Source organism: Desmodus rotundus, chromosome 5 (assembly GCF_022682495.2).
Source record: "Desmodus rotundus isolate HL8 chromosome 5, HLdesRot8A.1, whole genome shotgun sequence".
In the NCBI taxonomy this organism is placed as follows: Eukaryota; Metazoa; Chordata; class Mammalia; order Chiroptera; family Phyllostomidae; genus Desmodus; species Desmodus rotundus.
Window position 1 is genome coordinate 6,073,335 of NC_071391.1, and position 68,414 is coordinate 6,141,748.

The following is a 68,414-nucleotide window of genomic DNA, read 5'->3' on the forward strand; positions in this document are numbered from 1 at the left end:
CAACTACAGCTGAGCTGTGCCCTGCCCTGTCCACGGGGCCCCTCCATCCAGTTCACCGCAGCCCCCTCCACTCCTTTTGTCTCACACCTGGCCCAGGCCACTCCTCTGCATCACCTCCACGGCCCTTTCCAGCACTGGAGTGTGAGACCCCTGCTTTTCGGGTCCCCGAACCTCTAGCAGCACTGCAACCAACGACTGCATGGTTTCAGGATTGGAGAACTCACAGTTCCCAAGGCCGTCCACCCCCTCTCCCAAGAGAGGGGCTAACTGAAACCGCTGAAACAGTGGCATGGCCGAAAAAATGCTTGAAGAAGACAGGAGAACCAATGACAGAAGGGAGGGGAGACCCCAAGGGCAGGAAGTGAGCCCCGGCCCCCCAAGAGAGAGACAGAAATGTCCCAGAGGCCAAGAGGAGCCTTGTCTCCAGGGTCTCCAGAGGGAAGAATGTTCAGCAGATGCTGCCTGGGGAGGAGGGGGTGGTTAAGGATTGGAGCCCAGCAAAGACACCCCCCCACCCCCGCCAATCAGCAGCAGGAGGGGGAAGTGACCTTTGAAGAAACTGCTTCCACAGCACAATAGGCGAGAAGCCAGGATGCAAAGGCTTTTTTTCTTTTAGGACCAGAAACAGCTCCTGGGGCCTCAAAAGCAGCGGCAAGAAGGCTGACTGGATGAGCCTCCCTCCGCCTTGCGTACGCCCCAAGGCGCAGACAGAACACGGGGTCTCCTTTCCTTCCAGAAATGTTCCTACAGTTGGGTTGTTCCCTCCATTTTTTCCCCAGGTCTCTACACCCTGCTTTGCTCCACATTCTTTGGTACAAAAAAGACCAAAGTACATGAACAGGCTGAGGATTTCCCAGGGGAACAGAAAGCACATTGGTTTCCACAGCTGCAGAATCACTGCTCCCTGCTCCCTAAACACCGGGGTCCATCATTTCCCTCCCGGTAAACCCCAGGATGACAAGCCGCCGTGCTGCTCGGGCTCATCCATTCTCGCTTCTGCCCCAGATATCCAAGCCCCTTGGGCGGCAGGGACACCCGTGGAACCAAAGGTAGGACAAAACTCTCTGTCCAGTGCTGTCTCTGTGCAGAGCCAGGATGCCATTCCGGAAGCCATTAAAATATCCTCAACGAATACTTCTCAGGAAATGACAAAAGAACCACAATTACACTGTGTGAAATCTCCTCTCTTACCCTCTCATGGCCTGTCAGCGTTCCAGGCCTGCCTCTCCCTCAACCCCACCCCAGCACACCCAGAACCCTACCTGCACCAGAGCAGCTCCTGCTCTCTCCTCCCTGCTCCCGACCTCTGACTTCAGCATAGAGGTGTTCAGGAGCTGAGCTGGCCCATCTCAAAGGCCAGGGCAGAGAACTTGACCCGGCCAGGACAGAAGCCTCCACAGGAAGCAGCAACGAGGCTGAAGAATTTCACTCCTCCACACAAACGAGAGGCCTGGGCACTGAAGGGGCTCGCCCGGTTCCCAGCTGCCGAGCTGTATCCCTTGGGATGCTCTCGAGGAGATGGGGAAATAGAGCCCAAACGTCCGGGGTAAGGTGCGGTCAGATGATGCCATCTAAACCTGTACTTTCTATCCCTCTGTCTTCCCAGGCATTAGCTTCTTCCAACCGTCAGCCTCTCTATGGTCACAGGGCGGCCACCAGCAGCTGCAGGGGCTTCCTGGCTCCTTGATCACCATCAGTGGTAAGCCATTTCTAAGGGTGGGAAGATCCTGATTTGTAGCATTTGCCAATTTCTATGGTATAAATACTCCCACCATGACCAATTCCAACTTGACAACAAAGTTTGGAAAGAGACTCCCACAGTAGATTCTCACAAGTCAGTTCTAACCACCTCTGGCGCACCGCTGGGGGGTGAGAAGCATACTTCTCTAGACCAAGGGAAATCTCCACGGACGAGAGAGTGGGATTACATGGGTTGGTTTAGACCAATCAGGGCCCAGCACTGGAGCTGGGAGCAAGGTCAGATCCACTCAAATCATTGGCAGCCGTGCAGCAGAAGCAGGAGGAAGAGGAACAGATATTGGGAGAGGCTGACACCTCTCACCTTCCCAGTGTCCCCTTCCCAACATTCCTGCCCAGCCAGCAGCCCCAGGAGCAGACTCCACCCAGTGTGGGGGTGGATAGTGGCTAATTCCTGGTTTGGGGACAATGAACTCACGAAGCTGCCAGACAGAGGACCTCAGGAATAACCAAGAGCAGCCAAAGCTCATACCCCACAAAGGTCCCAGGAGCCACCACCCGGGACTTCATCATGGCTGCGTGGCCACAGCGTGTGACCATAGCCTGGAGACTTCCGAGTGAAAGGGGGCGGCTGGGACCCCTCACTCCCCGGCTGCAGGCTCTGGGTCCCAGTCCGTGTCTGACCCCTGCCGAGGGGGGGACGAAGGCCAGTACCCCTGACCACCGCGGCCATAGCTCATGGTCACGTCAACAGGTGGTTCACTTTCCCTACAAGCCCCGGCTTTGAGAAGCCAGACAGACAGCTTTGTCAGACGCTGACGCCCCAGCCCTAACACAGCCCCCGAGGTGGGTGGGTCTGCCACCTGCCCCCGGCTGAGACAGGGGACCTGACAGCCCTCCCTCCACCACCGGCCGCTGCGGGCCCAGAACCATGCGGCGGGCTCGGAGGGGTGCTGCCCACATCATCTGTGCAGAAACCTGTTTTCTTTGCTGCCGGCAGGGTAACGGCTCAGCTCATGGGCAGTGTGTGGTTAGGTGGGAAAGAGCAAGTTATAATAGTGCGTGTGTAGTCTGACACGCCGTGAGGAAAAGGCAATACGTGTGAGAGAGACAGAGGGCTTGCCTGTGTGGGGCGTGTTGGGGGCCCCGCTGCGCGAACATAAACACCAGAGCAAGCGACTGGGGCAGGGGTTCTCCCTGGGGCGGTTTTGCCTCCAGGGCACATTTGGCCATGTCTGGAGACATTTTTTGGTAGTCATACCATGGGGGGAGGGGCTATGGCATCTGGTGGGTAGAGGCCCGGGACGCTGCCGACATCCCCAGTACACAGCCCGGACCACAGAGAACTGTCGAGGTCACCAGTGCTGAGGCGGAAGGACCCTGATCCACGGCAGTGTCCCTAAGTGGGGTTCTCAGGGGAGCACCCTCGGCACCACCTGCAGACTCGACAGAAATGCACGTTCTTGGCCCCACCCCAGACCTGCCGAATCATACACTTTGCGGGGGTGGACCCAGGAAATCTGTGTTTTTAACACACCTTCCAGATGATGCTAAAGCGCGCTCCAGCCTGAGAGCCACCGGTCTAAGAATACACGTTTTGTCTCTAGACAAGGGCACAGTGGCTTTTTATGTTTTTCTTTTTCTTTGTATTTTCTAAAAACTCTGAGGGTCATGCTTCCCTAGAAGAGGAAGACCAGTGAGGTGGCAGATTTCCGAGCACCGGAAGACATTTGCCTTCAATCTGTCATGAGGGACAGGGACAGCTGTGGAAGTGGCAGAAGCAACCCCGAAGCCAGCGGAAACAGCAGAGGCGAGTAAGGGAAGACGGCCCTTGGAGGGCCCAGGACCCCATGGCCTTGGAGCAGAGCTGACCCCGCCCAAAGGTGAAGCAGGCCACATGGACACGAACCTCCCTGAGCCACACTGGACTGCTGCCCTCCTGACCAAAGAGCTGGGACGGCAGTCCCTGTGGGGGATGATGTCCCCCTGCCACACCCACCAGAGCCCGTTTGCTCAGACAACACCACTAATAGCTGATAGGTTCACGCATGACACTTATAGGTCATTGTTCTGCAGTGACATGGCATGTGGATGCGAGTCCCCCATGGGTCTGTTGGACTGGACGCTGGCGGATACCACCCTAGGACAGACAGAGACTGTCCTGCCCTGAGGGAAACGTCAGACTCGGGCCCCAGCCCCACTGCCCCGCAGTCACCGCGCCCGGCATGTATGTGAACGTGTTGTGTGGGCCAGGTCCACAGCGGCCAGAACTCAGTGCCCTCGTCCCCACCCACCCAAACACACTGGTCACGGTCAGAACCTGGGGTACAAGACAAGGGGACCTGTTATCCCTATTATGGGTCAACTGAAAAAGCCCAACACACCAGTGAAAGTGAATAATAAAATATCGATACAAGGTGATGCCCATCCCCAGACAGTCCCCGCGGAGGGGACCACGGCGAGACTGACCGTCGGGGGCTATTGCTGCAGGTAGAGAGCAGGAGGCGCTTGGACAACCTTGGGCGAGTGACCCAAACTTGCTGGGCCTCCCTTCCTACATCTGGAGGAATGGCTGGGTGAAGATAGCGCCCACGTCAGGGTGTCCTGGGGAGAGCCCCAGAGATCCCGCCCCCGAAGCTCCAAGCCCCCGTTGTCCTGTCCAGTGCTCACTAGATGCAGCTCTTGATGGCCCCAGGCAGGTCTGCATCTTGGCCACCTTTGATTGCTGTGTCTCGCCTGGCTGGTGTGCTCAGTGGATTGACTGAGTGCCAGCCTGAGAACTGAAAGGTCACCAGTTCGATTCCCAGTCAGAAGCGTGTGCCTGGGTTTCCGGCCAGATCCCCAGCTGGGCTGCGTGAGAGGCAACTGATTGATGTCTCTCTTACACATTGATGTTTCTCTCCCTCCCTTTCTCTCTCTCTAAAAATAAATAAATAAAAGCTTTTATAAAAAAAGAATGAAGACTTTTTTTTTTTAAGATTACTGTGTCTGCTCACCAGACACAGGGTCATTGCTCCTTTCCTTTCTGGAGGATTCGGGACTCAGGCCTGCCATCCCCCCGGCCCCAGGACCAGGAGGGCCTTCAAACTTGAATCCTAGCAGACAACAGCCCAGACAGGCTCTGAGCAAAGACATCCTACCCCACAGAGCTCCAGGGAAAACAACTTTCCGTGTAGCCCTCACCCCCAAACTAGGCCCTCCTGAGCCTCAAGAAGATTGGGGAGAAGGTGTGTGTCTTTGAGAGGAAGGGAAGGCCATGTGAAGAGAAGCCAGGTGAGGCCCAGGGGACGAGCAGCCACCCCCATAGTCTCTCCAAGCCCATTGTCTTCTCCCCTGGGGACCCATTTGGGTGCCTGCTCAAGCGTCTGCCAGCCTAGAAGGTGACAGCATCTGGCTTTGATCAGGACAACGAGACAACGATCCTCAGTGGGCCTGATGACTACCTTGTGGTTTCCTTGGAAACCAAGTCCCCTGCTCACCTTCCTCCAGCTTCTCTCTCTCCTGCCTTGGTCTGAGCCACAAATCCAAGAAGAGCCAGGTCACCGCTGTAAAAGGGGTGACCAATGAAGGAGAAAGAACCCGCCAATTTCCCTGTCGTTCGTGGAGGGTCACCAAGGACCTCTCCTTGTCAAGAAAAGAATTCCTGCGAATGAATGCGGGAGGAATGGTAGAATTAGAGAGGCAGCATTTTACAAGTTCTGATAAGATCGTTGATGCCAGCAGTGACCGCCAATGGTCACTGCATTCAGAGGAAAAGCTGAGGGGTTCCAGTAACAAGCCACAATAGCTAACAGCAGCCATGTCGAAATGATGTCCCACAGTCCGAGTCAAGCAGGCTCAGCGGGGCAGATCTGCCCCGGGCCTCTCGGACAACTGGGGTCGGAGGGAGGCCGGGGCTGGAGTCACGTCATCACCAGCTTCACCCATCATTCTCTTGCACAGTGGCTCAGCAGGATGACAGGAGCAGGAGGGACAGGGGGGGCTTCCCTCTCTCGTCACTTGACCTCTCCACTTGGCTAGCTTGGGCTTCCTCGCAGCATGGCGGTCTCAGGAAAGTCAGACTTCTCCCCGAGAGGGAGGGTTCGGAAGGACTAGTGGGGGAAGCGACAAGGCTTCTTACGACCCAGCCTTGGAAATCAGTGTCACTCCCCTCACATTCGAGGGTGGAAAGCAAGTCGCAGAGCCATCCAGGTTCAAGGGCAGGGACTACATGAAGGCCATGAACGCCAGCAGTCACGGTTCGTTGGGGCAACATCTATGCAGACTAGCTCCCAAATGAGGGACCTCACCACAGAGGGGACAGGCCGTGACCATCAAAGCCCACAGACCGGTTTTAGCATCGCTGAAGAGGGATAAGGTCATTGCCTCCCAATATGGCGTGATTAGAAGCCCCAGCACCATCCACGGAGCAGTCTTATAAAACAAGAACTTCCCCCTAATTCTAACTGCACCTTTAAGGCCAACAGCCACTGCAGGAAGCGCAGGGGAAAGAGGTAAGGAAGCAATACAATGAGGAAGCCGACAGAGGAGTCCAGAACGCAGACCGATCCTTGGGGTCCAAGGCTTCTATAGTAAGTCAGTGACATTAAATTAAAGAGAGAAGGGAGGGACCCTGGCTGGTGTAGCTCAGTGGATTGACCACAGGCCTGCGAACCAGAGTCGCCAGTTCGATTCCCAGTCAGGGCACAGGCCTGGGTTGCGGGCCAGGTCCCCCGTCCGGGGTGCGCGAGAGGCAACCACACATTGATGTTTCTCTCCCTCTCTTTCTCCTTCCCTTCCCCTCTCTCTAAAAATAAATAAATAAAAAAAATCCTTTTTAAAAACTTTTAAACAAAGAGAGAGAAGGGAGAGGAACTGCCCTCTGTCGGACGGGCCTTAAGAGACCTAAAGACGAAACCCTGCACACGGGCCTTTTCTGGACCCAGATCCCAACAAACCGACAGTATAAAAAGACATTTTTGAGGCAAACAGAGAATCCGATTATGGACTGAGTATTAGATAACCCCAAGGCATTATTATTCATTTTGTTACGTGTAACCATGGCTTTGCACTTATGCAAGAAAACGTGTGTTTGTGCATGGGCACGTTTAGGGAAATATATAGAAGTGAAGTCACAGTGTGATTGAGATTTTATTTTAAGTACTTCAATGGGAAGGAAGGAGGGAAGGAAGGAAGGGAGGAAGGGATGAAGGGAGGAAAAAAGGAAGAGAGGAAGAAAGAATGCAGTAGATGAAACAAATGTGGCAAAATCTGGCTAATTACCAAACCTCGGTGGGGTGATGGGCACGAGAGCTTTACTGTACTGTTCTTTCCACCTGTGCGTGTGTTAGATACACAGTTGGGAATAAAAGCAATGTAAAGTGCGCCATTGAGAAGCAGGCTTTTGTCATCCCGCACAGCTCCTGCCAGCACGGGCTCACGCTGGAATCATTTGTCATGGTGAGCTCAGCCGCCCGGACCTCGTCAAGAACAAATGCAGCCGTTCAAAGTCACCTTTCGGGGAGCCAGCTTCTAAGCTGTCCCCTTTGCCCCTCCTATTATCAAGTGGGGGCTCTGCTCAGCGAGAGGACAGGTTTTAGCTCCCGAAGAACAGGGGCCCCCACCTGAGGATCACCTTCCGCAGGGTCCTGTCCCCTTTGGTGGGGGTGGCCTTGGCATCAAACGGATCCTGCGGGCTACATGCGGCATCAGGGAAGGTTTGCAGCAGACAAAGGGAGGAATGTCAACTATTCACATGGCACCATGTCCCTGCAATTAGAAAGAGAGAGAGAGAGATGGCACCATGTCCCTGCAATTAGAAAGAGAGAGAGAGAGAGAGGAGAGGCGTGTTGTCCCCTCCTCTGGCCCGCCCACTCCCAAGAGATGTCTCCTCCATAGCTTTGGAATCTGCCTGTTTTTTAAATCCCTACAGACTTCAAGGTCATGGTCCTCAGATTAGCATGTGGGAGCCCCAGGACCTAAGTACACGGGCCCCATGGGGTCCAATGGGCTGGCTCAGACCTCCCAGGAGGGAGACCATTTCAGATGGAAGATTGCTGGCCTGGGAATCAGAAGCCCCAGGCTCACTCTCAGCGCTGGGAGAGTGGCCGCTTCTCTGGGCCTTATCGGTATGCAGGGAGCGGCGACTGATGCTGGGCCAAGACCCGGTCCGCTGACATCCCGTGAACTGTAAAGCGACCAGGAGTAAAATTGAGTACCTATGCCTGCTCGCTTGGCCGTGGCTGACAGCTTGTTTGATGTGCAGCAGCAACTGCGAGCGAGTTTGATTTTTCACCCATGGGTCTGAGTCTTACATCCACTTCCTTTCCAGGGAGAACCCAGGCCAGGCCAGTGTCTCCCCTGGGAGACGTTGTCTGAGCCCTGGCTCTCAGCTGAGCACATGAGGGGCGGAGCTTTACGAAGAAGGCACGTGGTTGGAGGTGGGACAGCTCCGGAGGGAGGCCACATGCCCAGCCTGGGAAGCCCTCGGCCCCAGGAAAACTCTGCAGAACCGCTAGGTAAGGAAAGAATTCAACCCTAATGAATATACCAAAATTAACTCGTTTTTCTCCTTCCCCGTAATTAATGAGGTTTAAAGCCTCTAGTACACCTGCCTACCTTCCAGGTGGACGATGCACAGGAACACACCTGAGCGCACACACAGGGGCATGGAGTTTCATGCAAAGACATCAGGCCCCCCAGGGAATGAGTTTGTAGGTCTCCCCTGCAGGCAAAGCAGGAGCCCTGCCCACCCTCACCTGACTAAGCCCACCTTCCAAGGACCACCCCAGGGATGTTGGGTATTTCCCCGACCCCTCATCAGGAAGGACAGCAAGGCACATCACAGACTGGCCAAGACCTGCTGGGCACTGAAATAGCACTAAACACATTAGGTCACATAACCAGGTAGGCAGTATGGCTGGGGGGGAATTCAAAAGAGCCAGAATATTCTCACTATAAAACATTCCTATTTTTTATTTTTTAAAAGATTTTATTTATTTATTTTCAGAGAGAGGAAGGAAGGAAAAGGGAGAGAAACATCAATGTGTGGTTGTCTCTCGAGCGCCCCCCACTGGAAACCTGGTCCGCAATCCAGGCATGTGCTGTGACTGGGAATCGAACCAGCAACCTTTCGCTTCACAGGCCAGTGCTTAATCCACTGAGCTACACCAGCCAGGGCTAAAACATTCCTTTTTTTCCCCAATATTCTTTTCTAAGTGGAAGTCTTGATATGGCAGGATTATAGGGGATTATTTTTTTCTTATCTGTATTTTCAACTCTTTTTACAATACTCATGTAGAGCTATTTCCATAGAGACTTCAACACTGTTACCATTTGGGCCCAGATAATACTTTGGTGCCGGAGGGGGGGGTGGTCCTGTGCATTGCAGGACGTTTAGTGGTCTCTACCCACTAGTTGCCAGTAGCATCCCCCCAGTCGTGACAGCCAAAAATGTCTCCAGACATCGCCAAATGTGCCCTAGTGGGCAAAGTCCCCAGCTGACAACCACTGCCCTAACATACACCTGCTAAGACTGAGGACGGGTAGCCAGAGAGATGAAGGAAGACTCGAGATAGAAAGGACAGTCGCTAGCAGGTCTGCCCAAGTGCCCGGGGCCATGCGCCACGCCTTCCAGGTGTCATCTCCCTGATCCTCATGAGAACTCAGTGAGATGGCCTTGTGAGCATCCCCATTCCAGTGAAGCTAAAGGAGTGGTCCCAAGTCCCACGGTTGTTAGGAGAATATGTTATGAAAACCAAGAGGAAAGAGTTTAAAGAAAGGAGCCATCAGCCTTCAGATGAGTATAAGTGGGCCCAGACTGTTGTGGCTCAGTGGATTGAGCACTGGCCTGAGAACTGACAGGTTGCCAGTTCAATTCCCGGTGAGGGCACCTGTCTGGCTTACCTGCCTGTACCCAGCTGGGGGCGGGGAATGCGAGAGGCAACCACCTGATGTTGCTCTCACACGTCAGTGTTTCTGTCCCTCTCTTTCTCCCTCCCTTCCCCTCCCATAAAAACAAATTTTAATAAAAATGAGTATAAATGGTACACCAATACAATAACTCAGGTGAAATGGACAAATTCCTAGAGAGACACAAACTACCAAAACTGACTCTAGAAGAAACAGAGAATCTGAATATACCCATAACAAGTAAAGAGATTGAATTAGTCACCAGAAAACTATCCTCAAAGAAAAGTCCAGGCTCGGACGGCTTCACTGGTGAACCTTCGCAAACATTTAAATGATTAATACCAGTTCTCCACAAATTCTTCCAAAACATAGAGAACACTCACAAACTCATTCTACGGGACCAGTATCACTCTGAGACCAAAACCCTACATGAAAAGGAAACTATAGAACGATATCTCTTATGGATACACATGCAGAAATCCTTGACCAAATGCGGCACGTCCCGATTCAACGGCTGCAGGCCGTTTCTCGGGAGCTGTGACTTTAAGTGAAATGGTGCGGAATGACGCCAGTCTCGCCACAGGCCAGTCGATGTAAACAAGCGTTCAGTTCCTGCAGCATATTTCTGGTCACAAAAACATCCCCAAACTTCTAAATAAAGATCCCAAACACTTCCAATATTAAACATTGAAATAAGTGTTACACATCTAAGTGAAATACATCTAAGAAAGATGAATAAAAACTAGTAAGATCATTTTTTTCCAACCCGCTTATTCCTGTTCAGGGTTGAGGGTGGCTTGGGAGCCCCTCCTAGCAGCTCAGGGGTGCAAGGCAGGCACCCGCCCCGGCAGGACACGGTTCCGCCACAGGCCACACCTGCCCACGCTCCCGCTCACTCAGCCTGGGACAACAGAGGCAACGCTAGTTCACCCAACGTGCACGTTTTTGGGAGGTGGGAGGCAAGTGGAGTCCCCGGCTGAAACCCACACAGATGTGGGGAGAACGCGCGAAGTCCGCACAGACGGTGGCCCCCGCTGGGAGTCGATTTTTTTTCTCATCCACATTTTAACAAAATGACATTGAACGAAACGATGTTATTCAAGGACCTGCTGGACTAACAAACCGAGTCCAGCAACATATAAAAAGGGTTACACACCATGGGATTTGGGCCGGGAATGCAAGCGTGTTTTAACCTGAAACAAAAACCACACGATAACCTAATAGATGCAGGAAAATTTATGATGAAACATTCAACAAACAAGGAATGAAAGGGGGTTCCCTCAGCCTGACAGAGGCCATCTGGGAGAACCCCACTGCCAACACCATGCCTGGCGGTGAAAGACCAGGGCCTTTTCCTTCGATCAGGAAGAAGACAAGGGCGTCTGCTCTCACTGCTTCTATTAAACACTGTGCTGGAGTTCTAGCAAAGACACTTAGGCAAGACAATGAAATGAGAGGCGTCTACACTAAACAGAAGTAAATAAAACTATTTTTATTTGAGGATGACACGATCTTGTATGTTAAAAGAATCCTAAGAAATCCACCAATAAAAACTGTTAGAACTAACAAATTAGTTCAGCAAGGTTGCAGGGTACACGATCGTGTGCAAAAGTCCACAGAGCCCTGGCCATTGTGGCTCAGCTGGCTGGAGCGTCGTCCTGTAAACCAAGAGGTTCGATCCCCAGTCAGAGTGTATATCCCCATGAATCAGCTTCCCTTTCAACGGGCAACGCCACGCACCCTGGCACCCCGATTCTGAGATACTGCCACCCCAGCCAAACCCCTCAAAGGCCAGAGATCCAGCAGGGATGACTGAGAGCCCCCCTGGGAAGAGACTGGCAATTCCAAGAACACGCCAGGCCTTTTCTCCTTGCCTTCCAGAAGATAACACCCATTCGTTGAGAAAAAAAACTCCCTTGAGGAGGGAGGTATAAGGGGACTAAATGGTAATGGAAAAAAAATATAGTCAAGATTAAATCAATAAGAGAGAGAGATAGAGAGGGAGGGAGGGGGAGAGAGAGGCAGAACTGGCTTCTGGAGGCATTAACCTCACAGACTCCTGAGACTGTGGCAGTTTCCCCTCTGCCCCACCCAGCCCGGCCACCTCCCTGTGCTGTCTTCACCTGTGCTTGCCAGCTGACATCTGTCTTCTGGTGTGTCCCCGCAGTAGCCCTGGGACCTTCGCGTTGTTATAAAGCCACAGACTTCCTCCAAGAGCCCTGAGGCCAGAAGCACTGCAGAAACCAGATGTCTTCAAGTTCGAGAAAGGTAACGTGATGTATACACTGTGTATTATGGGACAGCCCCAGAGGGCCCAGGGCAGCGCCCTGCCATCAGACACGTTAAGATTTTCACAGCGAGACGTGAATATTCACGGAGTGAAATAAAAACTATAAATAGTCTCTCCTCAGCTCAGGTCCCGTTTTGCAGGGTCAAGTGTCTAACCAGGTCTGTCTGCTCCGAGGCCTCTGCCCTCACCCCCTCCACTCACGCCTGCCCTTGAATCACCAAGCACATCCATTTCCCTCCTCCGCCTTTCCAGACAAAAGCCTGTCTTTGCCGTATTCTGCAGCCCTGACTTACCTATGTGCCCAGCTCTGGGGGACTAAAGAAGTTTGGTGCTGCCCTGGCTGGTGTGGGAACTGCGAACTGAAATGTCACCAGTTCGATTCCCAGTCAGGGCACATGCCTGGGTTGCAGGCCAGGTCCCCACTTGGGGGCGTGGGAGAGGCAACCGATCGATGTTACTCTCACACATCAATGTTTCTCTCCCTCATTCTCCCTTCCTTCTCCTCTGTCAAAAAAATTAAGTAAATAAAAACTTTTTTTAAAAATAAAGAAGTTTGGTGCTTAACATCCATCCCTAACCTTCTGCCCAGCCCCTGCCTGGGAAAGCTCTCCATGTGCACGAACCCTGCTGAGGCCGAGCCCTGGACCCCACGGGCACCAGAGCGATATTTTGAAAAAGGAAATATTCCTTTGCCCCCCACCTCAGGGGAAAAGGCTCAGACCCCCTGTAAGGTTTCCCTGCTTCTGGGAAAAGAAAAGGCTGGGTTTAGCAGAGCAGATCCTGTTTTGAGTTCGGGACCTGCCATCAGCATCCCTACCCCAGAACTGCGATGGCTCCCTGTTTCCTATTATTCCCAGTGACGCTACTTCTCGGACTGGCCTTACGAGAACCGGCTCCCCAGTCCCAGTACGAGCTTCTCTTACCTGTACTTACTGGGTACCCGCTGCACACCAGGCACGGTGCCGGGCACCGGGGTCTCAACAGCGAACATAACAGACGAGGCTGCTTTCCACTTGAGCTTGCCGCCTAATTGGGGATGGCAGGTAATAATCAGACAAGTAGATGTACAGTAAAATTTCAGGGGGTGAAAAGTAGGGTGGAGAAAAATAAAGCGGGTGAGGGCATATGAAGAGCGAACAGAGATGCTGGTTTAGTTAGAGCCGCCACAGACAGCCTTTCTCTCTAAATCAGCATCTGAGTTAAGCGGGAGAGCCACCACGAGCTGTCTGGAAGAAGGGCGGTGTAGGCAGACAGAAAAGCAGATCCGGACGCCCTGAGTAGGAGGTGGCCTTGCATATTGAAGGAAGGCGGGAAAATGGGGGCACAGTGGAGCCATGGCCCACGGCAGCTCTCATATCCAACCTGGAGCCTCAGCTGCTCCTCCCAGCTCACTAACGGGAGATCCAAAACGGTTTTGAGGACAATTCTGTCGGCAGAAACACTGCCCGCTTGAACTGCTAGAGACAGAGATGGTGCGGAAGGAAAGGAAGTCTCTGGACTCCCAAACTTCTGCAGGCAGGAAGAAGGCAGAGAAAATCAATCAGCCGCTAACAGGAGCTACCTTTCTTGGAAAAGGAAGGAAGATGCAGCGGTGAAACCAAGGTCCCACAGGGCAGAGCAAAAGCAGCGGAGAATTACTTCTAGCCCTTAAGCCCTAACGAAGGAACTTCCAACATCGGAGGCTCTGACACAGTTCACAGTTGCTATTGACCTGTACGCCTCCTTTGTTTTGAACCGGGAGTGTCTGTAATAATTAGCTTATGCTTCTCACCCCATTGCATGGTGGGTGGGCGGGTGGGTGAGTTGGGGGACAGATAAAGGTCCCTTTCGCTCGCACCTCTCCAGACCGAGAGGAATTGCACTCAGAGAACAATACCTGAGGAACGTTACCCAAGAAGCCTCCTCTGACCCTGGTTTAGATGACGAGATCCTGCACTATGAGACTTTGGGGGACCTTGGGAGGAAGTAAGCATACTCCCATGTGGGAGGGACAGGACTTACTGGGGAGCAGATGCCCCCATGCGACCCCCGCCCGGGGTTCACACTCTCTCCCGCAGTAATGGGAAGACCTGTGTAAACCAATGGAACATTGTAGAAATGGGTCTAGATCATAAAAGACATTGTAGCTTCTGTCTTGCTCTCTCTGTCGGGTCACTCACTCTGGACGAGTCCAGCCACCACACAGTAAGGACACTCGAGCAGCCCGGTGGGTAAGTCCCAGAGGTGAGGAGCCAAAACTGCCTGCCGACAGCCAGCCCCAGGCCACCGTGGGCATTAGCGAGCCCTCAGGGAAGCACAGCAGCCAGCTTGCGGGTGCCTGCAGCCCTCCGCAACGTCTTGGCTACCACAGAACGGAAAATCTCAAAACTAAGCCATCCAGCTAAGCCGCTCCCAGATTCCGGATCTACAGAGACTGCGAGATGAGTGTTCATTGTTGCCTTAAGCCACTAAGTTTGTGGGTCATTTGTCATGCAGTCAGACAAGTGTTTAAATCCTGCCAGGATTAGAGAATTCCATTATCCATTCAACAAAGTTATCGAGTATCTGCTGAAATCGTCACCACCCCGCTGTCGCGGCGCCTGCCGTCTCCCCACCCCACTGCCACCACTCTCTCCCCCTACCTCCGACACAGCACTGTCCCCACGGTCCTTCATCCTGAATCCAGGAAGGAGGCAGGGCTGCAGCCGCCCTGGGCAGCCTGTGCCCTGAGCAAGAGCAAACCTTTGTTATCATCACCACTACGTTTTGGTGGTCGTTTGTTATCCAGCAAAAGATGACCAATGCAGCCACACTGCACCCACCCGTGCCTGGCGGGGTGCTGTTTGCTGGGCTTTTGCAGCTGTCGGAATGCTTCTTGGCTCATCGCCCTTCCTCGGAATGTGGCTCCCAGGGCTCTGCACATGGAGGCTGAGCAGCCCAGGGCACAGCGGCCTCTTCCCTCCCAGCTCTGGGTGCCACGCCATCCCTGACACATGGGGACCTCCGCCGTCTGGCAACCTCACAGCCTGGGTCACAGAAACCTCCCACATAGCTGGAGAGGAATGTTCCGGGGACCAAAAAGACGTCAGGAGTCCACACTCTAAGGCTCAGGAACTTGACCGCTTAGGACAGCCTTCTACCCTCCTCGGAGCCTAATTAACTTCTTCACCTACAATCTGACGAGTCTGGTGATAAGGTTGTCGAGTCCACAGCAGACCCAGAGGTGCAAACTAGAGCTGAATCCACATGCGACGCAATGAGCGGAATCAAGGACAGAAAGGATGGCTGGCTGAAGGCCAGCCGGGGTCAGGCAGGATCCAACTCACAGCCACTTGCAGGATTGGTATTAACGTGCCCGTTTTACAGCACGGGGAACCGAGGCTCAGGCTGGAATTTGCCGCAAGTCAGAAGCTTGTCAGTAAGGATTCAAATGGGCACACACAGTAGTAGATACTCTGTGGACAGTGGCTCCTGGTGCTGATTTTGACCTTGGCATTGTTTGTGGGGAGAGAAAGAAAAGCAGTGAGAAGGGAGAGGCGCGAGGGTGGCAGGAGATTTTTCAGGAGATTTGCATCTGAAGAACAGGGCACAGGGGAGGAGGGGGCACTCGAGAGCCCAGGGAGCTAGGAAAGCCATTCCCACCTCAGCGGGGGGCCTTCCTTGAACAGGCCGCCCCTCATTGTTCTCGCCCGAGCCTGGCCGGCCCCATGGACCCCAACACCGCCTCACCTGGGCACAGACAGGCCCGGGCTCCCTCGGGGGGCCGCTCACTGGGATAGAGGGGCCTGAAACAACTCGGACACACAGAGCCAGCGCAAACGTCTAGCTGGGTTAGTGCTGGGAAAGCCAGACCAGATCACTCTCCTCCCTGCAGTGAGCTTGCCATCCAGGCCGGGGTGGGAGTCCCGGACAGCCGCAGGCCCCCGATGGGGGTCCCCCCACCCCGGCGCTGTCCCATGGGGAGAGGAAACCAGGTGTGGCCTGCACACAGGGGGCCCAAGAGACACAGAGACAAGAGGCTGGTGACCCCTTGCTGCAGACCCTTCTTCTGGCCTCGCAGTCACCTGAGTCCTGTCTCCTCCTGACCTGAGGAGGGGCAGAGAGGGACCCCCAGTGCTCCTGTACCCCATTCCCTCTGAGGAGGCACACAGAGTCATGTCTCCTCTCAGGAGAGGTGATGATGGAGCAGCAGGCATCCCCCCGAAACTGTGGGTGGGCACAGACAGACCCCGGAACTGGGGACTGGGTCGCACAGCGTGCTCTGTCTGGAGACCCTGGCCAGGACCAGAACCACCCAGGGGTTTGGAAGCCTTGATGAGCTCCCTCCCAGGGTTCATTTCACTTTTTATTGGTAAAATATATAACATTACGTTTATCACTTTAACTATTTTGAAGTGTACAGTTCAGTAGCATGAAGTAAACTCACACTGTCGAACCATCACCGACACCCGTCCCCAGAACTTTTTCACCCTCCCGAAGTAGACTCGGTGCCCGATTCCCCTCCCCTATCCCCGGGAGACCCAGCACCTGCTTTCCATCCTGAGAGACGGTCTGCTCTGGGAGTCTCCTGTAGGTCAGATCATACGGTACCTGCCTGCTTGTGACTAGCTCATTCCACTTAGTACAGTGTCTCCCAGGCCCGTCCGTGTGTCCGAACTCCCTTCCTTTTTCACACGGAGGAATGTTCCGCTGTGTGTGCGTGCCCACTGTGGCTACCCACTCATCTGCTGACGGACATTGGGGCTTCTTTCTCAGTTAGGCTGCTGTGAATACCCCGACCCGGGTGTACAAGTATCTCTTCAAGACCCTGGTTTCAGTTCTTTGGGCATACACCCAGAAGTGGAATTCTAGGACCACATGCTAATGCTAATTTGAATTTCTGAAGAAGCACTCAGCCATTTCCCCAGTGATTGGATCCTTTTACTTTCACATCAGCGGCACACAAGAGTTCCAATTTCCCCACGTCCTAGCCCACAGGTGTTATTTTCTGTGCGTGTTTTTTTAATAATAGGCATCCTGTGGGTGTGAAGTGGTATCTAATTGTGGGTTTGATTTCTAGTTTCCCAGTGATTAGTGATATCGAGCATCTTTTCATGTGTTTATGAGCCATTTGTATGTCTCCTTCTGAAAAGCGTCCACTCAGGTCCTTTGTTTATTTTTTAATTGGGTTGTTTGTTTTTTTTGTCGTTGAGTTGCAGGAATTCTTTATACATTCTGGATATTAACCCCTTATCAGCTATCTGGTGTGCCAATATTGTCTCCCATCCTGTGAGGTGGCTTTTCACTCCATCGTGCGTTTTTGATGCACAAAAGCTTTTAATTGTGAGGTAGCCGATTCACCTGTTTTCTCTCTTGTCATCCGGCCTTTGGTGTCACATCCACAGCATCCCTTGCAGCTCCAAGGGCATCGAGGGCTGCCCCCGTGTTTCCCTCTAAGGGTGACATAGATTTAGCTCTCACGTTTAGGCCTTTGATCCACGTTGAGTGAACTTTTGAACACGGAGTCGGGGGAGGGTCCAACGCCCTCCTTTTGCCCGTGGAAATCCAGCCTTCCCGGCACTGCTGGTTGAGCGAATTTTTACATGGACAAACACAAAAGCTATGTTTATGGTTCTTAGAGAACTACAAGCCGAAATGAACACACAAATTAAACACAATCACAACAAATGCCCAGTAAAACCCAAATAGCACTAAACAAACGTAAAGAATGATGGACTTTTGCTCAAACCGGGTTGCCCACGGCTCAGCGGCAGCAACTTGGGTTACGGCAGCTGTCCCAGCGTGGTTTTCCGTTGGAACCGCTGTCTGACATCTGTCCCTCATTAGCCTGCCTCTGTTCTGTCCCCATCAGCTGAGATATTTAACACTCCAGTGGGCTCTGAGACACAAACACACAGGGTGGGCGTGAAACCCCATGGCACTGTGCCTTCTCACGCAGCCGTCCAGCTGGGCCAGAACCGGGCGTTTCAGTTTCGCTGACATGAAACCCCCTCTTAAGAACTCGTATGAGGAACCCGTGAATCTTGAAAATATGTCTGAGGGCCCCAGGGAGTCCGTGGACCGCAGGGTAGAGACCCCGGTTTAGGTGGGTACAGCCCAGCGGCCGCTAGAATGGGCAGGTTTACAGCAGCTTTTCCAAGGAGGCACAGGGTTCAGCTTTCAGATGTAGACAATGGACTTGACAGTGGGCGAAGCTTCATCTCCGCACCTTAGACTTAAGACACATGTGTCTCTTCTAAATCTGGATGCCTGGGGTAACCCCACGTGAGCTGTGAGTGCTGCGGGGCAAGCGGGTCTCACTCCCCTGGCGAGCCGCCCTCCCCTCACCTACTCCCGCTACTACCTGCCTCCTCCCCTGCCTTCCTCCTCCACCTCCCTCACAGCCTGAGTCCTGCCGCAGCTCCCACCTGCACAACCACCCTCCTGGGCCTTCTCTCCTGGTCCTCAGAGGATCCGCCCCGGCTGCTACCCAAGCTGGCCCTCCACTCACTCCGCCACGAGAGCCCATCTCCTGTTCCCATGGCTCAAGGACATCCTTCTGGTAAGTCCCCTGCATGCCCCGCCCCCATTCCTGCATCATGTGCTTCCTCTCTGTTGAGCGTCCCCATCAGCCCTTCACTCTCCTACCTTAAATTTGAAGGACTCACTCCCCCTTTAAATGCCATCTTATGTCTCCCCTTCCCTTTGCAGGAAAACTCCTCAAGCCCTCTGAAGAGTGGTCTCTACTCTCTTTCCACTTTCGCTCCCATTCGCTCCTAAACCCACTCCAGGCAGGCTCGCAAGCAAAACTGCTCTTGTCAAGGTTGCCGGGCCCCACGCATGCAGGTGGACTGCGAGCCCGATGCGCCTCACCTCCAGCAGCACGCCCCCTCTGCCTCCCCGAGACACCCCTGCCCTGGCCCTCTGTCAGTCCCTGCCCCCCTGGTTCCCTCCTCCCTCGGTCCTCAGCCCAGCCTCTGCCAACGACAGGCCTCGCTCTCCTTATCCTCGTGGGTTCAAATGTCACCATACAGCCCTGACGGTGCAGCTCAGTTGGTTGGGCGTGGTCCCGCAAAGTGCAAGGTTGCCAGTTTGGATCCCCGGGTCCGTTGGGTGCATGAGAGAGGCAACCAATGGATGTTTCTCTCTCACGTCGGTGTTTCTCTCCCTCTCTTTCTCCCTCCCTTTCCCTCCTCCTTAAAAATAAATAAATAGCACCAGACAGTGATGTCATCTAACTCTATACTTCAGCCCAGACCCCGCCCTCTGCCATCCTGACTCACAGCCAGCTGCAGTGCCACTTTTCCCCTGGGGGGCAAACAGGCACCTCACAATTAGTGTCGAACTGAGTCCTCACCCTGCACCCCCCCCCCCCCCCCGTTTACTGGCACCTCCATCCTCCGGCTGCTCAGCAAACACCTGGGCTCCTCTGCAAACAAGTCCATGGAAAGATGCTCAAATTTCTTTAGTCATCTGGGAAATGCAGGACCAAGGTGAGATATCACTCCACACCCACTTGGGTGGCTATAGTTTTTTATAAAACCCCAAAACCAGACAATAACAAGTGTGGGCAAGAATGTAGAAAAGGTAGAACCCTCATAACATGGCTAATGGGAAAATAAAATGGAGCAGCAATGGTGGAAAACAGTTCAGCGAACCCTCAAAAAGTTAAACCTACAATTACTATGTGACCCAACAATTCCACTCCTGGGTGAACTGGGCCTCCCGCTCATACCTCCCCTCCCCTGCTGAGCCTGGCCAGTTTCCGAGAGAGCGTCCAGCCTCACAGGGGGCCGCATCCAGGGCAGTCCCCCACCCACATTCCCGGAGCCCTGGTACTCCATCCCTCGCAGTTCCTGGGTGGGTGACGGGCAGACCTGTGTCAGGCAGGCATTATGATGTGGGACATCTCAGAACCTTTAATATGCTCATGGGCTTTGAGACTTTCAAGAAGGTGACAAAGCAATTACAAAAGTGATTACAGGCTGATCACAAAATCTTTTTACAGAGCATCTATTATACCTTCAAACACCTTGAGCCCCAAAGAACACAAGATGCTCATTCAGAGCTGTTCCCTGCTACTTTCCAGCAGCGGGGAGCCCACCTATTTGCCCCATGCGGGGGGGCTCTCCGGGGTGTGGAGTTTCTGAGACCTCTCCTCTGAGCCAAAATGCAGACCTAGGGTGTAAATGGGGCTCCCATGGGGGTCCCTCTCCTTGGCACCCCCTCAGCTCCAGTGAGGCCAGTGAGGCACAGAGCCTCAGGCTCTGTGGCCGCCCACCGACACTCTCCCTCCTGACCAAGTCCGTGCTCCCATCCTTGCCCTGCCCCATGCAGGACACAGGAAGACCCTTGGCAGCGCCCACTGAAGCTGGTAGACCAAGAAGAACCTCAGCACCCTCGGAGGCCACGACCCCTTTCCCAGACCTGCTCACGGCACCTGCAGTCAGGCAGGACTCGTGGAAGAAGCACAGCCATGTCACAGCCTTCCAGGTCTCTGTGTGACCCCTCGGCCAGAGCCCTGGGCCTGGGTGCCCCTGTCCATCCTACAGCCAGGCCAGACGTCCCTGGAAGCCCCGCCATCACTGTGCCCACTCCCTGTGCCAGCTGCACACATCTGCCCAGAGGGGACTTTGTGTTCATTGACATAACGTTGTCCTGAGCTGACGGGCAGGTGACTTTGGGGGAGGGGAAGTGTGCTTCATAGCCCATAACTGGTAGAAACAAGTGGGACCTAGAATGTGCTTGGGTTGTGGAGGGACATTGCAGACACCTGCAAGAAAATCAGGACTTTTCACGAAAGTGTAAGTGGGAGGGACGGACGGTGATTACATGAAATCACATATTGAAGGCACTTGGTACGGAGCCAGGCTCAGGGCGGACACTTAACATACAGGGGTCCAGCACAAATAACGCCCCTTTTTTTAATTACAAAACCTTTTATTAGAAAATCATGAGCATATAATTCCATAACACAACAATATCACACTCAAGCGCACCATATGACATTTTAGGTGAAATGTTCACATTAAAACTGTAAGTTATTACACCCGTATTATTACCCTACCAATCACACTGAAGCAGGCGTTACTTCTGCCGGACCCCGTATTTTAACCAGCACTTTTATTCCACTTAAACATTTTGGCTAATAACGAGCCCCTCTACCTTTGGTGCTAATAGTTTGGAGGGGGTGGAACAGCCTCTGTGATCAGCCCTGGGTGTCCCACTGACCACATCAGCACGAGCCAGACCCGACCTGAGATTCTTGGCCTGTAAAGCGAGGGTTAAAACATGCCACCCCCTAACTCAGAGAGGCCGTGCTTCACACACCACAGAGAGGGTGGCTGGTGCCTTTCTGATCCCGCCTGCATGTTTTGCATCTTTATCGTGAGGAGCGACTGGTGAAGCAGTATTTCTGGGAATGGAGTCCTCCGGTAAATGGTAGGCCAGACAGAGCTGCTTAGGCTGAGATAGAAGGTTTTGCTCTAAAAACAAACAAACAAATGTTGTATATGCCTTTAAATGCATTTGGCGGAACTGCTGACTCCATAAGCAAATACTGACTAGACCAAGAAAATATGATGTGAGCTCCAAGACAGCAAAGAGGGCTATGAACTTCCAGGATCTCTATGGAGCGGTTGCTGAAGCCAGCTTTGCAAAGGGGGAAGTCTCACCAGGTAATACGGAAGCCATAGCACTGGAGGAAGCTGGGCAGAATTTATGATGTTAATTAAGTTCATCAGATTCCCACTCCCTACATCACCGGCTCAGCCACCCGCAGCTACAGATGCGGTGTTGTCCACATCCACGTCTAAACTGCCAGCTTCCCAGCACCCCCTGCACCCCACTGGGCCACGGCCCTCCTCCACACCCTCAGCGGTGTTCACGTTTGCTCACACAAGCCTAAACCTGTCTTCCCCCCAACCTCGTCCATCTCTGTTCCCTGCTTCTCCGGCCCTGCCCTCTAGCACAGCAGGCCCCCACTCACACCCTCTCACCGCCCTCCCACCACCGGCCATCACATCTGCCCCTAGTGTCCCCAGGCTGCCAGTCCTAGAGAGTCAGGGTCAGGCTGGGTCGGGGCAGAAATGCAAGGCTCTGTGCCCGCCCCATAGCTGTGCTGTCCTTTGCCACCCAGGCCGGGGAGGAACACTGCCTGAGCCCAGGAGCTGAGCACTTCCTCTTTTTTCTTTTTTTTTTTTAAGATTTATTTATTTTTAGAGTAAGGGGAAGGGAAGGGAAAAGAGAGGGAGAAAAACATCAATCAGTTGCTTCTCACACGCACCCTGCCTGGGGACTGGCCCACAACCCAGGCATGTGTCATCAGCGGGAATCGAACCAGTGACCTTTTGCTTTGCAGAGGAACACCCAACCAATTGAGCCACACCAGCCAGCATGAGGCTGAGCACTTCTCAGAGAACAGCTCTGCAGGTCTCTAGCCCCAAGTCCTCTCTCTCCCCTGCACCATTCGTGCCTCCCCTGGGCACTTCTGCTTCAAACCCTTTTATTCTCCTCCTCCAGTCCAAAGAGATGAAACCACATGTTTATCCATTCCTGGACATGGCGCCAGGCCAGCGCGAGGCCCCGGGCCTGCAAACAGCAGGCTCTGCCCCGCAGCATGGCCCCCTCAGGGACACCCTGCTACACCCAAGACCTCATCATTCATCAATACAGGTGGAAAAGGCTGTGCTCAAAACCTTTCGTATCATTAAAGAATTGCACCTGGTTGTAAGTAACAGAACCAAAAGAACAGTGGCTAGAATAAGATGGAGGTTAAATTTTAGTCTCATGTTAAAAGAAGCCTAGAGACAGCCAGTCGAGTTAATACAGCAGGTCCATAACCATCGGTGACTGAGGTTCCTCCATCCTGCCTTCCACTGTCATTGACATGAGGGTCCCATGCTTGAGGTCACCTCATGATCCCAAAATAGCTACTGCATCTCCAGACACCACATCCACATCCCAGGCAGTAGAAAGGGGAAAGGGCAAAAGGACATGCCTCCCCACTGAGTCAGCCTCCTTCCAAGAGCTTTCCCAGAAACCACACCCAGTAACTTTTGATTACATCTTACTGGCCTCTTTCTGAAAGGCTAAGAAGTATGGGATTATAAAAAGCCCATTAACACACCCAACAGACAGGGGTGTGGATATTGGTTAAGCAAAAAGCAGCCTCTGACATGCTTCCCTGAGAGCTGGACAAAAGTAAGGAAAAAGGGCCTCGAGTAAACATCTCACCTGGTTCTTGAGGGGCCACAAGGTGAGAATGATGCATTTCCGGGAACAGTAACTACAGCATCACAGGAAGAGGCAGAGGCCGAGGACGCAGCCCATTCTACACCTGGGATGCAACCCCGATGTGTGGTACTCACCTTAACAAGTCTACGACCAGACTGCACCGCCAGGTAATTATTTACAATGGTAGCTGCCTGCCTAACGTTCAGAGGGTGGTCTACGGGGACCTCAGGGTCTTTGTCTCCTGAGTTTCCACAGACTTTGTTCCTCGTCATCCATCTTTTGTTTGTGTTGTTTGCTTTTCTCCTTGAAACACTTGACTCTAAATCCCTGTTTCTGGTGTTTCTGAACCGCGGGCTTCACATCGCAGTACCGGACTGGAAACGGAGCTCAGAGGAAGAACCGCCTTGCCGTGTGATGACTGGCATGGTTTATTGCAACAGAGGCTGCCGACCTGCCTGCCTCCAACGAAGAAAGCCCAGAACTGGCACTTATGGCACTTGAGGCTCTACAAGCTGAGGCGAGACGCAGACCCTGGGTGCAAAGAAAGCTACAACTTAGAGCCGAGGAAACATCTTAAAGATGAAAGATAACTCTGAGAGACAGAATAGCACTATGCTTGAGAGCTTAGACTCTGGAGTAGAGAGACTTGGGTTCCAGGCCCGACATGCCTGGATGCCATGGTGTAACCTTGGACAATTTACCTCTCTGAGATCATTTTCCTCATCCGTAACACGGAATAATAACCCATGATGATAAAGTAGAACCTATTCGTGGGATGAAATCACCTGTGGACAACCCTCAGCCCCGTGCCTGGCTCCTGGCACAGGGCGAGTGCCCAATAACATCAGCAGTTATGTCACTGCCAACAGTCGTGGTAACAGTGGCGTCAATTTGCAACTGGATGGCACAGGACGGGGTGAGCAGAGCGCCTGGCACATAACAAGACTCGATGAACGGCTTCAACGTCATTATTATCCTTGGTGGTGCTGAAGGAAATATCCTAAAAGCGTTTCCTCCTTCCACAGGCAACAAAAGACACTTCCTCTGGGTCCGGCACCCCTGCCTTCTGAGTGAGCCCCCGAGTTCGGGCAGAGGAGAAGCAAGACATGGAAGCCCTTATGAGGACGCTTAAAGAGCACTGAGCTGCACCATCAGCGGCTCCTTCAGGGCAGAAATGCCTCCCCCGCTAACCTAACAGTGCCAGGGGACCAGGGGCTCAGAGGCAGCTTCTCCCAGCTCCCTCTGTGTCCCCTGTCCTCCCTGCAGCCCTCCTGGTGACAGGTTTGAGAGGGTATCTGTCAGTGAGCGGGCTCTGCCAGGCACCTGTCGGCCCCCGCTGGGCAGGAAAATAACACACGTGGGGGAGGGGCATGGCAGACACGCCCTACTCCACAGCATACCCTGCTTCCAGTAAAGTGGCAATGGCCTGAATTTCTGGCAGAGAGACTGTTTTCTGAGAGCTCCTACCATAAAACTGGATCTGTGTCCGCATGGAAAATTCCACATTGCAGAAAGCAGGGCCTGATGAGCAAGAAAGCATGAGTGGAGCATCAGGAGACCCGGCTTTGCTATTCTGCAGCCCTGGGACTGTGGGTGAGTCTCCTCCCCTCCATGGGCCTCAGTCTCCCCATCAGGAAAGTTCAGGGGGGTGGTGAGCTATGTGGCCCTAAACCATGCATCAGGGAAGCTTGTTACTAAAGCAGATTCCCGACCCAACCCCCAGAAATGGGATTCATCTGGACACAGAGGACCCAAGGACCCAAAGTGCCTCTTCCCTGCTGTCACCCAACCAGTGGTTTCAGGTGTCCCAGAGTCTCCTTCTGAGCATAACTGTCTCCCGGGCCCCAGGGAGGCAAAGGGATGGGGTTGGGGGGTGGGGGAGCAGGAGGCAGAGGGCCCCAGAAGCTCTGGCCTGGTGGCTGCTATGTGCGCCCCACCCACAGCAAACCACCCCAACCGCCCAGCTGGCTGCTGCCCACCCACCTTTCCTGGCCCCCGCAGGGCAGCTGCCAAGTGCAGGGGCTGCTGGGAGATGCACTTTATGGAAACTGGTCTCCTTGCTTTTCCTGCTGAGATGCCCTTACCTTGTTTCCAGAAATCCGAGAGGAATGACAGTCCCAGCTGAGAACCCGAGGAGCCGGGCTTTGCAGCTGGCAGAGGCTCCCAGAGGCTGAGCTCTGGTGCCATGTCTGCTCACCTTGGGGCCCACCCCTTCCACCCCATCTGGGTCGGTCTGAGTCCCATAGACCCCTGCGGTCAGTACAGTGCAGCTGGAATCTGGGCCTGGGGGTTGGGAGAAGCTGGAAGAACTAGGGGTTTGTGGCAAAGCTTCTACCCTGCACTCCGTGCCGCCCCCAGCGAGCCCGGGAAAAGCATGCTCCCACACTCACACACACACACACTCATATGTGCACACTCACATATACTCAAACACACACAACACACATGCTTTGCTCGCATGCACACTCATACACACTCACATTCACACTCGCACATTCCTGTGCTCACACATGCAGGGGTGGGTTCCCACCACCACCCACTCCCAGGTGGTCTGTTTGTTCCCAAGCTGCTGATACCACGTCAGGCGGGGGAGGCTGAAAGACAGACTCACTGGATGGTGCGAGCGCAGGGCTGGGGCGCCCATCTGGTCCTCACACCCCTGGACGCAGGACACTCGGGAAGAGCTGGGAGGACAGCCCCGAGGGCTGCCGGGAGGGTGGGAAAAGTGCCCCCTCTCACTTGCCCGGACAGGGGTCACTGTGTGGACAATCCTGTTGCCCCAGTTCTCTTAATTAAAAAAAAAGAAAAAAGAAAAATACACCGCGATTTGCGGAGGGCTTCCAGTGTGCGGAGTGCCTTCCAGGGACCCTGCTGCGCCCTCCATCTCTCCGAGGCGGATACTGCTCTATCCCCGCTTCATCTGAGAGGCAGAGGAGACCAGGGCCCAGTGGCTTGGTCCCTATTGCCCATCTGAGAGGAGCGGTGCCAGGGTTTAGACCCACTGCTGCTGAGCTCCCGGGTTCTGCCGGGCTCAGTTGTTCCTGACCACGCCCACCCGCCCTTACCGCGCACCTCTCCCTGGGACCTCCGCAGGCTTCACCCTCCGCCTCCTCCACGCAGATGCCCCAGCCCGAAGTGCGGGGAGGGGGAGGGGGACCTTCCTCCCCACCCCACTGATGGGCCACACTCCTCCCCGACCATCACGACCCAGCCAGACTCCAGGCTCGGAGAAGAAGGCCCTCTGGAGATCACCAGGAGCTCTGCCATGAAAAACTCGGGTGGGTGGGTGAGCGAGGGTACGCTCAGCTGGTGAGACGCCTCATTTCATTTTCAAGGAGACAGCACGTCTTGGATCTCGCCCATGCTGCCGCAAGTCATATAAAATGACAGGCGCCTTCTAACGGGCGGTGTGATCACATACTTCAAAGCCTGTGAAATGTGTGCGCACGGGCATATCCTGTAGCCCATGCATCTCACCTCTAGGAAATGTACCCTAAGGAAATATTTGGACGGGCGAGCACAGGTGCAGGCACAGGGACATTCGTTGCAGTGCTGTTTAACATAGCAAGGAACTGAAAACAGCCCAAGTGGCCAAAACTGGAGAGCAGTCTCAATAAGTCCCGCTGTATCCATACACCGGAATATACGCCAGTACAGCAAACGTTAACGTCACCATGGACAGGCACATTCACAACCCATTTCTGAGTTTAAGACGGGCTATAATAAGCTGTTTACATTTTGATGCCATTTCTTTTTTATTTTATTTTTATTTTTTATTTTAGAGAAGGGAAAGGAGGGAGAAAGAGAGGGAGAGAAACATCGACTGGCTGCCTTCCGCGCGCACCCTGACTGGGGACCAAACCTGCAACCCAGGCATGTGCCCTGACTGGGAATAGAACCAGCGACCTTTCGGTTTATGGTACGATGCCCAACCAACTGAGCCACACTGACAGGGATTAGTTATATTATAATGCACAGATTTATGTACAAACTTGTTCGTCTCAGCAGCATTTATGATAGAAACAAAGTTTTATTTTTTTAAAGATTTTATTTATTTATTTTCAGAGCGAGGGGAAGGGGTGGAGGCAGAGAAGGAGAGAATCAAACATCACTGTGGGAGAGAAACACCAACTGGCTGCCTCCGCATGTCCCCAACTGGGGGCCTGGCCCGCAACCCAGGCACGTGACCTGACAGGGCATCGAACCAGCGACCCTTCGGTCCACAAGCCAGTGCTCAATCCACTGAGCCACACCAGCCAGGGCAGAAACAAAGTTTTAAACAATCTATCCCCTGGCCCCCGGAGCACTTGACACCCGTCTTACGGCCAAAAGAAGAGTCCTCCAAATGGCAACACCACCCAGAAAACAGAATAAAAAGCTGCCTGGGAAGCTTAGTCTTGATCATTTTTGCACCTGGATCAGGCTTTGCCTGAAGCTATGTAATTACAAGAGCCTAAAATTCCTGTTCTGCTGAAGCCAGTTTAGGCTGGGTTTTCTCTAACTTGTAACCGAGAGAATTATAAATGATACACAGCAGAACTGTCCAGACACACACCCAAGGTGATTGCCACCCCCCCCCCCACGCTGCTCGCACCAAAAGCCAAAGACGGTCCCCTCTTACCAAGAAGGGTGGGTCCCAGGCCCCACTGGCTGTCTGTCTGACCCCCCAAGGCCTCAGCCCCCCACACCCACTGACTGATACACACACACGCCACAGACAGCACTGGGTGGATTTTTATTTTAACGTCGAAGGCACAGCCCCCCAGATGACCGAGGTGGTGACTGTGGCTGCCTAGCCCAGCCCCCCGAGGCCCAGCTCCAACCCCCAAGGTGCAGCAGAGCCAAAGGGGAGAGGTGGGTAATAAGGGGGCCTCCCCTTTTAGGGGGTCACCTACCTCCTTCCTTAGCCCCAATAGGGAAGAAGCAGGTGACATAAAGTGAGGCAATAATGCTTCAGAGGGTCCCTTAGGGCCTCTCCCTGAACACCGCCCCCCCAACACAGGTCTTTGGTGGATGTAATTGCACAGACAATCCATAAAGTGACGGCTTGAGGGGTGCCCCTTCCCAAGAGCAGAGCCTCAGGGGAGGACAGGGGAGAGGTCCCAGTTTCTCCCTGTGGCAACTCAGTGCTTAGAAACGGGGAGGAGCCCTTCCCTGCTGGCGGAGCCCCCTGGAGAAGCGCCTTCCGCCAGTAGAGGCAGTCCTAGCAAGGGGCCCCCACAGCCCACTCCGCGGCAGGCCCCCCCTCCCTGCATCTCTAACTCTATCTAGTAAGACATAAAAAATTCTCTGCTTATAAAAATACTTCTGCTCTGTCTGGGAGTGCGGGGTGGGGAGGGAAGGGCAATCCCTGGGGATGGGGCGGAGGGATGATGCTGGAAGCCAGGTCACAGCCCCTAGAGGGAAGGGGGGTAACAGTGGGGGAGGGGTGCTAGGAGGAGGGCAGGGGACCGTTGGCTCGGCGGGGGGCTCCCTTGGAGCCTGGGGCCTTGCCGGGGGCAGCGGGCACAGGGGAGACAAGGCGGGAGGTGGCTGCGCTACGCAGCTTCTGTTTCCGCCGCTTGGCCAGCGGCGCGTTCTCCACACTCTTTAGGAAGAAGCCTTCGCGTTTGCCCCGGTTGAACGCCTGGCAGAAAATAGAGCGTGAGTACCCCCAACACCCGCCCGGCCTCGACTTCTAGATCCTAGCTTTGGCTCCCATCCTGGACCCTCCCCCCATGTCACTAGGTCAAGGCCAACAGGTCCTTGGCCTCCGGCCCCCAGCATTCTGAAAGGTCAAGCCCCCAACCCGCCAGAGACCGGGCCTCGGCTCACCTCACCTTCCTGAGCTTTGAGGACTTCGCCTCGGGGAGACCCGGCTTCTCCAGGCTCTATCCACACCCCACACCCCCCCACAGGCCCCGCCCCTCACCATGAAGGTGGCGTTGAGCCCAGAGCGCACAGCCAGTCCGGAGGACTCCAGCACGTCCGGTGTCCGGAGCGGGGGCGAGGAGCGCGCGCTGCCGTCCTGCAGCCACGAGCTGTCCCGCAGCCCCTCGAGCTTCAGCCTCTTCGCCGGGTCCACAGTCAGGAGCCCTGGAAGTGGGGCGGGGCAGTATTGGGGCAGGCCGTGCGCGGAGGCTGCCCCCAGAGAGACCCTAACAGCCCTGCACGGCTCCCGGACCAGCATCCTCACCAGGACACCGGGCCCAGTGACGATCCCTATCCCAACACGACCCCGTGGCCTCCCGCTCCCCAAACAGGATCTGTGACTCCGGCTCCCCACCTCGGACAAGCTCCTTGGCTTCCTCAGACACGTTCTGCCAGGCTTCCCCATCAAGGGAGAAGCGCCCCTCGCGGATCTTGCACATGATCTCGGCCGCCTGGCTCTGCCCGCCTTGGCCCGAGGCTCCCTGGAAGGGAACCTGTCCCGACAGCATCATGTACTGGGGGATGGGGGGAAAAGTGAGACCGGCCCAAGCTGTGGGCCCAAGGAGGCCAGGAGGCTGACTTCTCAGCCCACCCCCAGGACTATTCACCCTCTGCTCTCCAGCCTCAGTAACTCCTGAGGCCCATTGGCCATGACCCTGACCTCCAACCCAGAATACTCGGACGCCCTGACCCCAGCATCAGAGAGACCCTGCCTCCGTATTACAACCTCTGACGCCAGCCTCATACCAAACCCTGCTATGCCCACCAACTTGACCCCTGCCTCCGGTGCCCCTGTTGCCCCTCATCAGGAAGACCTCTGACCTCAGGCTCAGGCGACCCTGAACCCTCCTTGGGGACCCCATTCCATACCAGAATGACGCCCAGGCTCCAGAGATCGCAGGACTCGTCGTAGCCCTGCTGCGCCAGCAGCTCGGGGGCCGCGTACTGCAACGTGAAGCAGGGTGTCTGCATGGGCTCCGCGGGGCTTTGCGGGCGTAGCCGCGCGAACCCGAAATCGATGATCTTCACCGGGGCTCCCGGCGTGTCATCGGCATATAGGATATTCTGTAAGGGCAGACGGCCATCAGAGACTGGCCTTGCGCGCAGCAGCACTCCCCTGCCACCGGGGCCCTGCGCCCACCTCCGGCTTGAGGTCGCGGTGCACCACGCCCGCCTCCTCGTGCATGAAGCTCACGGCGGACACAAGGCTTCGCAGGATCTGGCTCGCTTCCGACTCACTGAAGTGCCGCTTCTTGCGGATGTGCTCCAACAGCTCCCCACCCTGCAACAGCTCCAGTACCAGGTACGTGTGCAGCTGTGGGAAGCGGGACTGGTCACCATCACAAGCCAGGCCCCGCCCCACAGGCACCGACAAGCCCCGCCCCTAGAGTCAGGTCTCAGAAGGGTGAGAGCCCCGACCTCAAGACAACCCACAAGAACCACCCCTACTGCCTTCCAGGTCCCCGTCCCTTTGGTCACCTCAAATCCTACAACCCTCCACGCCCTCCTCAAATTCCGTTTCCTGTGGCCGTCCTCAGATCCGCCTTCCGGTCCTCCAGCCTTACTCTCCTCAAATCCCATCACCTTGACCTCCCAGGTCCCTTCAGGCCCCTCCCACGACTCCCTCAGACCCCGCCCCCTGCCGCCTTCCAGCCCCTCCCACCCCGCCTCCGCGGCTCCTGCATCCCTGCGGTGCACTATTGCCCAGAAAGGCATCACCTACCTGGTCCTGATGAACCTCGTGCAGCTTCACGACGTTGGGATGCGACTGGCACAGCCGCAGGGCTGCCACTTCGCGCTGAGTGTTCGCCTCCAGCCTGGGAGCAGGGCAAAAGGTGTCAAAATGGAAGACCTCCAGCCCTGCTCTCCCAGACCCTGCTTCTCCAGGCCCAGCCACCCAGGGCCCATGCACCCCAATCTGGCCCACCTGCGGCTAAGGATCTTGACCGCGAACTCCTGCCCGCCCTGGCGCTGGCGGCAACGTCGACACACGGAGAAGCTGCCCTGGCCCAGCGCAGGCTCCCGCAGGTCCAACTCATACTGCTGGAAGAAGGGCGAGTCCTGGGGGTAAAGAGGGCGTGTCAGAGGTCCTACCTGGGAGTCTGGGCGCCAGACCTCACCCCATCTCTGAGAGGTTCCAGATTCCACCAAGGTCATACGAGGGCACCTGGTACAGCCCCTTCAGGAATCCCTGGCCCTGCACTCCCAAGTCAACTTCTCCCCACCCTGGCCCAACCCACCTGCATCATGGCGCTCCTAGCCACCGAGGCCCTGCCTGGCCGGTCTCCAGCACCAGGTGCTTCCAGCACATCGGTCATCACAGCGTTATTGTGGTCAAACAAGATGGACGGTGCAACAAAGGAGTATCCCTGGTTGGGGAGGGAGGTGGGTAAGGGGTGGGCAGGCACGGGGGCTAGAGGTGCAGGTGGATCCCTGGAAGGGTCAGACCTGGTGGGGAGGAGGGCAGGCAGAGGGCAGACCCCGGACTCGGGGTCAGTGGGACCTGCTGCTTCTGCACCCTGGTACATCCAGGACCTGGTACACCCAGGACCTGGTACACACAGGACCTGGTACACCCAGGACCTGGTACACACAGGACCTGGTACACACAGGACCTGGTACACCCAGGACCTGGTACACACAGGACCTGGTACACCCAGGACCTGGTACACACAGGACCTGGTACACCCAGGACCTGGTACACACAGGACCTGGTACACACAGGACCTGGTACACCCAGGACCTGGTACACCCAGGACCTGGTACACACAGGACCTGGTACACCCAGGACCTGGTACACACAGGACCTGGTACACCCAGGACCTGGTACACCCAGGACCTGGTACACCCAGGACCTGGTACACACAGGACCTGGTACACCCAGGACCTGGTACACACAGGACCTGGTACACACAGCTTGTTCTATGATCACTTGGGGTCACATCTGTCTCTCACCAGCCTATGACCCCACCTTTCTCATCACAGTAACACCCCCCAAATGCCAAGGGCACTGCCTGGCACAATAAAGTGGCCCAGAAAATGGCAGGCAAATGCATGAAAGGACTGTGACCTGGCATCACACCTGCTTAACTGATGAAAATGCAAATGTGCCTACTGAGAACAACAAAAATCTTTATTCCTTCCTTGCAAATCAAACTTTGGCCTCCTCTACAAGGGGGCTACTGAAGAAAAGTAACAGAAACCAGAGTTAATACTCTGCCTTTCCAAAGGATCCATGTCCTGCGCTTCAAGGGATTCACAAAGGTAATTTAAACAGTGTGTATTCTCCTAAAAATGCAGCTTCACCGTGCGTCTGCAGGCAAGCTCCATGCAGGTGGGATTTTTGCCTGTTAGGTTCACTGATACATCCTCAGTGCCCAGGTCTGTGCCCAGCACATTGTAGGCACTCAACACGTATTTCTGAGTCATGAAATGAATGAGTGAATGAGAGTCACCATTCATTCACAAGAAAGAACTTTCTCAGACCTGTGAGACAACGGATCGAGCAACATTCAGGCACAGAGCTGTCACTTGTGAGAGCTTCACAGAGGCAGACTGACCCATTCATACTTGATATTGGCCTATTTTTATTTAATAATTATAGACCGTGTCCTACAGACCCAGCCCCCACACTGGGCCTAGGGACACAAATTAAACACGGTTCCTGCCCTCCAGGTGCTTCCGACCAGAGGAGGCAGTCTCAGGGGAGCTGTCGGGACACAAGCTGACCAGCTGCTCCGAAGAAGGTGCTGTGTGCAGAGGGCTGGCGTGCTGGGAAGGTGCAGCCCAGGGCCCCAGGGGTGGGGAAGACTTCCCACAGGGGCAGTCCTGGACAGCGAGGCTAGAAAGTATACTGGGAGCTTGCTGGGCGAGCAACAGTGGGGGGACACGCCAGGTGGAGGGAACTGGTGTGCAGAGGTACAGAAGTATGTTGTGCAACCTCTGAGCACTCTGTTGCTGCTAAACCACCATGTGGGACAAGAGTGAGCACGGAGGCTAGGACTCAGAGCAAGGACCACCACGGAGGGCCTGAGACGCTGAGCAAAGGAGGTTAGCCTTGTCTAACAGGCCTGCACTTCTAAAATTGGAGGGAGGGGCCCTGTACCCCCCGAATGTGATATGGTGTGCCACCGGGCCCACGAAGCCACAGTATAAACACGGCACCTCTTCCTAGGTATCTCCTTAAGCAAGTGAATGATTTAAAACAATATTTTTACACAACAATAAGGAGATATGATGGAGTAGAAGGGACATTAGTGTAGGATTTAAGGATAAACCATGAAGCTCAAAGCCGAGCCCTGCCAGGGTGGTCTCCATGACTACACAGGGTGCATGGCCTACACAGTGCCCAAGGGTCAGCCAGGCCTGAGGCTGGCTCCCCCACATCGGGGGCTCCATGAACTCTCACTCACCTGGAAGATGCGAGAGTCTCCAGATGGGGGGCTGCCTGCAGGTGAGTAGACAGGCTCCAGTCGAGTAAACTCTTCTGCAAAGTTGCTCACATCCAGCTCTGAACGGATCTGGGGTCGGAATGGAGCTGGAATCTTCCTTGCAGCCAGAGCAGACCAATCTAGACCCTGGAAAAAAGAAACGAAACTGGGGGTCAAAGGGCAGGAAGTGGAAACCCCTCTCCACTCAAGCCGCCCTCACTGAGCAGCTCCTCAGTGAGATAAGAGTGTATCTGGCATTCGGGAGGGAGGTGTTCATCTTGCCTCCCCAGCTTCTATATCCCTCCTTCCAAGAGCCCAAACCCCATTTCCCTTGAAGAATCACCCTCCACCACACTGAGTCATTCTGGGACTTTTAATAGAATTAGCTTGCAAAACAAGCAAATATATTCCCCCTATTATACTTAAATCTTATAGGATGTGTGCCTGGAATTGCTGGGGACAACCTCAGGGTCTAGTGATGAAGTCCCTGTGCAGAAAAGCAGGACCAAGAGACAAAGAAAGAGATTCCTAATGACAGAGGTTCAGCACCTGGATGCAGCCTTGCCTGAAGTCAGACCACTTTTCCTTCAACTTTTCTCTTATGGAAGCTAAAACACACCCTTTTATGTTTAAGCTAGTGTGGCAGAGCCTGTTCGTTGCCTGTCCAACATTCATTTTCTCTGTCTTAGTTCTACATCCCCAATTTTATTCCAGGAACTAATGTGCAAACTAAGACAATGTTTTACAAAGTTCCTTATAGTTAGGGATGACCAATAACTTGCAAGCAAATATTGTGAGATAGGAATCAAGGTAAAGATCCTCAAGAGGAAGGTAAACAGTTGGCAAGTGTCCTTTTGGCCCCTCCCCTCCTTCTTCCCCTGGATATTAGCCTGGATGGCAAGTGCTCCAGCAGTCATCTTGAACCATGAGGCAACCCTGGAGATGGTGGCTCCATGCTCAAAATGGAGGCACATTTTTAAAAAAAGAAGAAGCTGAAGATACCACAGCAGCCCTAGGCTGCCAACCTCTAGATTTCTTTTATGTAAGAAAGTAAATAAATAAGTAACCCTCTATCTTGTTTAGACCACCATTCATTCCAATACCTGTTAGCAGTCAAACTATTCCATGGATATCACCATTGTGAGTCACATTTTTTTGTCACTTGAAGCCAAGAAGCCTGACCTAGACTTGAAGGCCCCAGTTCTGCCACCAGGGGCCTCAGCATCGCCAGAGAGGCGGTCTTGAGAGAAGGGAGAACACAGAGAAAACGCCCCTTCTGCGCATCAAGCCTCGAAGACCTTGGGGCCTCTTAGGTAGGACTGCTGGTCAACCCACAGCCAGCACTCAGGGCCCAGCATGCACCCAAGGGGGGGTGGAGGAATTCACGGAAGGAAACTGACACTGCTCAGCCACTTCCCCCACAAAGTGACATCTTCACCACAGATTCAGATTCTGTCTGAGAAAGCGTGTCCAAGGGCCCTTCTAGGCAGGTACTTGCAGGGGAGACTCAGGGAGATGACACTCGCCATAGGGTCACAGCGTGCCTGGCCCACGGCAAATGGGTGCCTTTGTCACAAGGTCAGACAAGTGGCAAATCCGATGCCCGCGTGTAACCAGGACGTAGCAGTGAAGGGCATGGGCCTTTGAGTCACCCAGATGGAGGGTTGAATCTGCGCTCCACCACTTCCACACTGGGTGGTTTGGGGCCACCTCCCTGAACCTCAGTTTCCTCATCTGTAAAGATGGGGATGACGGGGGTGGCTCTGAGGGTCACATGAAATACTGCAAGCCAAGGGCCGGCACACAGCGGGTGTCTGCTGTTAGAGGACCCTGCGAGGCAATGACATGGGCCGTGCACAGCGCCCGGGCCAGAGAGGCTCACAAGGAGAAAAAGTGACTCCGCACTGCACTCTGCCCTGTGTACGCTCTTCGCAAGTCAACAAACCCTGCGTGGCCGGCTGGCCGTCCACCTGAATTACAGGCACACAGACCGCACAGGGACAGAGAGCAACACGTCTGGGTGGCTGCTGAGAGGGTAAGCGTGGCTCTTAGTACTGACCTGGGCTGAGGGGAAACCTGGGGTCGGTGCCCAGCTCTACGCATTTACTGTACAATCTTGGGTGGGTCACCTCCCTTCTCTGAACCTGTCCAACGAAAAGACTGATGAATCCATTCTCAAGTCCCTGGCAGTCCAGGCAGTCGATGAACCTAGAATTTTCCCCCCAGAAACACGTCTTACGAGTTTCACTAGCGATGGATGAGAAGATAGGCCTGCTTTCTTGATCTGGGGTTTTTCTAAATCAAGTGAAATCAGCCAGTCTCAGAGCATCCTTCCAGAGCAGCAGCCTAGACCAGGCATGTGCAGAGAGATGTGGGGGGCAGCTCAGAGGCCTCACCTGGAAGAAGGGGTGGTTCTTGACTTCCTGCGCCCCCTGAGGCCCCGCACCGAGCCGCTTCTTGGGGTCCTTGCAAAGTAGCCGCTGCAGCAGGTCCTGCGCCACGGGCCCGATCCGAGGGGGGAAGGGAGGGGAGCACTTCAGGATCCGTCTGGGAGGATTTGGGGGGCGTCAGGGGCAGCGAGCCCCCCCACAGCCCTGCCCAGCCACCTCAGCTGCCCTCCGCATCCAGCCCCACTCACCGGGACACCTCTGCCTGCGTGTTCCTCTCGCCCTCCAGTGTGAAGGGCGAAGCCCCCGTCAGCAGCTCAAAGATCAGGATGCCCAGGCTCCACCAGTCCACAGCCTGCCAGGGCCAAGCCGAGGTGAAGGCCTACAGTCACCTGGGCCCCACCCCGCCACCACCCCCGACTCCCCTGCCCACCCACCTTGCCATGGCCCGACTTGCTGCGGATGATTTCGGGGGCCATGTACTCAATCGTGCCACAGAAGGAGAAGGTCCGCTCTTTCTGCGGGGAGCAAGAAGACCGATTTTGGTCACCGAGCGGCTCCCAAGGCTCCAAGGAGGATTCACTATGGGAACTTCGTGAAGGCAGGGCCTGCGGCTATTTACCTCTGCACCCCGAGAAACACACAGAGCCAGGCTTGGAGGAGGAGGAGGAGACAGAAAGAAGATGACTGGCGGGGGGCTCAGAATGCCGAGGTCGCCCTCACTCACCTCCTCTGTCAGGAACTCCTTGCTGAGCCCGAAGTCCGTGAGGACGATGTGGCCCTCAGAGTCGAGCAGCACGTTCTCCAGCTTCAGGTCTCGGTAGATGATGCCCAGCTGGCAGGAGCAAGAGGGGGCTCTGAGGACCCCTGCCCCAACACCCTCAGCTCCCGGCGTCACTGCTCAGGACAAGGGGGTCTCCAGTGCAGGAGTGGGCCCGGAGCGGGCTGAGCCACTGGATAGGAAAGGCCATTTACAAGGCAAAAGCAAGGAAGGTGGACTCCCCGGGGAGCAGACCCCAAGGTCCCAGAGAGAGGAAAGCCCGTGTGAAGAGCCCCATTTCAAAAAGGCTTTGGAAGCCAAGGCACAAGTTCTCGGTTTGAGGAAGTTCTGTGAACATGGCCCCAGGAGGCAACCCCGAGCTCCCCGAGAGCAAGGCTCCTTGAAGGAGGCACCAGGGAAGGAGACCCCACCGGCCAGTGCTGAGGCCTTCCTCCCAGGAGGCCTGGGGAAGCAGCTGCGGTCCCCATTACCCCCAGGAAACCCAGGGAGAGAGACCCTGAAGAAGGCCCAGACCCAGCGCCCATGGCAACGGGCATGCAGCCAGGTCCTCACCCACCTGGTGCAGGTGTTCGAGAGCCAGCACGATCTCGCCTGCATACACGCGCACCTCGGCCTCCTTGAAGTGCTGGCGCTGGTAGAGGTGGGTGAACATCTCGCCACCATTCACATAGTCTGGGAGGCAGAGTGGAGGTTGGGAAGCATCCCCCATGGGTGGCCCCAGTGGCCTCCTGGCCCCCAAGCTTGGCGGGTGCCTGCCCTTACCCAGGATGAGGTGCAGCTTGGCATCGGTCTGGAAAGCGTAGTGCAGCGTGACCAGGAAGGGCGCCTGGCGCACCAGCTCCAGCACCGAGCGCTCGGTGCGCGTGTGCTCCCGCGTCTTGGCTCGCTGCACCAGCGCTGCCTTGCGTAGCACCTTCATGGCATACAGCTTCCCCGAGTCGTGCCCGCCCGCCTTCCGCACCAGGAACACTTTCCCGTAGGCTGTGGAAGCAAGGAGTGGGCACAGAGTAGGCCGTGAGCAGGAGGGAGGTGCAGACTGGTGGGTGTGGGCGTGACGCCAACCCAGGAGGCTGTGCAAATGGGAGAAAGGAGCTGGGGTGAGAGGAAGGTGTGCAAAAAGTTGGCAGAGCCTTCGAAGGAATGGTGTGCATGCGTAGCACCAAGAGGGCGCTCAGCAAAACCAGGGAGGGGGTGTGCAAACCAGGCTGGGGGGCCATGCAACTCCATGAGGCCTGCAGTGTGAGGTGGGGGCGGGGTACCTGCGAACCTGTGGAAGATCAGACAGACTGGATGCAAATCCAAGGAAGGGAGGCAGAGGTGCATGCGGACAGGGGAGGGATGTGCAAACCTGAGCTCGGAGTTTGCAGAGCGGGGGAGAGGGCTGTCATATCAGAGCGAGGACAGGAGCTGTGCAAACCGCCTGGGAGGGCTGCAAGCCCCCAAGGGTGCTGACAAACCCGGGAGGCCCTTGCGGGGAGAAGCAGCCCTGAGAGTGGGCATGCAAACCCTCCAGGGCGGGTGGGGCTGTCAAGGCAGGCTGTGCCAGGAAAGGGTGGGGGGCATTGCCTGTCGCCTGGCCCAGAACCAAGCGGGTGTGCCGGCAGGAGGCCCAGGGCACGGTGCGTGGGACATGTGCCCGGTGGGTGGGGGTCCTCACCTCCCGTGCCCAGCACCTTGAGCAGCTCGAAGTTCTCCACGCTCACCTTCTCCTCATGCCCGGTCAGGTTGGCTGTGGGCACAGGGGGCAAATGAGCCCAGCCAGTGCATGACCCCTCCCTGCGGCCCGGGCTGCCGTCACCCCTCCCTGCAGTCTCCGGCTGCCCCTGCCCCACCTTCAGTGATCTGCAGCTCCACCGAGCAGCCCTCGTCCTCTTCCTCGTCCCCCATGACGGGCTGGTCGCTGGGGCCCGCGCTGCTTGGCTCCGGACGGCGCCGGTTACATGGCGGCTACGGCCGGGGCGGGCGCTTCCTGGTGCCGCCTCCGGGTCGAGTCGGGCGCCGGCACCGCCTCCCAGCTCCCCCGGCTCCCCGCCCTGCGCGGCCTGAGTCAGGCGCTGGAACGTGACAGCGCGGCTGCGAGTGGGCGGGCAGGGATGGGCGGTCGCACGCGGGTGCACGGGGCGGACCGCAGGACACTTCCGAAGGCTTTGGAACACCCCTTGGGAACCATGCCTGGGGTCCGTGGACAACCTCCAGCCCCAGCTGGGCAGTCACTCTCAAGCCAGGCGTCTGCCCCTGGGATGCCTGCTGAAGCCCGTGGCGCTGAGACATGGAGCCTGTGCCCCCAGAGGGGCCCACACAGGTGCTCTAGAGCCTGCCCACCCAGGGTGCCATCCCTAAGCGCAGCCCAGCACCTTATTCTTAGCCACCAGTGAAAGTGAGGGGTTTCGTAAAACTCAGTGCCCACCAGCTTTTTTTTGATCACTCCTTGAAGGCTGCAAGTAGGGGAGGGCTTTAAAGTCCCCTTGACAGATTAGCAGCCTGCGGCCACACCACTGTCCTTGTCCAGTGGCTGCCAACACGAGGCCGTCCAGCCCGTCACTCAAGGTGGCCCATAGCTCTTGGTGCTAGGCAGCCTAAGAGGGTGTTTGGGTTCCGGAAGCCACACAGCCCAACTGGGACCCTCTCCCATGGGAAAGAGCCTGTTAGACAGGTGGGGGGGGGGCGTCTAGGAGCTCAGTTGCCCTGCTGACCAAAGCCCTGCGTCTGGACTCCCCCTACCCGGGGAGCACCTACAGGAGGCACTGAGAGGGTGCTGGAGCCAAGTCCCACCAAGTGGCAGGGAGAGGTACGGGAAGCTCTTTATAGCTGACCTGGGAAAGCACCCCAGGTCCCAGCCACCCTGCAGAGCCTGCCCAGCGCCACACACCCCTCACGTGGTCCTGCCTGCCTTCGCCCCCAAGCCTGGCTCAGTGCCCACACAGAGCCCACAGCAGGCCTCCAAAAGGAGCATCAGAGCCACACAGGGGTGGCCTCCTCCACCATCAGGCCCACAGCCCTGGCTGGCCTGTCCTCCAGAGCTTCGTCCTACTCCCTGACAACTGACAGGGGCCACCAACAGGGTGGGGCAGCCCTCAAACCCCCATCCCGAGGCCTATAGGAGGGGGCTTGCAGCTGGAGGCGAGGGGGTTCACTCCCACCCCATCAGCCTCTGAAACTGGAGCTAAGAGGAGGCAGGCAGGGCAGTAGGTTTTCCCCCAGGGGCTGAGGAAACCCAAGTCAGGATGCTGCAGGTCACCCTGGGGAGGCTGGTCTGGCCCCCTCCCAGCTCTGCCTGCCCCCAGGTTCAGGCTGCCTCACCCCCTGCCTGGGCAGCCCCACCCTAGCTGGGGCAGCCCCAGGTGCCTTGACTCACATCCTGCCACCCAGCCTAATTGCCCTTCTCCTGGATGTCATCCCAGAGGCCCTGTGTCCTTACACTTCTTGTATCCCTCCATGACAGCCTCAGCACTACGTGACAGTCACCAAGCCATGAGCTCCCTAGGCAGGGGCCCAAGCCCAGAGGGATGGGGAAGAAATGATAAGGAGACAGGAAAGAGTGAAAGTAGAGGGTGCCAGGGAGGGGAGGGCAGGGCCTCTGGGGTTCACCTCCCCCACCCTAGAGCCCAGACCTCCTTTTTAAGCAAAGGCTGAGCCCAAATTCAGGCCCCACCCACTGCTAGCTACCCAGACCCCCGTTCCTCTCTCCACCCCACTCAGACACCCAGGCAAGCCCCATTGGCCCCTCCCCTGAGGAAAGCCCTGTCCTGCCCTGTGCCAGGGGAGAAAGCCAGTGGCCCCAGGCCCCACTGGCAGAAGACTCCCGGCAGCAGGTGACCCTGGCGCCTCGAGGCCCTGGATGCAGACGGCGGACACAAGGCAGACTCGGGTGGTTGTAACCCAGCTTTATTCTCATGTTGTTCGTGTCCCAGCTAAGGCTCAGAGACAGGCCCAGGCCACAGTCCCCAGGGAATGGTCCTTGGCTCCTGGCCTGGACCGGGGAGGGGGCTCTCTTGTCCACTGCTGCCTGCCTCCATCACCTGGGTCATCCCCCAGAAACCGCCTCCTCAGTGAGGGCCGAGTGGCAGAGCCAGAGCCCTGGCAAGGAGCGGCTCGTGGGGGCCCACCGTCCCTGTTGCTTACAGGCTCATCCCAGCTCCATCTCAGGGTCCCAGTGCCAGCCGTGGAGGACCCAGGGTCCCAGGCCTCCTTGTCCCACGACTTGCCCCGGAGGCCCTGGCTCCCCAAATTCTTGGGCTGCCTGGGGCCCCTACTGGGACTCCAGCGGCGAGGGGACTGTACTCCCAAGCTCCCAGGCCACTCGGTGTCACTGGCTGAGGGACGGGGCGAGAGGTTTTTTCTCCGGCTCCTGCACCTTGAGGCCTGGAGGGAAAGGCTCAGCTCAGGCCCACTCCCTTGGAGAGTTCCCAGCATTGGACTTGACCCACAGGGCCTTACATCTCCTACCTACCCTCCACCCCTCTAACCTTCTCTCGGCTGTCCCCATCTCATCCCAGCTGCACTGGTCGCCTGGCCAGGCCTCCAAAGTGCCAGGCCTTTGCTCCCTCCTTTCCCTCTGCCTGGAGTGCCGTTCGCCAGACATGCCATACAACAAACTCTCCCCTCCTCGTCTTTGCTCCAGCTTCACCTCCCCCGAGCACCCTAACTAATACTGCAACCCACCCACCCAGGGTTTCTGACCTCCCTCGCCCTGCTTTCCTTTCTCCCAGAACACCACCACCTCCTGGTATCCTAGGGCTCAGCCTCCCCATACAGACCGAGCACGTGCGGCGCGGCCGGCCTGAGCCGCGAAGTGCTGGGGTGTAAAACTCTACTGGACTTGAAAGACTTAGTATGAGAAAATAATATAAAATTTCTCATGACTGCCTTTTTTACACAGGCGGCATGTAGAAATGGTAATGATTCAGACTTATGGAGTTAAATAAAATGTTATTAAAATTAATTTTACCTGTCTCTTTTTACTCTTTCGGATGAGGCCACTACAAATGTTTACATTACACATGGAGCTCACATCTTCTTTCTCTTGGGCTGTTGCAGATAATTATTGTTTTTATGCATATGGTCTACTGTCTGCCTTCTACACCAGAATGGCCCCCGCCGTCCCCCTGCCAGCACGTCGCCTGGCCCTTAGAACAGGCTCGCTGTCAAGCGAGTGACTGGATGACGGAGCGCTGCCAGAGCCAAGCGCTGGGCAGAGACCCCACTCACCCTCTCTGACGGCATCTGCTTCATGTTCCGCCAGGGTCTCGACGGAGCCATCCCATCCCACTCCAGGGCCTGAGGGGGCACAAGGCAGCTGCTGGGCCACAGGGGCCAGGACAGAGGTAGGCAGGCTTGTGGGGAGACACAGGGCACCCCCTCCCCCAAGGAGTCGGTGGCTCCACAGGGAGTTGGGGGCTAATGAGCAGGGACCCTCGTCCCTCACCTTTGCCAGGGGAGCTGAGTGATCCCAGTGGGCCCTGATGGCGCTGTCGGAATCGCTGCCGGGGGGTGTCCCCGGGGCTGAATGACTCAGAGCTTCGCCCCACCGGGAACCGGGAGCTGAGCTTCCGCCGTTGCGCGCCTGCCAGAGTCTCGTCCCGCAGGCAGAGGGAGCTTTGGGCCCGGCGCATGGGTGCCGGTGAAGGGGACCCTGCAGGAGGCACAGGCATGGGGGCATCAGAGCAGTGCAGAGCGGGCTGGGCAGCGTGCAGGGACAGCAGGGTAAAGCTGCACAGGGGCAGGGAGAGGAGGCTGCAGGGGAGGGACAGGGCCTGGGTGAGTGAGGGAGGTGACAGGAGGCGGGACCCTGTGCTGGCACTGACACTAACTCACTCTGTGACCTTGGGCAAGGCGCTGGCCCTCCCCGGGCCTCGGTTTCCTCATCTGCTGACTGGAATAAATGACCTCTCACTAAAGCCCCCGCCGCTCCAGGGTCCTAGGCACCGCTGTGGATGGGTAGGACTGGGTGGGTGGCAGCGCAGGCAGGAGGGAGGTGCCAGATGACAGGGACGCAGCAGGGACACAGAGCAAAGCACCACTGGACCCATCTGGGGAGCAGGGGGCAGTCAGCAGGGAAGGTCATCGGGGCACATGCATGAGACACACAGGAAGGAGGAGACCAGAGGCATTGGCAGGAGCCAGGGTGGGGATAAAGGACATGGGGTAGGGACTAACCTGGTCCCCTGCCCCAGACCCACCTGTCCCATCTGCCTCCCTGCCCTCGGAGAGCTCCGGCTCTGGGGGGCCCCCCAGGCTCTCAGTGCTGCCAGCCCCATCGGCCCACAGGCGTGGCCCCCCATGGGGGCCCCCCTCCCGCCGGGGCCGCATCAGCCTCTTCACCTTGTCTGCCAGCCAGCTGCCCTTCCTGGGGGCAAGAGGGCACAAGAGGGAGTGAGGCCACAGACGAAGAGAACAAGAGAGTCACGTTGGGGATGCGAAGGCCAGGCAAACCCTCGCTGGGCCTGGACCTGAGCTCGGCCGGGGTCACAGGGCAGGCTGGGTCGAGTTTGGGAAGACCCTGGCCTAGGGGGTGAAGGGGCCACTCACTTGGTCCGGGGCAGGGGCCCAGGCTCCAGCACGCGATACTGGTCCATGATCTTCTCCACCAGCTTCTGCTTCTCACGGCGCAGGGCGTTGAGCTGGTCCCTGGGGGTGTGGGGGGAACGGGAGTGAGCACGCAGCAGGAGGCCCCACGAGGCCTGGGCAGGAGCAAGGCTCAGGTCCAGCAGGTACAGCCCTGCCAGGTGTTAGCAACCTCACACTCCTGTGTGCGGCGATGACCTGCCGCTGCCCCAGACTCCCAGGGGGCCTCCCAGGCATCTCCCCCTGAACAACCAAGTCTGGCTCCCCACAGCCCGCCGCCCCACCAGCCTGCTCACAGGTACTCGCGCTGCTCTCGGTGCAGGTGGTCCCGGCTCTCCAGGCTGCGCTCCAGGAGCTCCCGGTTCTCCCGGCTCAGAGCCTGCACCTCGGCCAGCAGCTGCCGGTTCTCCTCTTCCTGAGCGCTCCGCAGCTCTGTCAACAGCTGTTGGGCACAGACAGCAGGTCAGGTGAGGGCTAATGGGGCTCAGGGTGGCTACTTTCCATGTCGGCCTATCCCTGCGCTCCAGCGCCCTCACTGCACCTCGCACTGTGTGGTCAGCCGGCAGGCACTCAGGTCCAGCTGCTGGTTGGACTCTCGAAGCTGCTGGCTCTGCATCTCCAGCTGTGCCCGCTCCAGCTCCAGCCGCGCCAGCCGGCTCCGCAGCTCCCCACGTTCACCCTGCAGCTCACCCCGCTCCCGGGACACCTCTGCCAGCAGCTTCTGAGCCCTGTGGTGGCAAAAAGAGCTGCTCTCAGAGGGGACTTGCCTCCCAGGCTCCTTCTGTGGCCCAGAAGTGTGCTAGGGAGAGGCAAAGCAGGACCCCATGGGGACAGTGACTGACTCACCACCAACCCACTTCACAGAGGGAAACACCGAGACCTGGCCCAAGAGGAGACAGGCTGCACCAGAGCTGGTACCTATCGTGCTCGCTTTGCAGCCTCCGCAGCTCCTCCTCTAGGCCCCGCTGCCGATGCCCGTCCTGCATGAGGCGTTCGCGCTCTGCCAGCAGGGCCAACTCCTGCGCCTCCACATTGGCCCTCTGGGCCTGAAGCTGCTCATGCCTGCAATGAACAGGGGCTGAGAGGGCTGCAGGGACCTGGAGTCAGTGCAAGCAGGCAGCTGGACTGTCTGAATGTGGGGGTCTGCCATCTCCTAAGCATAGCCCCAGGCAAAGCCACAGGGCAGCATGTTGTGCCAGGTGCTCACACAGGTGCCTGGAAGGGGCACAGCAGTGGGGCTCCAGGTGGTGATGTTTCCCTCAGGCAGAGAGGAGCTGGATGTTTGAGGGGACATACCTGCCCTGCAGCTCCCGGTGGGCAAGCTCCAGGGCCCGCATGTTGGCTTTGAGGTCTCGGTGCCGGGCCAGCAGTCCCTCCAGCTCAGCCTCCTGCCGCCGCTGCAGCTGGGCCAGGGACTCGTGGTCCCGCAGCAGGGACTGCTGCTGCCTGCGGGTTTCCTCCTGGGACTGACGCGCCACCCGCACCTCCTCCTCCAGCACCCCCAGCTTCCTGTGCAGCTCTTGGCCCTGTGTCTCCAGTATCGACTTCTCGGCCTAGGGCAGAGGATGGAGCATGGACTGCACGGGTGGGACCCCAGGCCAGAAAGCGGGTAAGAGAGCAGGGCAGGGGAGCAGGGCAGAGGACAAGGAGAGAAAGCTGCAGAGGAGGCACCGGGCTGGGGCAGGGGGCAGCAGGGAGCCACAGGCAGGGCAAGGAGAGGGAAGAGGTGTCATGGCTGGTGCCAGGCCATGAGGGGGAGCGCAAGAGGCACAAGGCAGAGATGGGACAGATAGGGCTGGGGTGGGCCGGGAGAGTGGTTGGAACAATGGCTGGCTGTGAAGAAGAGGGCCGGAGACTGAACTACACAGGCACAGACATGGGGGCTGGAGGCAGGTAGAAGGAAGTGGGCAAGGGTAGAAAGGAGGGATGCAGAACAAGGTGGCTGGGGTCAGGGGCACAGACACATGACTGGGAACAGGGAGAGACAGCTAGCTGGGAGCTGAGGCAGGGAAAGGGGTCAGGAAACAACACAAACGGGGCAGGGGGCAGTGGTCAGTGGGCAGGCATGGGATGGGGAATGGGCACCCAGCCGCCACCCACCTGTAGGCGGCTGCTGTACTCCTGTGCCCGCTGGCTCTGCAGCAGCAGCTCCTGGGCCCGCCCCTGCAGGCTTCCCAGCTGCCCCTCCAGCAGCTGCAGCTGCCCCTGCAGAGCTGCCTTCTCGGCCACCAGCGTCGCATTCTGCTCAGCGGGGAGGGGAGTTAGCAATGGTCAGGCCACTGCCCTCCCAGCCCCCATGCCCACCATGGTCCACCACTCACACTGCGCTCAACCTCCACGAGCCGCCCGCTCTGGGCCTCCATGATCCTTGGCTCCACATGTTCCTCAGGCCCCTGCCCCACCGGTCCCTGGCGCAGCTGCAAGGAGAGGCCCTGGGAGGTCACGCAGGGGACTGGCAGTGCTTGGGGAGGGCACAGGGACCTTGCAGAGGAGTGGCCCCTTGCGCCACAACCCTGCACTCTGGGGTTCTGCAGCTCCCTCCCTCTCCGTCCTGCCCTGCCCACCTTCCCCGCGGTTCCGCAGCACAGGCCTTGCCTCGCTGCTCTCCTGCACGTGCTACTCTTCCTCTGGGCACGGGTTTCAATGTCACTTTCTCCAGAAAGCCTCCCCTGACCCACCCCACACACACCAGCAAGGCAGTCTGCTGGGTGTCCCCTGGCCCCTGACACCACGCGAGGGTCTCCTGTTCTCCTGCCTCTGTCCCAGGTGGGCTGTGTGCTCCCTGAGCACGGCGGCCTGGTATTGGCTCCACCACACCACCGTGCTGAGCACCACATGCCACAGGGATGTCAGAAATGACAACTGACGTGACAGCGACAGTCATTGAGCTCACTAGAAAGTGGGGGTGGGGGCAAGCGAGAAACATGCAGTGGCCACCTCAGAGCAAAGCCACCAGGTTCTGTTTGTTTGAGGAAGGGGGAAATGAGGCCCCCAGAAGACCACCCAGCATTGCAGTCAGCTTGACTCTCCACACAGCAGCACCTGGCCAAGAATCGAGTGCCAAGGCCGGGGGGTGGGTGGGGGCAGTGCCTGGAGGATGGGAGCCCACGCAGCCTTGCTCTTCTGCATGCAGGACGGAGGGAGGGGTGGGCCAAGGCCTGCAGCGTCCAGGGCTGAAGTCTCACCTGGAACAGCTCTTCTTCCAGCTTCAGGGCCCTCTTCTTGAGCTCCACCAGCGCCTCTTCCTTGCTGGTGGCCACCGCCTGCAGCTCCGTTTTCAGTCGCTGCTCCAGGCCCTCGTACCTGGCGGGAGAAGCCTGGGCATCTACCTCATCTCAAGCCTCGGTCTGGCCCTCTCTGCCGCCTGGACAACGTCCCTACCTCTGGTGCTGCAACTCTTGTTCCCGCAGAAACTCCTGGCGCTCCAGCGTGGCCTGCTCCAGCTCATTCTGCAGACGCTCCAAGCGGGCCCCCAGCTCCTGGCCCCGCGCCACAGCCTTCTCTAGATCCTGAGGGCAGACAGTGCAGGCTCAGGGCCAGAAGGACAGGCTGCTGCCTTTATCCAGGGAGGGGACAGATGCAGAGGACTGAGAGTCAGGAGACCCAGCTTTCTATCCTTGCCCTGTCCCTCTAGACGGACATCTTTAACCCTCTGGGCCTCTGCTCCCCGATCCGTAAAACGGGAGCAAAGCCTGGTCGCCCTGCAGAGTGGGCGTGAAAGAACTGAGCGTAGTGAGCTTGGCCGGGTGGGAGGGAGGCTCCTGGGCCAGGGGTCAGAGGCACTCGCTGGGCATCTTCACCTCTCTGAGCCTATGGTTTCTGACGCGCCCAGGAACAGCTGGGCGTGCCCTACGTGCTGTGGCCACACTAGCCATGTGAAGGGAAGGGGCTCAGCGGAAGCAAGTCCAGAGAGCGCCCTTAGCCACAGGGGATGGCCAGAGAAGACAGGAACTTGGTGAACACCAGGCCTAACCACAGTGGGGGCTGGGAGGGGGAGATCCGAGATGCTGGGGCCAGCGGGCCTCTGGCAGTTGGGCCACACCATTGCAGAATGGGGCAGGAGGCCCACTTTGAGCTGTGGGCCCCAGAGGGAGGTAGACCAAACCACTCTGAGGTGAGGGGGCCCTGGCAGGATAAAGCCACAGGGAAGGGCCAGCTCTGGCCAACCAGCCTGCCGAACCCTGCCTCTGGGAGCCAAGTCTCCAGCTTGTGCTCTGACCTTCCTGGCTTAGCAACACCCACAACCTCAGGCCTCCCCCCAGGATCAGTGCACTTCCAGGCACCCTAGCCCACTGCCTCTCACTGAAAAACTACATGTCCCATGATGCCCTACTGCTGACAGCCAAAGCATGAGGGTAAGAATCGCAGTCCAATGAAGGAGACCTGAACCACAGCCCAGACTCCAGCCCAGCCCTCCTCCAGGCCCAGGCCACAGCCCCCGGTACCCCCTCCACTGCACCTCCTGCCTGCCACCCAGCCCAGGAGGCCCATGTGGACAACCCCCAGGGGCCCCTGGTTGGCTGACCTTCCTCTGGCTGGTCACTTCCTGTTGTGCCACCAGCAGTTACCACCAGGAAATACCACAAAATTCCCCACCTAGTCCTCAGCCTCCTCCACACTCTTGTCCTCAGAGCTGGCTCTTCCAGCCAGCCGGCCCCACCCTCACCTTCACTGCCCACCTGCTGATGCTCCCTCTCCACAGCTGCCCCAAGCTCTCTACGCTCATTATCTTACAGCACCCCGTGAGGCAGGTCACTTTCACCCCAGCTTCACAGGTGAGTAAACTCAAACTCAGAGAGGTTAAGTAACTTGCCCCAAGCCACACAGCTGAGACATAGGGGATTTGGGCTATAACCCAGGTCTGCCGGGCAGCGTTTCAGTCACATCCTACAGAGTGCACCCCAGAGACAGCCTCTCAGCCTTACCCTCTTACCCACACCCCGACTTCTTACACTCCCCAGGCCTGTCCTGCATAATGCCCAACCCCAGGTGAACCCAACCGTGTGCTCCCCGCTCCTCTCCGTTGGAAGGAGTCCCGGAGCCGGTTTTCCTTTCTGAACCTCGGTGTCCTCGTCGGTACAACAGGGATGAAACTGGAAACTGTTGGGTGGAAGATTCAGTTCCTGTCTGAGGCACAGCCTCCCTATAGCACTGGTCCCCGAGGACCCGAACCCCCTTCCCATCGCCTCCCTGTCTCCTCCAATCCCCTGAGGGGGCGTTCAGCACAGGGCCCTGTCTGCTATGCTCCAGTGGCTCCCGCTGCCCTCGTGAGAAAAGCCACAAGTCCCTTTGCGCTTCGAAGGAAGATGAGGCCCTGCCCAATAGGAACCCTGCTAAATGAATTCTCACCTCCCTCCACTCCCCGCCTCACACTCCACCCCTACAAACTCTGCCTGCACCTCCTCCTTGCTTACTGCCATCCTCTCCCCTTCTCCAGGAAGCCTTCCCTGACATGTCCCAGCTCCCTGCACAGGCACATCCCCACCCAAGATGGGTTGCACTGCCCCAAGTATGGGCGTGCCTGGCACCAAGGAGACACCCACACACATGCTCGAGCAAATGAACAAAGGGTTCCAGGCTTTCTCTCTCTGTCATCTTCTGTCCCATTCCAGCCAGCCCCACCTGCCACCTGGACCACAGGCACTGACTCCTAATGGCCCCAGGCCCTTGCACACTGAGGTGACCCTCGTGAAACCCAGACTCACACGGGTCGGCCACACCCCTGGGTGGCTCTTCCTGCCTGGGGGTGGAGCACAAACACCTGAAAAGCCAGCCCAGCACACCCCTCCGGCCCCCATCCGCCCACTCCTCTTGGGCCCTGAAAATCTATGCCTTCCAGTCTTTGCATTGGCTGTTCCCTTGGGATGAAATGTTCTTCCCTATCTAGTGAAATCTTGACTGTTCCTCAGAACCGCCCCCCCAAGCCTCCTTGCCCCAACTCTAGCATCAGCTCCCTCTCCCACAGGCTCCCACAGTGCTTTGCTCTTCCTAACTGTCTGACCAGCGTGTACTAGGCTCCTCACCACTACCTCCACTGGTCTTCCAGAAGACCAGCCAGGGCAGCTGTGAAGAGCACCTCCCCTGTACAGAAGGAGGTGCTGGGGTGAGTGGCCACTGTGGTCAGAGGGGAACTCTGGTTCCTGGCCACACTCTCATCCCCTCCAAAGCCACCCCACCAGAGGTAGGGGACATGTGTCCCTTTCCCAGGTCAGGAATGCCTTGAGAAGGCAGGAATGGATTTCACCTTTTTATCTCCAGTCCGAACTCGATCCTGGGCACTCAGTGGCTGCTGATGAAATTAACAACCCAAAACTCCAGCCACTGGCCCGGCACCCCATTTCCTGACCCAAGTGAACGAATGTGAGCACCCGCATACCTCTTTGAGGGCCTGCCTCTCCCGGCGCTCCCTCTCAGCCTCCTCTAGGTGCTGGCGGTTCTCGCCCTCCAGAACTTGCAGCCGCTCCTCCGCGGCCTCAGCCCGGGCCCGCATCCGTGGTGCCTCACGCTCCCACTGCCTCCGCTCTCGGCCTGCTGATGCCAGTGCCTCTGCCAGCGCCTCCCGCTCCCGCGATGCCGCCTCCAGCTCCCGCCCGGCCGCCTCCACTGCCTCCCGCAGCCGGGCCTGCTCCTGGGCCTGGGCCTCTGCCTCACGATGGGCCTCGGCCTCTGCCCTCTGAGCCCGAGCCAGCTCTTCGGAGAGGCGACCTGCCTCGGTGCCTCGGGCCTCCAGCCTCCGAGCCTGGATCTCCAACTCAGTTCGAAGGGCCTCAGCCTCTCTCCTCAGCCGAGCCACCTCCTCCCTGAGGGCCTCCTGCTCTGAGTCACCACAGGTCAGGATCTCCCCTGGGATTGGCCTCTCCAAGGCCTGGGCATCAGGAGCCCTTTCCGGCTTCTGGGCTGCGTCCCCAGTCATCCCCTCCAGCCTCTGGTCCTGCTCTCTGGCCTCTGTTTGCTCCTCAGTCAAGTCCAGCCGCTGGCCTGAGGACTCCGGCTCCTCCAGCTGCACATGGAGGCGGGGCTCTGTGGGTCCAAGCTCGTTCTCAGGGACCTCCTGTCTTGACCCCTGGACCTCGGTCACGGACTCCCCGGTCCCTCCTCCCAACAACAGCTGGGCCTGTATCTTGCTCTCTGGACCCTGCGGTGGGGCCACGGAGGCAGAGGTCTGGAGAGGTGCTCCGCGGTCAGACCTCTCCAGGACCCTCTGTGTCTCTGCAGCAGGGCCTGACTCCTGGGCCGTCAAGTCTGAGGTCTGGGGGGCCATGGCAGCCGTCCGGAGGGGCCTCTCCGTCACTTGAGTGTCTGGATCAGATGTCTGGGGACACTCCGCTAACCCCTTGGGGGCTGAGTCTGATGCCGAGGAAGCCAGGTCCGAGGCCCGGGGGTCTTCATCACCCCCTTGGCCAGCCAGACTCTGGGGGCCATGGTCTGAGGCCAGGCAAGTCTGGTGAGCCACCACCAACTCTGGAACCACGGAGGCTTCCCTCTGGCTCTGCTCCTCCAGCAGGGGGGGCTGAGGGCACATGAGAGGGATGCTCAAGCCCTGTGGAGGCCACCAGGAAGGACCTACTGGGATGGTTAGGGAAGGGGACTCACCCGGCCACCTGGCTGTCCCTGTAACACCTGCAGCAGGGCACGAAGCTCCTGATTCTCTCGCTCCAGGGTCCGCAGCCGGCCAGCCTCTGCCTCCCTCACTTCATCGTGTATCGAGGGGGCCGCTCCTGGCAGGGATGCTGGGGTATGTGAGATGAGGTCAGAACCCCTCCCCATCCTTAGTCCTGCCACACCGCCTGCCTCCTCACCTACACCCCTACTACACCCCCAGAGACCTGGAGGAAGGGATGAAGTCAGGAGCCATCCCTACCACAGTGGCAGGAAAACACAGGCAGACCCCAGGCCCAGCCCCTCCACTGAGGCACCACTCACCCTCCCCAGGAGAGCCCGGGGGTGGCTCCAGGCTCCGCTGAAGCTCCAACTCCAGCTCCACGTTCTCCTCTGCCAGCTGGTCCACCTGATGCCGCAGAGAGTCCAGCTCCTGGGCAGGGGTGGGGGGGGAGCAGGGTCAGACAAGCCTTCCCTACCAAGACCAGTGTGTGGGCTAGAGGGTCACTAGAGAACACTAGGAATAGGGGTCACAGGGATCACTAGGGGACCCTGGGGGACCACTGGGGTCACTCTGGCAAGCTCACCGCATGAGCCTCGCCCAACCGGGTCCGCAGAAGCAGGTTCTCCCGCTGGGTCTCATGCAGCCGAGCGCATCGCTCTTGGGCGGCCTCCAGCTGTTCTTCCAGCAAGGCTTTCGCAGCCTCCAAAGTCCCAGAGAGCGCCCGCTCCTCCTGCGGGGAAGGGGGCGCAGAGAGCCAGTGCCCTGGCCCCCAGCACCCCAGGGCCGCAGGTCCTGCCTCCTCATCCCCACCAGACCCCACACCCCTGAGGCTCTCTGGGCCCCACCTCTCCCCTCCATCTGCCTGGTCCTCTGCCGGCTCTTTCCAGGCACCCCTTCCCTAGCACCTGGCCCCGCCCTTCTCCTATGTAGGCCCTGCCTATTCGTCTATGTGGGCCCACCCCTTCTCCCCAGAAACTGCCTTCCAAGGTCTCAACCTTCTAGGCTTTACTTATTAGGCCCCACTGCTAAGGACTCTCTCCAGATACCATCTCCCCTGCACTTGGCCCTGCCCTCCTCCCTAGGACCTACCCTTACCTACAACCCCTACCTTCCCCCCCTCCATCTGCCCCATCCTCCAGAGGGCCTTTGCGCAGACACCACCTCACCCATTTTTCCTAGCCATGACTGTTCCCTCGGTAAAGACTGACCCTTCTCCAGGACCAAATTTGCTCCTCCTCCTGGTCCACCCATCTCCCCTCAGTCCCCGACCCCGACCCCTCCCTTCCACAAGCCCCACTCTTCTGCAGCACTGCCCCTGGACTCACCTCCAACTGGCCCTTGCAGGCTTCGGCCACCTGCAGCCGCTCCCGGCAGCGTCGCAGCTCCTCCTGCAGCCGGGGCAGGCGGCCCACCCGCTCCCGCAGCGCCTCTACCTCCTCGCGGTACAACTCGGCCCTCTTGGCCTGTCCAGACAGCGTCTGGGCCTGGGCCAAATGGTGCGGAGCTGGGACTAGCCAGCGGTGGCCACAGGATTGGGGATGGCAGGGAGCTGGGATAGGGGTAGGCAATGGGATGCAGGAGGGGCAGGGAGAAGGTTAGGAAATATGGCAATGGCGGGGAGCATCTGAACTCACTTCCTGGCGGAGCCTTCGAATTTCTGCCTCTAAGCCCTGCACCTCTTCCTGGGAGTCTAGCAGCAGCTCAGCCTTCTCCTCCCTGGAGGAGAGAAACACTGGAGGGCTCGGGGCCAGCAAGCCCCAGCTCTTCCCAGATCTGATCCCTGAAAAATGGGGTCGGCCCCCCCATCCAGGCCTAATCTGCCCCTCTCCCCCATGTCCCCCCCCTAGCCTGCCACACTCACAGCTCCTGGCGCAGGCGCCGCAGCTGGGCCTTGGTGTTGGCCAGCTGCAGAGCCAGGTTGTTTGAGGGGCCCTGCAGAGGGGTCCCAACAGGAGCCTCAGGCAGCAAGGGGGTTGACTGTCGCTCCAGCAGCAGTTCAGCCAGTCGCTGTGGGAGATCAAGGGTCAGGGGTCAGAAGTAACCCATCTTATGCCTCCCACATCTGCCCTCAACCACCACAAGGTGGATCTGGAGCTCGCAGCCCTGCTGGCCCAAGACCCCACCCCCACGCCCACAGCTAGGCCTCAACCCCCTGTCTCCCCCAAACATCTGGGTCCCCGTGGTCCTCCCATCCCTCCGCTTGGCCCTCAAGGCCCCTGCTGCCCCCTACCTGGGCCCCCACATCGCGCTCCCGTGCCAGTCTCAACAGTGTCCCCATCAGGTTCCGGGACAGCGTCTCCACCTCTGGAGACACCAGCTCTCCAGGCTCAGGCCCGGCCAGCGCCAGCACCACGCCTGCCCCAGGTTGGGTCACCTAGGTGGGTAGGGAGAGCGGATCAGCCTAAAAAATCGGGGACAGAGTGTCCCCCGGTGGTGCCAGTCCAAAGCCATACCTCCTGGATGGCAGCAGCCAGCTCACTCTGGACCTCCAGGCTGAGGCCCTGGATGTGCCGGATGAAGAGCTCCCGATGCTCACACTGCGGGGGAACCAGTGGGAGAGGCTGACGCAGGAGTCTCCCACCACTGCAGCCAAAGCTGGGCGTTGCCCTTCCCTCTTCCGCTCACCTGCACCGACGCCCCCAGCAACAGCCGAAGGATGCCTTCCAACTCCTCCACTGCCTCCTCTGCAGGGCCCAAGCCACAAGGGGTTAATAGGTGGGGGGAGGGCTAGATGCAGGGAGGGATGGTGGGACAGAGAGTACCTGAGAAAGGGTCAAACCCCAATGTCTGGAGGTCTGGGGGTGGTGACAGGATCAGCAGCTGCAGTTCCTCCTGGGTGAATAGGGGGTGGGAGATCATGAGTTGGGCCTTCCTGAGGGGACTCCCAGGCTCAGCCTCCCCCTCCCAAACCCTCACCTGGTAGAAGTCCCTCAGTCGTCCCCACAGGTGACTCAGGTTCCGCACTCGCTGGGCTGGGGGATCATCAGGGCCCCTGATCATCCGAGGGCCCCCTCGGGAACTAGGGGCACTGCGGGCCCAGGGGGCAATTGATTGGATGGGGTAATCAAGGACCCACATCCCCTCAACCAGGCTCTGCCCACCATCCATCCCATCCCCCTCCCCTAAGACCCCTGAGTAGGACCCTCATGCCCCTTACATGATGCCCAGCACCCGGAGGAGCAGGGCCCCATTGCTGAGATGCAAGAACCTCTTCTCCGGACAAAGGGGCCCCTCTCCTTCCTCCTCTTCCGTCTCTGGCTCTTCCGCCTCTCCCACCAGCCCAGCCAGTCCCAGTGCCTGGGGGGAGCAGAGACAGGTCAGCTGGCCCAGATGGGAGCCCCCCATTAGTAGAGTGAATCCTCAGCCCCTTTGACCTGTTCCCTGAGCCCCCATAGCCCCCTCCTCACCAAAACCCTGAAAGTGGCCCCTAGGTCTGGTCCTCTTTTCCTGCCTCACAGCTGCCTGGACTCCAGCCCCACATTTAAGTCCACCCCCCTCAGACCTCAATTCTGCCCACCACAACACCAGCCCCTCCCTACTGCTCACTTCCCCTCCCCAGCCCTCTTCCACCTGCTGCCTCACCCAGGTGGCCAGGCTCCCACTCAGGAAGTGTCTGAGTCCGGGCCCCTTGCCCCCATCCATGACAGGTCAGGGTGTTGGTCCCGCTGTGGCAGCTATACCTGCCCTGAGAGGAAGAGGAAGTCCCCGGGTGGGGGATCCCAGGCCTAGCCACAGACGCCGTGTACAACTTCCTCCTTCCGGGTGCAGGCTGGCCTGTACACCCCCAGAGTCTTGCCTCTGCCCCCACTTCGCCACACTGCATCGACCCAGCATCTCTGGCAGGGACTGAGATTAACAGGGGAAGGTAGCCCCCACCCCCAGGGATGGCCCACAGCACTTGGGGCTTGATGGACAATGTCAGGTGAGTTCTCTGCCTCTCCGGGCCTCTGTTTCCCAACTTGAAACCTGAGAGAGGGTGACCCTCAGCCTTGTATACCTTCCAGAGCTTCCGAGAAGGCTTCCAGCATTACAGGGTGAGTCTGGGCGCCCACACCGGCATCTTCTCATTTGTTGTCTTCCCGAACTCTTAATGTGTCTCCAAATTACCCAAACTGTTGTCCCACCTGCAAAGCCTGGCTCAGATGCCATGTCCCCCAGCAAGCCCCCCTTTGGGCCCCACCCCAATATTTTATGCACACTGGACTGAGACAGGACGTCTAGACCAAGGACAAATGACCTCACAAGCCTCGGTTTCCCGATTGTAAAAGAAGTGGAGGGGACTTCGGTCTCTGAGGGGAGCAGTTCAATGCGGAGACCAGCAGCATCTGTCTCTTGGACAAACAGGCCAGGACCTCCCTGTCCCCCACTGCTCACTACGAGACTCACTCTTTCATTCACCGACTCCGTGCAGGACACAGTGCTGGGTACTGGGACGTAACAATAAGCCACACGGTCCCTGTCCCAACAGGGTGAACAGTACACTGCGGAGACAGCTACCCCCAAAGCACACACACACTCACAGTGTGGTGCCGGGGCGATACTGGGTGTGTGGATGGGGAAGGGATTTGACTTCAGGAAAGGCATCAGGAGGGGGCTCAACAATGGAGCTGAAAAAATAAAAATAATAAATAAATAAATAAACAAATATACATAATATTTTTTTAAAAAAGACAATGGAGCTGAGAGCAGGGATGACTGGGTCAGCTAGACAAAGTGGGAGGAAGGAAGGAAGGACGTTCCCGGCAGCAGGAACGCAGGGTGCGCGGCTGGAAGTGCGGCCAGTGTAAGTTCACAAATTCTTCATGCCTCCTCCGTCCGAGACTCTTTAGCTCCCACATTTCCGTCTCTGAAGCCAGGTTACATGGTAGAGCTGCTGCCTGGCTTGTCAGGAACACTACCAAGGCAGAAGTCAGTGGCAAAGCTGATCTAAGAGCTGACGCAGATGGCTGCTGACGCTTTACACTCGTCTCATGGAGGACTGTTGGAAGGGGCGCTGGCCTCCAGCATTCTTTTGTTTTTTTCAAAATTTTATTTATTTATTTTTAGAGAGAGGGGGAGGGAGGGAGAAAGAGGGGGAGAGAAACACTGATGTGTGAGAGATACACTGATCATTTGCCTCTCACATGCCCCCAACCAGGGACCTGGTCTGCAACCCAGGCATGTGTCCCGACCAGGAATTGAACGGGCAACCTTTCAGTTCACAGGCCGGCACTCAATCCACTGAGCCACACCAGCCAGAGCTGCAGTGCTCTTGATGACTCACAGGAGGAGATGGCTGTGAAACACACAGACATCACGCCTCAGTCGGACTCTGAATGTGAAGGAATTTTCTGAAGACCGTAAACAATGTATTTTGCTTCTGTTTTCCATTTTATGTGTGCGTCAGAATTACAGACGAGTATGATGAGAACGCACATCTAACTCAAAAAGCACTCCTCCAGGAGGTACAAAATAAAGCTTCTGGTGGTCACAGAGCCTGGGGACGAAGTGTTCTGTTTTTCCCTTCGTGGCATCTTTTACAATCGATGACATCTTCGATTTGATCAAACGTGGGGTCGTAAGAACAGCCCACGAGCCTGTCATGGTTACAAGCACTTTACACTTAGTAACTCATTTGCTCTGGCCAAGTTTATGAAATGAGGACTATGGGTCAGCTCCAGTTTGCAGAGGAGGAAACAGCAACTCACAGAGGTTAATGCCTTGCTGCCCAAAGTCACACTTACTACTAGTCTACTTCATCATAGACAGGTCCTGAGATGCAGCTGAGATGAGGATAATCCTCTCAGAGAATTGTCATGAGCCCTGGCTGGTATGGTTCAGTGGGTTGAGTGTGGGCCTGCAAGCCAAAAAGTTGCCGGTTCGATTCCCAGTCAGGGCACATGCCTGGGTTGTGGGCCAGGTCCCCAGTAGGGGCACGCTGCAAGAGGCAACCACACATTGATGCTTCTCTCCCTTTCTCCTTCCCTTCCCCCTCTCTAAAAATAAATAAATAAAATCTTTTTTTAAAAAAAGAATTGTTATGAGGATTCCATGAGCTAATGCCCAGCTCACACATTCATTAAACAGTCCCTGAAGTGTTTATTATATTTTCTTTAATTTTTATTTATTCATTTTTAGAGAGAGAGGAAGGGAGGGAGAAAGGGAAAGAAACATTGATGTGTAAGAGAGTCATCAATTGGTTGCCTCTCACGTGCCCCTAACTGGGCACCTGGCTCGGAAACCCAGGCATGTACCCTGACTGGGATCAACCTAGTGACCCTCGGTTCGCAGGCCAGCGCTCAGTCCACTGAGCCACACCAGCAAAGGCTATACTATTTTTTCTGTATTGACTTTTAGAGAGAGAGAGGGAGGGAGAGAGGGAGAAACGTGGATTCCTTGCCCCACCCACTCAGGCACTCATTGGTTGACTCCTGCACGTGCCTGATTGGGGATGGAGCCCACAACCCCGGCTCATCAGGACGACGTTCCAACCATCCGTGCTACCCGGCCAGGGCTGTCGTTATGATTAGTAACATCAAGGGTCCATCCCAATTTGGGCCCCCCGTGAATTTTACTTCTGCCTGCACCACTCGAGGATTCCAGCCCAGAGAGTCTGCTGGGGCACCTGCTGGGTTTAGCCAGTGTGATGACTGGGCCTCATCTCTGGGCCGCGAGGGCCCCCGTCACAGCCCTCAGTCATGCCTTCCTCACCTGCTCCTCGGAGGCAGAGGCCGTGTCGCAATTGCTCTCACATCCTCCCCTCCAGACATGCTCAGATGCACCTCAGTCTGGTTCTCTGACTTGGTTCAGCTGAGTCAGGCAGAGGGAGGCTGGGGTGGGGGTGGGGTGCAGGCGGCGGAGGGGCTCCCTCACCCCTTGACACAGGGACCCTGGGATTAACTGCTGAGGGATGTTCATCAGAGGCTGGCCATGGTCCCTTTCCTTTGGATAAGTTTTTCCTTTGAAGGAGTTTTCAGATACGTGAGCAAAAATGTCAAGAGTGTATAAGGGTAGAGGGGGGCAAATCAAGTCTTCCCCTCATTACTCCCAACCCCCAGACCTCGATCGCCCCCTTAGCACTTGCTGTGTCCTCCTGAGATTTGGCCGCCCACGTCCATCTATAACGGGGTGCAACCACACCCACAGCTGTGCACCTCCTCTCTTTGCAATGTATCTTGCAACCTGACTCATTTCTGCACAGGATCATTGGCCTTGGCCTTCTTCATGGCTTCACGGTATTCTCTCACACTGCCGTCCCATCACCATTTAAACTGTCTCTTGTTGACAAATATTTTACGTATTTGCATCTTTTGCTATTCCTACAGTGCCGTAGTAACTGCCTTTCCCAGATAGCTCTTTCTGGCAGTGTTTAAGGGAGCTCAGTGCCCAGTGCTGATGGCCCAGGGACCCAAGAGGTGGGTGAGAAGCAGAGAAGGACAGCAGACAAATGCACAACATGGTCAGCTGCCGCTGTCCCCCCGCAATGTCCTCCTTGGGGGCTCAGCTTCCCATCTGCACAGCGTGGGGATGGGAAGGACTCTATCTTCCAGTTCCCTTCTGGTTTTGAGTTCTCTGGAGAGCCCTGGTCCGACCCCAAAGCCAGAGCAGGAGGACTCAGAGCAGGCCAGGGGGAGGCTAGGGTAGGTGGTGGCCAGGTCCAGCCAGAGCCCTGGACCAACCAGGGCTGAGTCAGAGAGTGGCTTTTTCTCCCCATCTCCACAGGCCCAGGGCCCTGCCTGGCCCCGCCAGCAGCCTGGGGGCCCAGCTCCCAAACCAGACGGTTCAGAGCCCCAGGCTGAATAACTAAAAACAAAAACAGCCTCCAGGGCCTTCTGGGCTCCTAGGCCTCTGGTGTTGAGACTAAGGGGTCCCTTCCTCCCCACTCAAGTGTCTGAGTCAGGACGGGTTTTCCCATCTGCCACTTGAGGGTACAAATAGTGGAGCCAAAGCTGGACAGGAGCAAAAGTGCCTGGCAGTGCGGCTTAAAGGAGCTGCCCAGGGAAAGCCAACACCACGAAGGGTGGGGCCCAGGGCCGTGTGCCTAGTGCCAGGCCAGGTGCCCAGGGACTCAGCAGGCGGCCTGCAAGGCCTGCGCCCTAGCAACTGAAAAGATCCCAACCCCCACTACCCAACACTTGGCCAGCTGTCCCTTCCTTCGCTCCCCAGGGCACCCCCACATTTCTGGGGGGCAGCTGCCCTGCCTCACCCTGAGCCTCTTACCAAAGCTGGGACGCTGGTACCAGCGGCCCTCCCTAGGCAGCCTCCACCGAGTCCCTGAGGAGTCGTTTGGAAATATTAATTGGCTCATGACCCTTCCCTCCTTAAACCATCCGGTGGCTTCTCCCTGTACTTTGAATCAAGTCCCAGCCTCTCACCATAACCTTCAACATCAGCTCCAGAGGAATCACCACAAAGGTTCACACATGAAAAGACAAAGTTCATATACGGACAATCTTCACGCCTCGTGCAGAAAAGTCACTGGAGACGTTCAAACTGCAAACCAAGGGGATCTGCCACACAGTCGCTGCCGGCTGTCACTGCATCTGAAGACGCTTCGAGCCAGACATCTAGGAATCTTCTCGACTGGCTGCCTTCAGAAGTCAGACATGAGGATTATAGTTAATTATTGTTTAACTATAATTATTAACTATTGCCCTGGCTGGTGTGGCTCAGTGGGCTGGACCTCACCCTGTGCACTGAGAGGTTGCCAGCTCCATTCCTGGTCAGCGCACAGGCCTGGGTTTCGGGCCAGATCCCCATTTGGGGGTGTACGAGAGGCAACCAATCGATGTTTCTCTCTTGCATCAATGTTTCTCTCCCTCTCTTCCTCCCTCCCTTCCCCTCTCTCTAAAAATAAATAAATAAAATCTTTAAAATAAAAGAATTAACTATTGTCTTTCTTTGGTTTCCATTGAGATGTCTCTTATTAAATACCTGATTGCTTGTATCACAGGCCTCACTTGGGGAGGCACCGGAAATGGGAGTCCACTGTTGACTGAACTGATCTGCTCTCAAGACGGAGACTGGTTTCTAAAACCTGCGTATGATAATAATGTCTTCATTGGTCCTTTCCTAAAGCTTCAACCTAAAAATTGGCACAAGTATTCAGCTGGTTGTAAGACCCATAGATGGCAAGCATGTCTCTGGCCCATGTCTCCCCTCCAAGGAATGTGCCAGACCCAGGGAAGGCACTGCCACCTTGTCATCGAGGGGCTTTAAAAGGTTTTGTCTGATCTAAGATGCTTTCTGAGAGAAAAATCCTGATCGAAAGGAAGAAATGAGAAAGAGAGTGAAGAAACAAAATGGAGTCACTATCGTCAAGCTGCTAAATTACCAAAGTCAAGTAGGTCAAGGTAAGAAGAAACCATTCTGTTCTTGCTTTAACTAATCTGGGAACTTGGACTTGAAATTCCCAGTCCTGTGCCAATGCCTGAATATACATCAAACCTCCAGGCAGCCGTCTGGTCACCCCCTGAAGAGCTAAGGACAGAATGTTCAGTATCCAGACCACCTGACGCCCAGTGTCCAGACCACCAGTCAGCCAGAGGATCACCAACCCTCTCGGACCAATCCAAAGACTGGGAATGCAGGACTGAATCTTCTCAAGAATGTGCTTTTTGCTAGAACCCTCAGCTTCTCTTTCTTCTTCAAACACTCTGGGTCTCGCCTCATTATGTTTCCCATTTGCAAACCCTAAGACCCTTGAATAAATCTTTACTATTTACATCTAGCCCAAGCCTCCAGGCTCTTTGAGTTCATGCAGTGCAGCCTCACTCCGCTCTGTACCTTCCCTGGTTCCTTTCATCTGCTCCCCACCAGAGCGGATGCCCCAGGAGGGCGAGGACGTGGTGGGGTGGTCCGCGGCAGCGGTCCACGGCACAGGCACAGTGCTGAGCCACAGAAACTGAGAGTGTCAACATTTGCTGACCTCTTACCCCTGCCCACTCTGTTTCGCACACGTATTAAGCACTTCCTCCCCTCCACAGCCGTAAAACACAGGTTATCATCATCCCCCTTTTATGAGGAAGAAACTGCCATACGGAGAGGTGAAATCATCTTGCTTGAGGCCACCCAGCCAGGAAGAGGTGGAACCAAGATACAGAAGGCAGTCAAATTACTGGTTTTGAACAAATGAATTCCAATCTCAGAGACAAGGAAAGTCTCTGAAGTTTAAAGGGGCCCCAGGGGTACAGCCAAGTCCTCAGACCCCGAGAGCTGCATCATCTCCCCTCCCGCTGCCCGTTGCTGGCTGGTGGGAGAGCGAGGCTGGGGCCGGCACCAGATCTCAAGGAAGGGGAGTCCCAGCATCAAGCCTCCCTCGTAATTAAATACAGCTCCAAGGTACCAATAAGTATCCATTCAACTAGAAAAAATAACTCCAGGCCCTGGCCAGGTCGATTAGTCGGTTAGAGCGTCGTCCCCATACACCAAGGTTGTGGGTTCGATGCCTGGTCAGGACATATACAAGAAACAACCAGTGAATGCATGAATAAGTGGGACAACAAATCGATGTCTCTCTCTCTCTGTCTCTCTCATATCAATAAATAACTTTTTTTTACATTTACTTCTTTGTTTATTGTTCTATTACAGAAGTACCAATCATCCCCTGTTGCTGTCCCCTGCCCCTCCCACCCCACCAATAAATAAAAATTTTAAAATAAACAAATAGATAAACAAAACCCTGAAGGTGAAACTCAGGTGGGCAGACTGGGGGGGGAGATGCCTGCGCACACTGCTGACGGCCCTCAGGAGGGCCTCAGGGCTTCCAGAGAGCAATAAACCTGCCGCAGCCCTGTGACCCCGCAACTGGCATTCGGCAGCACGCCCTGAGGAAGAAGTCCAAGAGGAAACACAAACAGAAATGTGTCTGAAGCCGCCCCTCGTACTGGGGTCACCCAGATGTCCACCAAGAGAATCCAGCTGAGCTGCGACTTGTGGACAGAATCCCAGGCCCGCCTCCCCCGTTCCACTCAGTCCAGACTTCTCATCCTGCACGATTTTAGGACTTCGCACAGGCTGCTCCTGCTACCTGGGACCCCTCCTGCTTGTCTGGCTATCGCCTATTCCTTTTCCGCTCACAGCTTGAAGGTGTTTCCTCCCTCCTTACTCCATGGGCTGTGGGGGTGTGGGCAGGGTCCTACTTGCACAGTACCCCCAACTCCCTGGCGCAGGCTTCCCTCACAGCTCCCCTGTGCTGAAGGCAAGGCCTCATCTGCGAGCACATCGAGTGGGGAACCACAGCTGGGCGGTACAGCCGCTCTGGTAAGGCACTCGCTGGGGCTGGCCCCGCACGGGTGCCAGCAGGGCCTATGCAGGGTGGGCGTATCCACCACTGTGTCCCCAGAGCCCAGCCAAACACAGTGCCTGGTGCGGAGATGACCCTCAGCAAACAGCCGCTGGGTGCAAGACACCTGATGTGACTGTGGGGGTGCAGAGGGACAAGCGGAAGCCCCAAAGTTCTGACCGCGCCTTTCATAACTACAGGAGGGTGTGCACACGAAGAGATAAGCGGCTTCATCTGGGGAGAAGTCACCGAGATTATAAACCTGTCTTTGGAGTGGTGGCAGTTGCAGAACTCGGTGAATAGACTAAAAACCACTGAACTGTACACTTTTAAAGGGTGAACTTTCTGATACGTGACTTTTTTTTTAAGATTTTATTTATTTATTTTTAGACAGAGGAGAAGGGAGATAGAGAGGGAGAGAAACATCAATGTGTGGTTGCCTCTCACACGCCCCCCTACTGGGGACCTGGCCTGCAACCCAGGCATGTGCCCTGACCAGGAATCAAACCAGCGACCCTTTCGTTCACAGGCCCGCCTCAATCCACTGAGCCACGCCAGCCAGGACCTGATGCGTGACTTACATGTCACAAAAACTCCATCTTTAATGAAGCTGAGGGTGTGGCCCACGGGGACGAGTTCAGGGAAGGGACGGGGAACAGCCTGTCACCCTCAGCAAACAGGACGGACCTGGGCCTTGAAGGTTAGAGCTATTTGGGCAGGGGTAGGAAAGGGAGGGGCGTCCTGGGTGGTGAACGTTGTCAAGGAGATACTGAAGCGGCAGAAGCTTGGAGGACCCACAGACTAAGGAACTGGGGTGACTATAGAGACCAAGGTTGCAGGGACAGAGGCTTGGGGAGGGGTCACTGGGAATATGAGGCAACACAGGGATCTGGAACAGATTAGTTTGAAGGCTGATGGGAGCAGCAGGGAAGTGATGCTGTCCCTTGGGAAGCCTTGATGCCGTACACCCATGTCCTTTCTCCCTTAGTGATAGAACTCCTAACTTTAGTTAAGACACATGGAAGCCTGGTGTAAAGTCAATATTTCCCAGCCTCTCTTGTAGTAGGTATGACCACGCGAATAAGCTCTGGCCAATGAGATATTAGTGGAAATGATATGTGGCAGCTTGCAGAAAACCTCCTTAAAAGATAGCTGGCATGGGTCTTTTATCTCCTGTTCCCCATTTCCTCCTTTGTGCTGGCTGGACTATGACTGTGATGGCTGGAACTTAAGCAGCCACAATGGACTGTGAGGCAGACACCACATGTTTAAAATGACAGAGCAACAAGATGGACAACGCGTGGGCCCCTGATCATCATGGAGCTGCCATACTAGCCCTAGATTGTCAGTCTTCCTACCGCATACCTGTGAGGTAGGCCTGTCTTCAGTCACTCGTATTTACTTCACTCTCGAGCAAATCTGATTCTACTTCAGAGCCACTACAGTCAATTTTATGTTGAAATAATGGGAACAATATCCAGGAAGCTGCGGAAAGGATAGCTCGCTCTCTCTCTCTCACTCCTTTCCTTCACTTCTTTACTTCTTCCCAAAGCACGTGTTGAGAGTGTCCTGTGTTCCTCATCCCGAGCAGGGCATCTTACTCGTGGTAAGTAAAAACACATGATTCCCAGCTCAAGCAGAAGAATGGACGTGAATATAAACAGCACGGCAGATTGCTATGGTGGTTCAGTTGGTTGGGACATCATCCTGTGGACCAAAAAGTTGCAGGTTCAATTCCCGGTTGGGGTACATACCTAGGCTGTGGGTTCAATTTCTGCTCACGGTGTACACAGGAGGCAACCAATAGGTGTTTCTCACATTGATGTTTCTCTCTCCCCACCCACCTTCCTCTCTCTCCAACGTCAATAAACATATCCTCAGGTGAGGATCTTTGAAAAAGAGAGAGCCCTGGCCAGTGTGGCTCAGTTGGTTGGAACGTCTTCCTGTAGACCACAAGGTTGCGGGTTTGATTCACTGTCAGAGCACATACCCAGCTGGCAGGTTCGATCCTCAGTCAGGGCACGTACCCAGGGTGCGTCTGAGAAGGCAACCAATTGATGTTTCTCTCTCTCTGCCCACCCCCACTTCCCTTCCTTTCTCTCTATTAGCAATGAGAAAAAAATGTCCTCAGGTGAGGATAAAAGAGAGAGAGAGAGAGAGAGAGAAACAGTAGCCCCATTATATTGATGAGGAAACTGAGGCCCAGAGAGGTGTACTACAGAAACCCTCAGTGCCAGCACTCCCTACGCCTCCCCACACTCCTGCCCCTTTCCGTGCCTGCACGGGGCTGCACGGTGGAAAGCAGCAGTCTTTCTATTTTTCTGTCTATAGCCGTTTAGTGGGCATTCGCTGTGCGTCAGGCACTGTGCCAAATACTTACATAAATTGTCTCATTTTTTCCCCACAACACCCCTAGGAGGTGGGTTGGATTTTTTCCACGTTAAAGATGAGGTTATGGGGGTAGAGGGAAACTCTAATAAACCACCTGCCCAAGATCCCCAGCTTCTCAGTAGCAGATCAGGCTTCGCGGTCTAGTGGTCTCAGCCCAAGGCTGGCGGCCCTGCTCTGCTGTGGGGCTTCCAGACGGGGTTGGAGGGCTCACCTGGAATTTCTGGAAGGACTTCAGGGGTTCCTTGAAACTGCTGAAGAGCGTGCAGATGTCTGTGTGCACACGTACACACATGTGCAAGCATGCATTTTCTAAGGGAAAGGGCAGTGCTCTCAGCAGCACTTCAAAGGAACCCTTGACTCAGGAAAGGCCCAGAGCCACTGACGCTGAGTAAAGCCCTTGACCTCATGGGCTGGGGTAACCGTTGCCTTGGGCAGGTCGGGACAGGTGGGTAAGTTTTATTGGGGGGGTGTGTGGGGTGGCTGCTTCAGGGTGAGTGGGTAGGTTGGTTAGTTGGTTTTAACGTTGAGCACCCCAGGAAGGTCATGCCCGCTGCTCTACCAGACGCAGCCCCCCCAGGCTTCCAGAACCCGCTGGTCCAGGCATCCATGGCCTGGCTCTGGCTTATCTATAGGCCTGGAACCTGGCCTGTCTGCCATGAGCTGTGCCACATTCTCTTGCCACACAGTAGTTGATCTGGGGCCTTACAGCCCCTGGAGCAGCTCAGAGGACACTCCGCACCTTCCAGCAAGCTGAACCCTGTGGCCAGCAGCCAGGGGCACCGAGGCCAAAGCCCCATCTCCGCCCAACCCGACAACCATCGTGCTGTCCAAAGCAGCCACCTGAGCCCTGGAAGCCCCTCACCCCAGCCCAAAGACCCAACCAGTGGCAACAGGAGCCTGGAGGGGACACTTCCTCTCAGAGGCCTCGCTGGGCCTCAGCCAGACCAGATGAACGGCCAGGAGTAGAAGGGACAGAGGTCGCTGAGTGGCCATGATGGAAGCTGAGCTTGCCCTGATAGCGAGTGGCTACCGGGGTGGCATGGGGCTGCTGCAGGGAAGGGGGCACCAGCTGTTGACTCGGACGTTCTCTCCACCTGGAGGTCAAGACCGTGCACTGGTGTGCACACTGGTGACCGCAGGGGAAACGCTCTGCCTCAGTTTCCTCACTTGTATGACAGGAGGATTAAAAGAGATGGTGTCCAGGAAAGAAAGGGCCTTTCTGCCATCAGGTTCAAGACAGCACTGTGACCACAGAGACCGAGATGGGCAGTCAGCCCCCTGCCTTGCCTTGCCCCAGCCCAGGACCCCTGAGGGGAAGCAGGTTGTGGGAGAGAACTGAAGGGGCCAAGGTCAGAGGGCGAGCCCCTGTGCTGAGTGCCCTATCCACATGGACACCAAGCCACCCGCCCAGCTCCTTAGACTTCCAGCCAAGTGGTCCCAGAACCCCCTCCCTCCCGACACCCAACAGGAGCCCATGTGTCAGCCTCCACCTGTAGGACGTCACTCGGTTACATCTTGCCCTGCACTGCCCACCTGGCACCTCACCCCGCCTCCCACTCACTGCACTCCAGCTCTGCCCCTACACAGGAGGCCAGGGACGAATCTGACCCGACACTGCCCCGCAGATGTCCCTCACTGCCCTGAGGTGTTTGCGGGGGGGAAAAGGCCAGCGGCTCACCAGGGCTTCAAGGCCACCACCCTCCCAACATCCTCCCTCACCCAGCTGGTCGTGTGTGGTGGCAGCTTGGAGCCATTCCACCCTCCGGACCCCCAGCCACACTGTTCCCTCTGCCAGGAGCACCAATCCCATGGCCTCAAGGACTGTCCTCCAGAGGCCTTCCCTTGGCCTTCCCCCTGACCTCCCCATGAGTGCCACGTGCCCTTGCCAGCCCTGGGGGCTGAGCCCCAGCGAGGGGCCAGGCAGGGCAGGGAGGGTGCTCAGAGCCTAGTGCTGACGGACCCGGGGCAGGGCAGCAGCCCACAGAGCGCGATGCTGGGCATACGGGCACACCTCGCCTCACTGTCCTCCACCTGGCTGCGCTCCCCGGGTGCCGGGTGCTGCATTTCTTTGAAGATTAAGTTGAAGATAAGATCCTCCCGAAGCAAAAAGATCAGGACTCCTTTATGATGGTGGCTTGGAACCGAATCCCATCTCTGAGGCACGCATGTACATCAAACCTCCGATTACCCGCTGAAGGACTGAGGGGAAATGTTCACATTTCCAGACTGCCAGTCATCTGAATCACCATCTCAAGACCAATCCAGAGGCCAAGAATGCAGGACGGACTCTTCCCAAGAATGACTTTTTACTCTGAGAAACCTCAGCTTTTCTTCCTTCTTGAGAACACTGGGTATTGCCTGGTTGTTTCTGGTTTGCAATCCCTAAGACCCTTGAATAAACCATCACTTACGTCTAGCCAAAGCCTCCTGATGTCATCTACACTGGGTGGACATATCTCACACAATTGTGTTGAGTATTTTTACTACACCTGAAGCGTCTGCTCCCCTCTTAGGCTGTGAGCTCCTAAATGCAACAGGGGCCTAACAGTCCCTGCTTGCTGCCAAGCACGTGGCTCCCCAGGGACAAAAGGCAAAGGCCCAAGAACACAGCCTGCAGAAGGCAACAGCCCCCAGCCCCAAATCCTGCTGGCCTCCCTGATCCCTGGCTGCTCACAGTACACCCACCACTGGTCAGGCCTTACCACTATCTTCTACCTTCCACAGCTCACCTAGTCTCCTCTTCCAGGGAGCCCTCCTAGACTGAATCAGCACTGCCTCTATTGATGAAGCTCTTCCTGCAAGTCAGATGGTCCCAAGGTACCAGAGGCCCTACCTGGGATATGGGTGCTCCTAGGGATGGTTCCACAATATGAAAAAATGATGAGGCTGGGATTTGGCCTAGGTCGGGGGTTGCCTAGAGCCGAAGTCCCTACTCCAGGGTTTATGGTCTAAATGAGATCAAGCACCCAGAGGTGAAATGCAAAACTCCTGGGTACGAGCCAAGCCCTTGCCTGCCTGGGGCCTTTCCAGATGTGCTCCCTCCGCACAAACGCCTCCTCCCCTTGCTCTCCACCACTGGCCTTTTCTCTGTTTGCACACAGATGCTTCATAACACCTCTTTCAAGAAGCCTTCTCTGACTACCTCCTAAATTAAATCAAGGTCTCCTATATGAGTATCGTCTTTAGCCCTGCCCACTGCCATCACAGCTGTGACTGTCATGCGGCCTGGGACACAGCAAACCAGCAATTCAAAATCAAGGAGACAGATGTGAACCGAAGTGTTTATTGCAGAAATCTGGCCAACACTTCAACTGGGTGGCCCAGATTCAGGCTGGGCTGGGCAGGTGACACGGGAAAGGGTAGAAGACGTATGTCTAGGCCCAGGACCTCAGAGCTGCGAGAGGATGTTGGGGGCCAGGCTGCAAGTGAGACCTGTGCCATCTGGCTCCACATTCAGGGACTTCACTACACCATCATCTATCACCATGGAGAACCTGCCAGAAAGAGGGCAGGGCCAGTTACAACAGCCTAAGCCTGGAGGCTGGGAATAGAGAGGGAGGGTGGCAGGGGAAGCCCGTGGAGGACCCTCCCACTTTTACCTCTTGAGCCGTCGATTCCCAAAGAGGGACACCAAAGAATCATCTAGCAACAAATCTGTCTCCTAAGAAGAGAGAGGTAAGAAAAAGAGTCAGGAACCTCCAGAACAAGCCAACCCCCCCCCCAGCTGCTCCCCACATTGGCCATGTCCTTCCAAATTCCTGCTTCCAAGGCCTGGAACAGGGGTCATCCTGTAGGGCGGGGGCTAGGGGTTACACGCACCTTCCCGAAGGCCCCAGTGGGGTCAGCCAGGAGCCGAACCTAAAGAAAAAGTAAAAGTCACCAGAAAAATCTCCTGCCTGGCCCCTGATGCCCTGCAGGACACCCACACCTTACCTTGCCTTCTGCGTTGTGGGCTCGTCCCCACTCCTCAGTCACAAAGACATCGTTAACACTCAGACATGCCACCACCTGGGC

The 68,414-nt window shown here is 56.6% G+C and overlaps 3 protein-coding genes across 10 annotated transcripts in view; all 3 read right to left on the minus strand.

Moving 5' to 3' along the window:
- Window positions 1-27,781: 27,781 nt before the first annotated feature.
- On the minus strand, window positions 27,782-38,563 carry RPS6KA4 (ribosomal protein S6 kinase A4). Of its 4 annotated transcripts, none has more exons than XM_045183498.3 (17): window positions 38,412-38,563; window positions 38,237-38,308; window positions 37,342-37,560; window positions 37,136-37,251; window positions 36,526-36,633; window positions 36,236-36,316; window positions 36,050-36,153; window positions 35,808-35,958; window positions 33,394-33,558; window positions 31,222-31,350; window positions 30,909-31,042; window positions 30,705-30,798; window positions 30,123-30,296; window positions 29,852-30,046; window positions 29,337-29,475; window positions 28,983-29,146; window positions 27,782-28,697 (listed from the first exon to the last, which is right to left on the minus strand). In XM_045183498.3, exons 1-17 carry the CDS (start codon window positions 38,464-38,466, stop codon window positions 28,503-28,505), a joined length of 2,295 nt encoding a protein of 764 aa, XP_045039433.2. In that variant the 5' UTR covers window positions 38,467-38,563; the 3' UTR covers window positions 27,782-28,502. The 4 variants fall into 4 exon arrangements, with proteins under 4 accessions (XP_045039433.2, XP_045039432.2, XP_045039434.2 ...); XM_045183497.3 differs by having other exon boundaries at window positions 29,337-29,496; XM_045183499.3 differs by having other exon boundaries at window positions 29,337-29,496; window positions 38,283-38,308; window positions 38,412-38,547.
- Window positions 38,564-40,456: 1,893 nt separating this feature from the next.
- CCDC88B (coiled-coil domain containing 88B) lies at window positions 40,457-55,963 on the minus strand. Of its 5 annotated transcripts, none has more exons than XM_053924937.1 (27): window positions 54,744-55,963; window positions 53,904-54,043; window positions 53,663-53,718; window positions 53,509-53,578; window positions 53,372-53,430; window positions 53,200-53,283; window positions 52,977-53,120; window positions 52,608-52,753; window positions 52,381-52,462; window positions 52,072-52,230; window positions 51,330-51,476; window positions 51,067-51,175; window positions 50,737-50,873; window positions 49,520-50,653; window positions 46,525-46,652; window positions 46,329-46,446; window positions 45,465-45,560; window positions 45,244-45,384; window positions 44,440-44,696; window positions 44,062-44,205; window positions 43,685-43,871; window positions 43,440-43,585; window positions 43,108-43,206; window positions 42,759-42,925; window positions 42,005-42,211; window positions 41,788-41,856; window positions 40,457-40,941 (listed from the first exon to the last, which is right to left on the minus strand). In XM_053924937.1, the coding sequence occupies exons 1-27, from the start codon at window positions 55,328-55,330 to the stop codon at window positions 40,886-40,888; spliced, it is 4,869 nt and encodes a 1,622-aa protein (XP_053780912.1). In that variant the 5' UTR covers window positions 55,331-55,963; the 3' UTR covers window positions 40,457-40,885. The 5 variants fall into 5 exon arrangements, 4 of the variants coding, with proteins under 4 accessions (XP_053780912.1, XP_053780914.1, XP_053780913.1 ...); XM_053924939.1 differs by lacking the exon at window positions 54,744-55,963 and adding an exon at window positions 54,329-54,436; XM_053924938.1 differs by lacking the exon at window positions 54,744-55,963 and adding an exon at window positions 54,329-54,436 and having other exon boundaries at window positions 53,663-53,774.
- An 11,706-nt stretch (window positions 55,964-67,669) lies between these two features.
- PRDX5 (peroxiredoxin 5) overlaps window positions 67,670-68,414 on the minus strand; it is a 2,842-nt gene continuing 2,097 nt past the window's right edge. The window contains exons 3-6 of the mRNA XM_024574164.4: window positions 68,334-68,414; window positions 68,220-68,258; window positions 68,000-68,061; window positions 67,670-67,894 (exon numbers count right to left, since the gene is read on the minus strand). The exon at window positions 68,334-68,414 is cut by the window's right edge and continues 51 nt beyond it. Coding sequence (XP_024429932.1) covers window positions 67,789-67,894; window positions 68,000-68,061; window positions 68,220-68,258; window positions 68,334-68,414 — 288 coding nt within the window. The 3' untranslated portion in view covers window positions 67,670-67,788. The remainder of the gene's footprint in view (window positions 67,895-67,999; window positions 68,062-68,219; window positions 68,259-68,333) is intronic.

Coding starts and splice junctions, on each gene's coding strand:
- RPS6KA4 (XM_045183497.3), bottom strand. CDS start 38,466: ATGGGGGACGAGGAAGAGGACGAGGGCTGCTCGGTGGAGCTGCAGATC. Junction 31,043..31,221: donor CTAGGAGCGCCATGATGCAG/GTGGGTTGGGCC, acceptor CTTTACCCCCAG/GACTCGCCCTTCTTCCAGCA. Junction 29,147..29,336: donor AGCCAAGGAGCTTGTCCGAG/GTGGGGAGCCGG, acceptor CCCCACTTCCAG/GGCTCCTGACTGTGGACCCG.
- CCDC88B (XM_053924937.1), bottom strand. CDS start 55,330: ATGCCTTTCCTGAAGTCAAATCCCTTCCCCATCCACACACCCAGTATC. Junction 44,697..45,243: donor AGTACAGCAGCCGCCTACAG/GTGGGTGGCGGC, acceptor CCTCTGCCCTAG/GCCGAGAAGTCGATACTGGA. Junction 44,206..44,439: donor CACCGGGAGCTGCAGGGCAG/GTATGTCCCCTC, acceptor TGTTCATTGCAG/GCATGAGCAGCTTCAGGCCC.